Raw genomic sequence first — 72,089 nt, forward strand, 5'->3', positions numbered from 1 at the left:
TATATCGATACCTTTCATCATAATATTTAACCTCATTTTAGCGAATTTCCCATATAGGGAATAAGCTATTACCGTAGTACTCATGATAAGACCTGGACCCAAGACCGATTGACTTTTTTGTGTGTCCGTTAGCCTACCTACGTTTATTCGAACGAGTTCGGGAACCAGCATGATCGGACAACGGGAACAAGGATTTAAGGGGTAAACATAGGTTTTTCTTATTTTTGACCCTAAAACACAAAATTTCACAATTTCTTTCCAAACCAATTTGTAGAAATAAAACCTTATGGAGAATAAAGTCAACTGTTGTAGTTTGGTTTTTCATGAACATATTTTGATCGAATTTTTGAAACTATATTATGCTTCTTACTAACTTAAAAACATAAAAAAAACCACTTTTTACCCTCCCTGTTGCAACATACCTAATTTTATTAAATCCTAATTCTGTTAAACTAATTCTATTTAAATAGGGAATAAATATGACATTTTTAAGGAGGTATTTTAGTGTAAATCCAATCAGGCAAATAGAAATTCGCTTAGTCTGCAGGTTTGCTTCGGCGGTGTATTATGTAAATATCAATGTTAAGAGAAGTCAGTGTAGTTTTTGGAACATTATTTTACAGTACTCTGTGGTATTATGATAATTAATATACCATTATGTATAGAAAATGATTAAAGAACCAAATATGTCCCTTGGATATTCCATACACTCACTAGTTCAAACAGATTATAGACTCCTTTGTATTTTATTGATTTAATCTGTTGGTAAATTGAATAATGCCTTTACTCCACTGAGAAGTAAATTACAGTACTCCGTATACAAATATTCAAATTTCTGTATATTGCCAATTAGCCTACTACAGTTATATTGTAGAGCCTTCAAAAATGTGTTGAAGCAGCAATTTCAACTAATTTACATCCTTGTACATTTACTTTTTTAATGTATTGAAATTAAAATATGGGAAGAAAGCGAGCAGGGAATAAATTCAACTTTGCATTTAATTACGCGACGCCGTCAAATAAGGCAATGCAATAAATTTGCAATTCTGAATGCGTAGTATTAGCTTTACTGTAATGAAGGCGCTACGATTAATCCATAAGACATTTTTAATTGTCTAAGATAAATAGTATTTTTACTTTCTCCCCCTATACCATACTATATGGAGAAAGTATTGTTTTCGTCCAAATTTTCGAGTTTGAGTTTTGAGTGGATATATCCGTTTTCGAACAAAAAAATGATTTTCGAAGTGCTGTCTGTGTGTGTGTGTGTGTGTGTAGTACAGCGCTAGGGACTACACCTGTGGTCCGATTTCAATGAAATTTTGTGTGTACTTTTTTATCCATAGCACCAATCTCCAAGTACTTTTTTATTTTTTTTGAAATTTTGATTTTTAATGTTGATTTTCCTATAAACACCCATAAAATAACGGAAAAATCTGATTTTCTCAAAATTGGCCCAAAACGATTTTGAGAAACATTTAGTATGTTGTAGCCCTTTAAGTTCTGAACAAAATGGTACAAATCCCATTTCTGTTAAGATTTCGGTTCAAAAGTTATTGTAAATTATGTTATTTCCCCATAAAAAAACAAAAAATAGGATTTTAGAAAAAAAACCTGTTTTGATTTCACTTAGTATGTTACGGTCATTAACATTTTAAAAGTTCTTAAATTTTTTTACATTTTGAATTATAATGGAAAACTCCATAAAATAACGGAAAAATATGGTTTTCTCGAAAATGGCCCGAACGATTTTCTTAAAAATCTAGTATGTAATTGTCCTTTAAATTCTGAACAAAATGGTACAAATCCCATTTCCGTAAAAAAATATGGTTGTTGTAACTTATGTTATTTCCCCGTAAAAAACACAACAAACAAATCTGATTTTTGGAGAAAAGCTGGTTTTGATCCAAATTAATATATTATGGTTCTTATAATCCTTAAAAAATAGTACAACACCCCATTGTAACAATTCTGGTTCGACAGTTATTGCAACTTTTGTGATTTTAACTATAAAATACAGTATCATATTTACTCTCACTGCTTACCCATGATAAAGATTGTGACAAACTTATGGGAGAAAGTATGTGTCAGAATGCTGATACCGTTTATTTTAATAAAACTAAAATGTATAGAGATAAAAAACGTTCATATTACTTCTCTGTGAATTCACTGAGATTGGGACGTCACCTAGGTGAGCATTTAAACCCAGTGGTCCTAACAAGACTGGTAAGAAACAAATTAGATAGAAAGCTATTATACAAAATCATTGGAGTATAACAAGGATTCATCGTTTGATAAAAAAAATAATGTAATCGTAATATATCCGATACGCGATAAATATTAAAATCGATTCAACATCCACCCTTATAAGTACCAAAGAAAGCAAAATAAATCACTCAGAAGATGGATGTTTGTATTACATTTGAGTTGTTGTTCTATAACGCCCGCCTATGTTTTGACGCAGTCCGCTGTACATAGGATCAATACAAGTAGTTCCCGTCTTTGCCGCAGCGGGGCACCGGCAGCACTGTCGACTGCAGGGCTACCAACGGTACCATTGCGACATGAGCAGAATTATCGTGCGTCCAACAATGACATAGCCGAATAAACATATACAATTTAGTGTTTGTTTTTACAAAAGATTTTTGTGCCAAAAATGTAAAGAAATGGTTTAGTTTTGCGTTATAAATACAAAATGGGGTTCTTAGTGTGTTATATCATAGAAACACCACATCATCTATGGTTATTTGTTAGAGATTAACAGAGTAATATTTGTTACTCTTTAATATAATCAATAATATAATTTTGTTAGATTTTCCATATGAGTTATGGTCGAATCTGAAAAGTGTTTGAAAAATTCCTCCTTTTCCAGTCCTCCTCCCGTTCCCGTTTGTAAATATATGCCACCGGTGTGAACAACAATAAATAACTTAAGTTACCTTTGGCTAGGAATAAAACCTACATCGTTTGTGTTCATCTAATCAAATAAAGATAAGGAGTCAATGTACATTGTACAAGATACCGTCTCAGGGTATGGGTCTTTTTCAGAAGAGGGTCGCCACTCGCTACTGTTGGATTTTTACCTTTCTATAAATTCAAGTATATTAGTAGTGCCGTAGAAATAAATACAATACAGTAATCTGTATGACGCAATCTGAAGAGACTTAAGTTTGTATTGGCCCCATAAAAATTAATAAAAACGCTTAGATTTTTGTGATTATTTCTGTTCAGTAAATAAAAATAACGTGTGAGTAAAGCTATAAACTAACCTAAGCTGTGGTTTTCCACAGTTTAAATAGTGGTGACTATCTTCGGGAAAAAACCCCCAGGATATACATATATGTTCAAAAATACTGCATATAATACTGTCCCTGAGTCCTGAGATTAAAGACAGCGACAAACATTCAAAACAAATTGATATTAACATTAAACAATTTACACAACTTATGTCCATATTTGTCATATTTTCCATTTAAATGATATTTTTTATCACCACACAAACATACCCTTCACGATCAGCTGATACGATAATTTCCCCGCACGACAGTTTCGCTCCGCCACGTTGGCAACGCCGCTCGATCGCCAGTCAGTGCAGCGCGGTCGACGATGCGGGACGTTACCAAGATGGCCGAGCTGAAGTTTGAAGCTCCCTTGGCGCAGTTCGAGGAGACGGACGAGTGGGGAGTGACCGAGTTCCACCACAGCAAGCCGACTGTGGAGGACAACGTGCTCGAGGAGGATGCAAACTCCAACCCCATCTCTCCGGAGATGACGTCCGAACTGGAGTTGGACAACGCTCCCTGCGTCACGCTGGACACGGCGTCCGTGTCGTCCGTCGCGGACAACTTCACCGAGACGTTCTCTGGGAGTCTGGAGGATCTGGTGAACACGTTCGACGACAAGATCACCAAGTGTTTCTGCAACTATGATGAGAGTGTGGAGAAATTGGCTCCGGTGCAGGTCCGCTCGCAGGAGGAGATCATGAACGAGTGCCAGTAAGTAGAAATGTTACTTAGCAGATGTGTGAATGGATGTTGAGATTGCAGCTTGCCAACGATCAGCTGTTTGGTCAAGCATATTGATCTAGGATAGGGGAATTTATTTCGATCATGAAATATATGTCTTTGACGCCGATCACACCATGGTATCAGTATGATGATTGAAGGATGAATGTTTTATGAAGGAGATGGATGGCATGTTTGTACTGACTAAGATCAGCTCTCAGCTGTTTATTCAGGACCATTAGTATTGGATCTTTGGCCATTAAAAGCTCAAGATTCAAGGAAGGCTGGGCCCAGTTTCCAATTTTGATCCATCAAAAAGCTAGTATATTTCTTGAACTGGCAACATATTGATTTGGCAAGCCCCATATCTGTTACCCATCTATACACTAGAGGAGTTCGATGTATAAGGCATTTTCTTAATCTTTCACTTTATCTAGGGTAAACTACCATAGTTTCCAGTTTCTGCATCGTACCTTGAATAAAACGTGGAAAAGGAGAAGCTACTATACAACAATGGATAAAGTAATTTATGTTAATCTATTTGTTGACTCGGTCAATAGGGAAAGGCAAATAAACTACAATATCAATTGTTAAGTACTACCGATTATAAACAATCCAATGGATAGGGCAAATCATCAGCACTACCTTCACTTTCTTCAAAATTTACATTACAAGTTCTACATTCTACATTCTATAATTCAACAATCTTTAAAATCCTTTCTATTTCATATGTGCCAAAAAGTGTTAAGCATTAAGTTAATCAATTCAGCAAAGTAGGTATGTTTCTTTATAATCTTATCAAGAAGAATTAAATACATGACATTGGCATACAGGTCTAGACAGGTATATAGAAAGTATCCTTGCACGTTGGTTTTAATTCCCACAATTTGGCCATGAGAATGGAAATAAGATGGTTTTATGTAATGTACTTCGCAGCTTGGCCATAGGTAAAAATAAATAGTCAATGATGTAACATAACAACAACATAACGAATTGTTGGCCTACTGTTCACAACAATTGAAAATTACTAATGGATGCTCGGTCCTACAGCATTGTTATTGTTTTGAAACAGCTGATCAATCCATCAAAAGTAAACAATAACAAAACAACGATTCCTAACCCACTACTTATTCTTCGTTCAACAATTGACGCCAACAATGCCACGATTCCCCAGGAGGCCTGATAAGATAGATAACAAGGACGCAAGTGATTATTGACCTCAATTGTGAGTGACGCGGTTAACAACCACTAATTGTGGTTACTAATTGTTTCGTTTGGTTCTTTTGTTCTTCGTTTGGAAGTCTTGATTCACTTTCTATACCTGCATATTCTGAAGAAAGTCTTTTGAAAGTAGGATCTCACATGGATAAAACACTTTCATGGATGAAAGTGGTTGTTTGACAACAAATGTCGGGAAAAGAATGTTTGAATTTAATGTTTTAAGTTGGTAATTAATTGAGTCGATGTTCAGTAGGGTATACATACACAATAGTAGAATCGAGATACTGCAAACTTCTTGAGGACTCATGAGTTAAAGTCACTAAAGCATATGTTACCTAATTAAAGGTCATTTCCATTTTACTGTCGATTCACTTATTCAAAAAGATATTAGGCCTATTTTAAACTTCCTATGAAAATTGCAGTGAAGAAGCTTATCAAGTACCTAATTGATATGATCAATAAAATCGTAGTCTGTTGATAAGATTGTTATACACTCCTAAAAATCACACAGCATTTAATTTCCTGTTTCTTTAAAACCTTTGGAAATGCTACTCGAACCAATATTTCGTATAATGTGATGAAATACAGGATAATTAATTTAAATGTTTATATTTATTTACCTACACCAAGCATCGGAATCAATAGAAATGTCAACAGTGTGGAGTTAAAAGCGATGTCACATTTATTGAAGTTTCTTGTTTCAGTGAATTTATCTTTGTTTACTTTCCATTTAGAGCCCAGTCTAGATAGGCTGTGTTTACAAAACGTCATTTAATCTACAGTAAACAATAGTATCAGTATCAGAGATAATTTTATATGGAAAGGTTCAAAATATTATTCTTCTTTTAGTGTATATTTATAGCCAATGATTAATTTTATTAATGTATTTAACACAGTTTAAGTTAGTGTCATAAAATGTGAATAGGATTACAATAAAACATTATTGGGGACATCATTAAAATATTTAAATGTTCTTTGCACTGTTTAAATCTTTAATACGATTTAAATTGATAACGCAAAGATAAATATAATTCTGTGAAGGTGGATTGTTATCTTTATATTTTGTAAACAATCAAAATATTTTATAATAATAATAAAAATACAGTTTAGTTTGAAGATTTTACTTAGCGAAACACAACGGCGAAATCCCGACGCTAATAGCATTTTTCTTTTTGAAGTTACGCTTTTTAGTTTAAAAGAAAATCAATTACATTCCAGTGAGAGATAAATTTAAATACCCAAGGACGATGTCACGATTGAATGGAGTTCTGCGATAAGAAGACCTTTAAATCGAGAAGATAACGGAGCACACTTCATTCATAATGTTAAAAAAACTACCTCAATTATTGTTTTTAAATTAATCAATATTCACAACGCTGCCATTTTTGACTCCGTTGTCCGTTTGAGCTCGGATTTGTGGCAATGTGTTATATGGACCTATGGTTACGGTCAAGATTTTCTTCTGACTCCTAGCGGGCCATCCCTCTGAAAAGTAGAGTGTCACTGAATAATTTAAAAAAAAATATGACCAGTAACTTTGTTAGTTTGTATGTTTTGTGTTAGTAAGTTTGTAGACCTTTCTTAATATTTTTCGAAATATTTAGCTGTCTCGGGACATGGAATGGAAAAATTTCCTGTTTTATCCTTTGTTAACTCTGTAACCGTGTCCTACGGCTTTTTTTGCTACACCATCAGTATAAACTAAACTATAGGGCTAATAATACTTTAATTTGAATGAGTACTCAAAGAAAGATAATCTTTATGATTTATAAGATTCTTTATGTAGAAAAAAAAAACAGTTCTTATCGACTGAAAAATTTGCAAATTTCTCGTTTGTATATATTTGAACCCCGCAGCGAGTTGCGACTTTCATAAAGCTCAAATTGATTGGTAATTGTTAGGGATTTGAACACTGCCCTCTCTTTTCTCTAAAAGCGATGGTTTCGTCATATAACCACTTTTTCAAATTATGCACTTTTATTATTAAGATTTTAAACGGTTAAAGTTTATAACAAAGTTTCTATGGCTGATGCTACAATCATGCTTAGGTAAGGACATAAAACGAAATACCCCCGCCACAGCATACCTGCAGACTAAGCGAATTTCCATTTGCCTGATTGGATTTACATTAAAATGTCTCCTTAAAAATATCACATTTTATTCCCAATTTAAAAATAATTAGTTTAACAAATACTTAGGTTTGCTGCAACAGGGGGGGGGGGGGTAAAAAGTGTTTTTTGTTGTAAAATCTTAATAGTTTAGTAAGAAAAGAATGTATTTTCCAAAGTCGAACAAAATTTGTTCATAAACAAGCAAACTACAACTGTTGACTTATTCTCCATAAGAATAACATGGGAATTTTAAATTAATAATTTTTTGGAACTTTCTTCGCAACCATTAGGCGCATAATAATGCTTCAATATACTAAATTATTTGTTTTTTAAGCTCTACAAAATGGTTTGGAAAGAAATTGTGAAATTTTGTGTTTTTATGGTCAAAAATGGGAAAAACCTATTTTTACCCCATAAAACCCCCCATAAACCCCTGTTCCCATAGTCCGATCATGCTGATTCACGAACTCGTTCGAATAAATGTAGGTTTACACGTTTGTACCAAATTTCATCAAAATCGGATCAATTTTGCTTGAGTTATCGTGCTGACGGACACACACACATATATAAGTAAATCGGTCCTGGGTCCAGGTCTTACCATGAGTACTACGGTAATAGCTTATTCCCTATATGGGAAATTCGCTAAAACGAGACAGAATATTATAACCTGTTAATAAATTATATTGTACATACAAAATTATATACATGGAGTGTGTCTCGCTGGCTTCAATGAAACTGTCGACCGGAGACAGGGGCACTCATTGATAAGCTATCGTTTGGTGATAAGATTCTGCATGTCATACCCGGCCTTGCTTCTGACATGTAAAAATAAGTGCATTGATAAGATGGATAAGACGAAGTGAATTCGTTATCAAACTAATTTAGCCCTTCACAACTTTTTCCAAACAGACCGGCAAGGAAATTAAACAGCAAATTGAACGAGTCGTAGAGACGTGTCAAGTTTTATTTCCGGGTTCATATGTGCCTATTTATTTATGGATTTCGAAATGTAGGCCTATACAGTATATTATTGACATAGACAGACCTCAGACAAGCTCGTATTAGAAAAAGTATTTATTTGCAATGCAAGACATGGCCATCAAATATGCTTTAAATGGCATTTTGATACAGTTATTTATATATTTCGTGTTAATTAGTATGCTTGTCAACCAGCTTTCAACACATAGATTTTTGTCCGATGAATTTTCAATTTGCTTATTCCAACAGTACTTAACTCGTTGACTAAAGCTGAGACCAGGTTTTCTCAGACTTTAAAATAAGAAATCTTCTCATCACTTTTCTCAAGGAAGAAGTTACGAGAGTCAACGATTTGACGCGGTTTGCTCTGTTTTGACTAACGAAGTCATAAACATTACAACGGTCCCACGATGTTATAAGTTCCCATAGTAGTAATCTCACGGGAATACAGATTACAGTATAGAGTTGTTAACGTATTATACAGTTAGTGCAAGTGATTGCCAATGATGAAGTAACACAAAATTTCTATAATTGTGGAGGTTACTGAGTAGCGTGGAAATCGGCTAGCCAAATAACTGAAGAGTAGGGTACCACAGTACCACGTACTACTATGCGGTACCATATACTTGTGTAGGTCGCTGGGTCGGCCTATGACTCAGACAATTTAACAGGTTGTTTGGTCTCCCACGACATCCTCTACGGCCTACGTCAAACTTCTGACACACACACACACACATACACATACACAATACACCCACTTTGTCATAGGTTCGACCATAGTCAACCTCGGTACCGTTACCGATGATTTCTTGGATCAGTCAATCAATTGTTAAGCATGGCGTTACGCTTAAACGATTGTTTAAGTACATAATCGACATACGAGGGATGTTCAGAAGGCAAGGAACGTTTTAGAAAAAAAGTTTACACAAGAAAAATGTTATACACATTATTAAGAGCAATTAAGGCACTAATTACTTTTCTATATAGCTACCAAATAAATTGAGGAATATCAAATTATTGGGGGACGAGCTTTGAAATTGTCGTATTTGAAATCGTTGTACTCTTGAAATTAGGAACGTCTAATGCCCTACTTTTTAAGCCAATGGTTATTACGTAAATGGTAAAACTAGACATGTGATCACTGGTCTCAAATCATTCCCTAGGGAAAAGTTGGTCCTTACCTCCCACCTTCTGCTGATCCAGTCCTGTTATACCGATGTGCTGAAAAAATGTCCTTTTAAAGAGACGCCCCTTCTGCCGAGTGCAGTCCGGTTAAACGGGTGTCTGGATAAGAGAGGGTTAATGATCTTTAACTTTTGTCAATTCTCACGTATAGGTATTTCTCTATGTATTCCCTTAATGTAGAGAGTCTTTCTATGGCCAAATTAGAGGAGGGAGTGTTGAGCAAGTCCAGAGATGGAGGAGATAAAACAAATATTTAGACAGGTCTTGAAGAGGAAGAGAACCAACCATAAAACAAAGCTGGTAAACAGTCACCTCGCCCAACACACAAGGTGGGTATTTGGCTTATCTTGGCCTGATTGGGACTGAGCCATGTATCGGCCTAACACTTTCACTGACTATTGTTGTATGTAGAACCTGTTTAAAACTTTAGATTAAACTACGCGTTGAGTAGGTCGCCTCTGTGTAGTGCAATGGACGTTACTACTATAGTGCGGAGATGTTATTTTAACAGGGACACGACTGACTGGTGATTATAGTGTGTATGATGGGACCTGTCTCTTGACCCTCCGACTACCTCAAGACTGGCTAGTGGTTTAAGACCTGGGCCAGTTCCAGGTAGACGAAGGGTAAGGAGACAGGTTCCATTATACATACCATAGCAAAGAAGGGATACAACCTGGTGGTCAGGCAATGTTTTTAAACTAAGGAAGTTTCTGAGGTTCAGTAGTATTTTTACCAAAGAACTTTGCTGGTGCAGATTCAACTTTTTTGTCAACAAAGGACTTTTTGGTTCTGTGGCGAAGGTTTTTTCAGAAAGGACGTAGATTGGGTCAGGGGGTTAGGGGGTTTTTTCAAGGACTTTTCCGGTGCTGATAAGAGGTTTATTTAAAACAAATCGCGTTTTTGGTGCTGAGCTGAAGTGAAATTTTAGAAGTTGAAGAAGATGCTAAGGAGGGCTTTTTTTACTAATAAATTACTTTGCCACTATTGAAAGTAGGTTTTCTTCAGCCAAGAACGTTTCCGATGCTGTAACGAAGTGTTTTTTGCAAACAAGTTCTTGAAATAATTTTGTACAATAATTTTTGTATCACTTCTTCAAATACGTCACTACTACTTGTTACATTTAATCTCGAATTCAACGTTTCTTTGCTCCACTCCCGTGGTCGATCCACTCTCCCACTGTTATCCATATAAAGCCAGTACAAATGGGCAAGTTTCCATGTAGCACACCTACAGATATTGTGCCATCGCGATATAACTGGATCTGAATATCGTACGTGGGTCTACATTTACAGGTTCTACATTTCGTTTTCAAATCAGAGGCTGCAATAATACACCCTATGTAAAGTTAACAATCGCAAAATATACCGAACATTTAATTGGATCAGTATTTTGTTACATACAAAACAGTAAGTAAATTTACTCCTTCTACAACTAAATATCAATAACCTTATCAAATCCATGCCTGAGTTTTTTGGACTTAATGGAACACTTTACCTGCCAGACAACTCAAAAATACATTTGTTGATTTGTTCAGTTATAGTTGTTTCGGGTTTAAACCATATCATCAGCTTGTTGTTGCTACAATATCATCCGAAGACGTAATTCTGACAACGAAACAAGTAATTTTAAGTTTGTTTGTCTGACGAAAACTCTGTAAGTTATTAATTATAACTAAGTAAACTTGGAGTTTAAATTCCTGTATCGACACTTGTCGAGTTTATCAAATGGTTATTGCGAAATGATGACATTCGCAAAGACAATGCCCTCCCCATTTCCTAAGGGGGGGGGGGGCACACGACAATACAAGGACATCTCACTTCCGGCGAAGATATTCACTTCCTTTTTCTCCACGACTTGCCTGAATGTTATATCACTGAGTGTGATTTTTCCTAAACAAAAGTTAGTACAGAGTATTCTCTATTTTTTTTGACAGTACGTAGATTAACTAATGTACTGAGATTTGCCTGTTCTACCCATCGATAAAGTTATATATCGATGGTTCTACGTTGGAATGATAGAAGGACCCTTAGAATGATTTCGGAGTAGGAGTATACAATTATCTGGGTTTGAAGTACCAATGGATGAATTATAGAGTAAGGGGAAATATTAGTTGAAGAAAGTAAAGTTATAAAGGAATAGAATAAGAAAATGATAATGATGATAAATAGGACCAGGTGATGATGGTTCGAAGGACCAGAGAGGGGTGAAATGTTTAGAAATTGAGAATATGAGAGAGAGAAAAATGAAGAGAAAACACACTGATTTATTTACATTTACACGCTGATTTTTTCCGAGGCCGGATGAATATTGCATTTCTTTACCGCAGATTTGTGCAATGCCTCAACATTGAGTGGACTTCAGAATCCTTTTCGGTCCTCGATTGTTGGCAACGAAGGACGGCAGACAAAGATGAGCGAAACTAATCGACCATAAAGCTAGCCTGAGGCGAGCACAGCGAACAATACTCTGGCAAGGCCGTCTCTGTCTTGGGTTATTTTGGAGTTTCAACAGTCGTCAGCTGTTTTACTGCCTGTATTGTGAAACGGGCTGATTTTTCAATTTTTGGTGATAGCGAGTTATCTCCCACCACGATTGGTGTAACATGAAGTTTTCAAAACGTTTTGGGACCTCAGTCGGTTGAGAAAGACCATAGACTCAGGAAACAATAGTTATTTGTGCAACTAGTGAGAAAAGTGAGCAATTGACTCACTCGAGAGAAATCCTTACTCACGAGCCGTAGGCGAGTGAGGAATCGTTTCTAGAGTGAGGCAATTGTACTTTGAACTCGAGTTGCACATTATACTTTTCCTACAGTTACCATAAAACAAATAAATTTGTGAAGAAACATAACCTATTTTTACACAGAAGTGAACTTTTAATATAATAGTTAATGTGAAGTGACAAGTACAACAGTACAACAGCTGACCAGCTGATTTACAGCCAGTGCTGCCAACATATTTCGCGCGCATACGACGTTGCCTGCATGTTACGTGCTCACTATTTCGTGCCTTCACGTTGCAAATCTGGAGTGAGACAAAGTAATTAGAGTGAGACAATGTTAACATTGTCTCACTGATGAGCGAATTGGCCACTTTGCTTTCTCAAATCAGTGAGAGAACATGTACATTGTTAGGTAACTGTAGGAAAAGTTTTTTCCCTTAGTCTATAGAAAGACCTAAATCGTAACAAGAATGGTACACAGCTTTTCCAGCATTTTCTCATATTTTGTACCAATCAAGTAATGATTTAAGTCATTTTTCACCCGAGGAAGCTATTAGACTCCAGATCTCGAAACGTCGTGAAAACTCATCTTGTTTGAACAAGTACGAATAAATCATAAATCCTTTGAATAAAGTACATTATTCAATTCGATGCTTTTTACGAGCTTTCCTAGGTTGGTTAGCACACATGATGATTTAAAGCAACTCTTATTCGGGACAGAGGTACACATTAGTTTCCAAAATATTTGTTTAGTCCTTTAGACCTTTAAATTATAAATTCAAAGAGTCTTAACTCTCCTAAGCTATAATCATTACAAACAAACACATCCTCAAGGATATATTCCTCTATTTTATAATCTTATGTCTGATGTTAATACTAGTCAAAACTTCAAAACAAAACCGGCCTAAATAAACGCCCCTTGCATAACACCAAGCCAATGATCACACAGTCGCTCTAGGTCACACACATCTTCGCCCAAGTACAAAGCCTCAGATATTATTCCACGTCCTCACTTACCGTGACTTATGTTGTTCACAGGCTGTCTCTTCTTTGTGTGGTAATTTAGCGCCTACGTTGCATTGTGTTAACAGCTGGTCTCACTAGTAATTTCTCTTATTAGAACAACGAGGTGTTATTTTGCTGGTTGATACATGTTAAGTTTTCCCTTTGCTTTCTTAGACCAATGATTATCCTTTCGATTTCAACAGTTTTGAGTACAGGACCAATGTATATATTTGTGCATCGGGTCTACAATTACTTTAAAATAGTTTGTGTTTATGTTAGTGTTTGTGATTCATCAAAGTCACTGAAAAAAGACAAATTAATAATACAATTTTACTTCACAATTTACAAGGATGTGTGTTAGCAAATATTATAATTTCATACTATTGGTCATTTTTTATACTGGAACCTTTCCTAGGGTTTAACCTATTTTTGAAATTATTTCGGTAGTTTCCTTAGTGTTTAGGTGATATTCTTTCGTGTAGAGTGTGAAAAGAGATGGTTATAACAGATGGCGCACTTTTCCTTAACAGTTTTTCATATTCCAAAAATGAATTGACATTGAAATGGAAAATTCATTTAAAATGTTGACAGTATTAATGGTTTATATGCTCCGCATATGCATATACGAAATCAACATGAAGAACTACAAAAAATAAATTACATGATTTATTTGAAAAACTCAATTTCCTCCATAGCCTTCTAAAGGCCGTGGCGAGACAAAAGTGGCAACGTCGCAATTCCGGCCTACTGAAACTGCTGTTGTATTAACTCATTAGGCACGGCAATAGACCGGCCGGTGCGACGTTGCCACACACCAACACCGCGGCCTTGTATTAGTGGAGGCTGTGTTTTCTTCCTTATATTTTACCAGATTTTGTCAGTGGTGTGGTGAAAAAACGGAAATGAATGTCTAGTTTTGAACATAGTTAAAGGTAATATTCATGGAAATAACGTAAAAAAACAATAACGATGGCACATGTCATTAAGGGGAATAACATTTTTAGGGGCTACAAATCTAAATATATTGAATACCAAAAACCTTCTCTTCAGACCTGGGTCAACATTTTTTAGCGACAAAAGCTGTAAGTTCCTCACATTGAGCTCAACTGAGGCTGTAAGAAGCCGTGTAAAGCTGGAAGTGGGCCAAGCTGCAATGCTGGTGGCCCAGTTAATGATAGCCAACACCGTAAGCAAAGCTTTCTGTGGGTTATCTTCGGTCAATGATACTACTTTTTAACTTAACATTGATAGTTCAAAGTAAGTAAATAGCAATGCCAACTGAATCTTGAATTTGAATTCGTATTTCGTCTCAATATCTTGTTTTGTAACAACAAATTTGTGCAATGTCTGAAACTTTGTCTGCACTACGTTGTCAAATACTTTAAGTGAAAACTGTACATTCACATATATACCGTGTCTCGAAACGGTTTGTATCCACCAATTGTTGATGAAACTTGCTTCATCAATAATAAACGTAAAGACATGTTTTTTAGGGTGTCATATCCTTCTCCCAATGATGGTTGGTCATTGAGGGAGGGGTCATAAACGATTATGAATAGGCTACATAGAACATACTTGGTGCTAAAACATAGGTCTTTAGTGAAAAAAACAATGTTTTTTTTAGCAAACCAGATCTCAAATCAAATCTATCCAAAATGGTGATTAAGTTTCTCTTTAGTTGTGCAGTTACAAACGTAGTACTTGTACTTACAACTGTTGTAAACGCAGCCAAAGAGTCGCTTGGCAATCTCCCAGGCTAATAGAAGGCAGAAACAGCACTCAACAACTAGAAATGTTAATGTGAATACGTAAATATATTTTACACGCATTTTCTACACTTGTAGTAAACAGTTGGTTGTACGATTTGTTCGTACAAAAGGCAAACAGTTGACGAAGAAGAAAGCGCAAGTTATTTAACAAGGACATAAAAATAAATGAAGCGAGTACATCTAGATGCAACTACTGTAACATTGCCATCATTGCTACCAGTCGTGGAGTTGTAGGACAGGATGAGTCTGTCAATGTGTAGACTATAGCATGAAAAGATTAAAAGAGCAAGCAGAAACTATGTTTTCAATTAACGTCAAGGCAATATAGTAACCGTTGTGCTTAAAAGTTATTGTTATTAGAAGGTTCCAACTGCTAAGCGTATAACATGAAAATTCTACTAATTAATTCTTATTGTTTTCTTTTTATTCACAAACTTACCTAATCACGTACTATTAAACACTTTTTGTTTTCAAATAATGATTATTGAACTTCAACTGCGGTTCACGAATTTTAATAGTACATTGATTTCAGTGGTTTATTAATGTTTTACAAAATATTCTCTTTGACTTTGTTTTCATAGTGTAAAAAAAATAAATATTAAACTTGGTTGCTTTTTCTAAGAAAACTAACCAATATAATAAACCCCAAAACATAACATGGTAACATGGTAATGGTAAAAGTCCCAGTGGAAGATAGGAAATCAGAAACTTTTCTAGGCATATACAGAAGAATTTTCTTACGTTTTACGTTCTTCGGATTGTATTTTTGACAATGCACGAATAACATAAAAAACACTTATCTTGTTTATACAGGGTGTTGAAAATGTCTGGAACCAGCATTATATCTGGTGAGTGGTTAAAGAAATACAACTGATATTTTGTGTACGGATATACTACGGTTTTACCTATCTTTTGGTGCCTTATGACATTTTTTACCACTTATAGGGAACGTCCTGTGGAGGATACAGTAAAAAGTTTTTATGGAAGCCTATGGTAAATGATACATCATTTTAAAGGCAATTTTTTTCTGAGTAAGGAGCCACAAGTTCCATCTCAAAAGGACCACCCTAGCGAAAATGGTGACTGTTGGAAGTTTTTGAAAATAATTGAATTTTAAATTTCAAACAGTCGCCATTTTTGCTAGGGTGGTCCTTTTGAGATGAAACTTGTGGCTCCTTACTCAGAAAAAAATGGCCTTTAAAATGATGTATCATTTACCATAGGCTTCCATTAAAACTTTTTACTGCATCCTCCACAGGACGTTCCCTATAAGTGGGTTTTTAAATTTAAAACAGTCGCCATTTTTGCTAGGGTGGTCCTTTTGAGATGAAACTTGTGGTTCCTTACTCAGAAAAAAATGGCCTTTAAAATGATGTATCATTTACCATAGGCTTCCATTAAAACTTTTTACTGCATCCTCTACGTGACGTTCCCTATAAGTGGTAAAAAATTTCATAAGGCACCAAAAGATAGGTAAAACCATAGTATATCCGTATACAAAATATCAGTTGTTTTTCTTTAACCACTCACCAGATATAATGTTGGTTCCAGACATTTTCAACACCCTGTATATAAAAACATAATTAAATTTCATCATTAAAAACATACCATACGTGAAGTAAATAAGTTATTTCCAACTCAGTCGCTTTTGTAAGCTATGTGACCTTTGCAGGGAGGGTGATACAGGGGAAGAGGGATAAATTTACCTTGGAGACCGGGATAATTATGGCCCCAGGGGTCCCATCTCAGGAACTGAACTTGGGACAGGAAAACAAGACTGTAGTTGGTTGTTTAATGTAATGAGATAACTTTGTTTTGGGTGAGACACATCACTATTTGCTTTTACCCAACGAGTTGGTATTGTAATTGGTTTACTTGTAGTAATGTTAAAGTTAGTTACATTTTAAAATTTTAAACCGGTTTGGGAAGTTTGGTATCATAAAATGTACTTGAGTTTAATTATCACTACCTGTTTGGCTTGATTAAGTTTTTGTATAAACATGTAAAACCTCTTGAATATTTAATTTGAAGTATATTCATACTAGAGGTTAACTAACTTAACTAAATTAGAGGTGAAACCTACATTTAGACATCCAAACTTTGTCAAGGTCATCTTGAAAAATAAGTAGAAACGATTCATTTAAATTAATTTACAATTAGTTGAAACACAAACGCATGAACTTGAAAAAAGTAAGTGTATTGTATTGACAGTGTAGGTTCCTGAACACATTTGAGATAAAATTTTGTATGTTAGCCAGTTTTGACACGTTTGAATTTACAATTCCATCTCCTGCAACAAAAATACCTTTTCATTGTAGCAAACTGCATTCTTTGTATCTTATTTTGTCTCCCTCCCTCTCAAACACAAGGAGAGTTGACAATGGGATCAGGGACAGCTGACATTTTAAATTTGCTGTGGGGGAGAAAGATCGAAAATCTCCAAATCTTTGACACAAAACTGTATGAAGGAATTCTCAATAAAGTAAACGAATACACGTATTGATAGCTATTATTGTGAATGTTTAAAAACAATAGATTGCGAAATCGTCCTTTATACAAGCACTTCCAGGTATGCCTAATCTTGTTAAATTATTGGTTGTATTTATCTAACGATTTTTACGTAACTGTTATCAAAATAACGTTACACTTCAACGGCACAGTCAAGAATAACAAGTACTGTAGTTGAGAAGTATTGTTTACTTGTTTGAGAAGCGCAGTTTACAAAGTAGCCAACAATGTAGTCTAGAAATGTAGGCCAGTGACATCATCATTGCAGATTCCACAAACATGTGTTGGTAATTACCGATCAAACAGCTGTTTGACAAGAAATGTAACATGAGCCAACCACGCTCAACTTCAATTACAGTCTTCTTGAAACATTACTTCGTAAACACCTCTTAATTTTTCAACACCTCGTATGATTTTTTTTTCATTCAGTCTAGCTTGGTTAAAGTTTGGCGGATTTGATACAAGTCGGTAACTTACTAAAACGTACTCTAGTGATGGTTTGATTAAACTATGCTCAATTTTAATTAAAAAAAAATTCAACAGTGGAGAATGGAACTTGGGGATGGAATATGTCCACGTTACTCAGTAACCAAGCGTAAAGTACTCTAAAAAAATAACAGTTGCAACTGTGATTTTATATGCAACTAGTTGTTTTAACGGCTCTCTGGACATTGCGTGTCGTGACTCTAATTGTAGTGGTTCAGTGGCGCCACATTGTCGACAATATAATCGTTAGTATTGTCGTCAACCACCCCAACTGGCGATTCACTCTACATTACTTTGCTCTTCTAATTCCCGCTCTGTTTAATGTCACCAGTCACCATTAATTTAAAACAATAATTTCACACAATTGACAAAGAGTTTTCGTGTTTTGTACGCCAATGGCATTTTTCCTGGAATTGTATCGTTAGTTTGATAGCTATAGCATTAACTGATTGCTCGATGGTTAAATCTAAGTGATATTTTTTCTCTCTGGAAAAAAAAACTACATATTGTGTAGAAAACTAGAAATGGTATTCAGGAGAAAAGCTATAAACTAGTACAGTTCTTAAATTGGAGAATTTTTGCTAATTCTTAACACGAATTTAAAAACTACTAAACTAAAATATAAAATTTCATCTACTTTCAAATAGAACTATGTTTTGTAAATACTTTTTAATCAGATGCAGCATTATTTTTTAATTTTAATTGTAGTAGCGCCAACTTTTGAAGAAATCAATGCAATATCTTAAAAATAATTAAATTGAAGCTCTTAAAAAAGTAAATTTACTTTTTGTCATTAACTGATTCAAAACTAAATAAATCCGTCAAAAGTGAGTTTTCCCCCAAGATTTTAAGTGTCCTTATAATGAGTATTATTTAATGTAATTACTTAAAAATAATTGGGTTTAATGAATATAGCCTACTCTATGCAGTTAAATTGACCTGTCTTTATCAAATTTAAGACAAAACCTAGTTAGCATTGATATAATTGTTTAACCATTTCTCATAGCTATTTACCAATACAACTAACCAAAGCAAGCAATCCCAGTTCTGTTTGTGTGGGGCGAGGGGAGGGTATATTTTGACTGGAAGGGCAGCCCCGGCACGCGCAAGGGCAACACTTGATCAATACAGAATCTAGTCGCTGAATTAAAGGGACTTTTTGCCCCCCCCCCCCCCACGGTGACTACTGATGTATATAATGTCATTATACAGTGAGGGGGTCAGTGATTGTTAGGCCTACCCCAGTGTGAGGCCTAATAATGATTAATCAAAATTTGGATCTTAGTTCTTTTTTGCTCTTTGTCGGAATCACGAAAAAATATAAGAAAATACGTTTAATCAATGCACAATGCGTATGCTAAATATAATTTAGTAATTTTCTGCTTTCGTTAACTTGACTAGGCTTATTACTTTAGGCTACAGTACTTGGCAATTTTATAGGTTCGTTTAGGACATTTTAATCGTAATCTTTTCTCTTCGAACTGTATTATTTTTAAATCAATAACACGGTTTTAAAACAATCGATAAACGTTAATAACGTAACTTTTAGAAACATAATATTTATGAAATTGGTATTAAACCGTAGAATATGACTAAACACATTCAAATTTTCCCTTTACGATTGATATCTAGGAATGTTACGTTAATTGAAATACACTTAACATGGGCTCTTCCATCATTATTACCTTAGCTAACTTTCATGACGTTCTCCGAGGTAAATAGTACTAGTAGGCTAATTAAACTATCTATGAGAATGCAAATGTTTAGTGTTTGATTTCCGTAATCATGTGTACCTGCCTACATATTTAAGACTTCAACAGAATACCAAATTACAGTATTACAAATTTGAACACTCTCATAAGTTAAACAGTATTGTTTAAACCACAGCTTATATGTTTCCTTAGCTAGCTGTTTTTACACAAATACCTACACCACATTGGCGAACACATGTAGCTATAGGAAGTTCAACCATATGGAAACAACAACACTTCCTACATTTACACAGAAACTCCTTTCTCCTTCGAGCATCGGTGACTTTGCCAGTGTTTAAACCAAGTACGTAACCAGGAAATTTCCTCCTCGGCTAATTTGAATAACAAAATTATGCAATATTATAATTAATGTTGGTTTTGTTGAACCCTGTTATTCAAAGTATCATTATTTTACTAATGTAGAAGACCTGTTTTTTAGCATATGTTATATTTGGGTTTCTATATCAGCAATTTGATTTTTTATTGGTAATGTTAATGGTATAGGTCAATTAATTTTAAGAAAACAACAAAAAATCTACGCACAAAATAAACGACAAAACAAAAAATCTACAGAAACGTTGATCTTATCTTCTTACACAGCTATTTATCTTTAAACACTGCTTTATAATATTGTATTGTATACTTTATAAGTTTATACACCCAAACTTACCTCCACCTAACTTTCTCAAACTTCCTCCTTATTTGAGGTTCTTTTGGTAAAGCTGTGAAAGGAATAGTTAACTATATATGACCCATTGTCTGAGATTGAACCTAATAGTTACAGCCATATTAGTTATCACCTGCGTTTCCAGAGGTTTCATATTGTAGGAGTGATCACGAAATAAGTAGCTAACTCCTAAACATATTTATTTCCAAAATACAGAAGGCCTATATGCCTTTTTTATGATTTTCAATATGAACACATAATCTTTTAAAAAACGACCATGACAATAAATCCAACAAAGAAAACAACAAAAAATGTTTAATACAAATAAAAACTGTACCTGTGAAGAACTATGTCCACAACAAAATTAAGCTCATCGTTCTTTATGAGATTTTTTAATTGAGATAATCAGTAAATACAGCACAAATCCTTATAATTATTTGATAAAAACTTCTACGTTTAAAATACGTCATCGGATGTTTTAAACATCTCTCATTAAATTTCTGTGGAACAGTTAACGTAACTGAACTGAGTAAATTATGTAATAACGCATTGCAGTCTTTTCCGCGTCTTTCTAGTCGTCTTCAAGATAGGAATAAACCTTGGGGAAGTATGAATTGATTTTTCAAGGCTGTCTTATCAGCATAAAAAATTCGTTGCTGGTATGAGGAAGGTGTGTACCTTTCCAATTACGCAAGCTAAGGTAGTATATTCTGCAGTTACTTATGACACTCTAGAGTCATGTTATTCTTGTCAAACCTTTTAATTTGCCCCTGCAGTTGGTTGAATAAAATCTTTGTCTATTGAGAGATTCTGAAGTTTTTGTATCCAAGTGATTATTGATATATTGTATTGTCAGTACTAATATGAATATTTTTTTTCAGGTAAGTACCAACAAAGAAAACAACGTTAGTGAGTAAAACATTTTAAAATTGCAATTGTATTTTCATTGGTTATGTTTAATAAAGGTCTGGCAAGTAATGATCATTCGAATGTTGTCAAGTTTGACTTCTTATCGAGGCTTGCAATAACATCTAATTAGGGATAAAATAAATAGGGGTATTTAAAAATGACACCTGTTATCAAGGGTGACTTGTTATCCAGGTTTATACAATAAGGGGTAAAATAAATTCTAGAGGATTTGAAAGTGACACATTTTGTTATCAAGGGTGGCTTGTTATCGAGGTTTGCAACAAGGGGTAAAATGCATTCTAGGGGATTTGAAAGCTACACTTGTTATCGAAGGGGCTTGTTATCGAGGTTTGCAATAAGGTTCTACCGCTTGAATTCTAGGGGATTTGAAAATAGCACTTGTTATTCGAGGTTTCCCTGTGTACTAAATAAAGTCAATGCCTGTACCGCTATACCTCAGTGAGCTGCTACTATGCCAGCTGTGTTTGATAAATCATCAGACCGAAAGTGCGTTTGACCGAGTAACACCACAACATTCTCACAACCGGTCCTGGAGGCCGCCTTCTCTAACTTCCACCACCTCACCATCGTCCGGCAGCACTGACATAGTTCTGGGAGAAATGTTGACACCACAGACAATATAATACTCTAATGTTTACTCCATTGTCTGTGGTTGACACCGTAAACCGCATAGGCTTGAAATTGCACTATACACATGTTACTTCATTGCTCGAAATCAAGAATTGTACAATTTTGATTCTATTTTTTCTATCTACTCTTAATTGTGTTTTGGAAATTCTTTGTGATCTTCGAGGGGAAAATACCACTGTCATTGGTGTCGATTTTTTTGTATATATTATGAATTTTTAAAGATTTTAATCCTTTTGAGGTGGTAAAAACTAAGATTAGACTGTGCCTATGGGTCCAAAGTTTTTAAAATCTTCGCGTAAGCCCCACAGGTTAAATTTCATCCAACGACCTAAAACAAAAACGTTGAAAAACTTAAGGTTTGAGGAAAGGCAATTGTACATTTATTTAATGTTAAAGAAACGAACATTTTTTATTTTTACTTGAAATTTTTCACGTTTTAAAAATTAAATATGTTTGTGATGGCAGATGGATACACATTTTTTGAAGAAACGGTATTCGTAAAGTACGAGTATTTTTCGAAGAAATTAAGCTATTAGATTAAGGACTACAAGTGAAATGTTCAAATACAAATTAAAATCCAAGAATATTTTCCATTTCTTCCACGAATTTAAATCTCAAAGACAAAAGAACAAAGGGAGCTACAAAAGCAGATGACTGAGTGTGCAGCGTGTTATCAACAGCCCTGACCTTGACCTTATCACGACACGCCTCGGTTCTTTAATTGATTTAAAGTCTGGTAGAACTTAGCATTATTGATCTGCAGTGTTAAATACCACTTTATCTAGCGAATCTTGTAATCATTCTGTGGATAAATAGGTTTGGAAATAGTTTTGACGTTTTGTAGTGGGGTAGAGATTTTACGCTTTAGTAAAACGTGTTCCAGACGGGAATGAGTAGTCCAGTAGTCGATGTGGACCTTTTGTACAGCCATTGAGTATAAACCTAACCCGTACAGCTCTGCTTAACATGACAAAGCAAGTTCCAGTAGAGAGCTAGCGGGACTGCCTCCATATAAGCTCTTCCCCCCAGGAGTCGACCTCCCATAGCTTCCGTCTCCGGAGTACGACTGAAGTAGCTTTCTAATTAAAAAAGTTATGTAAAACATGGTATCAACATTGTCCTAAACCTCTCTTGATATGTTACAGGAACATTGTGAAAATCGTCAACTCGTTAAATACTTCTGTAGGATTCTTGTAAATATACAGACATTTAAACTCAAACCATTTCAACCCTCCCTATTTAAATACCACACACTACTGAATCACTCAGAATACTCTGAATTACTCCGATTTTAATCCAAAAACAATAAATCCCTCATAACTTATTTAATAAAACCCAAGATATGAATTTAAATTTGCTTCTCGAATAAACAATTCTTGTATGCAATGATTTATTTAGAAACGTTTATTTAAGCGCAATTGTAAAGAAACAATTTTACAAAATGCACATTGATTCCCCACGTTCAATACGTTAATCATTATTTCGTCATATCTTTTCCACATCCTGTGAAAGGGATATCGGAAAATCCTTGGAACCGGAGTAGAATACGAAATGTACCAGAATCCTTCGGGAGCTAAGGATACACGAATTGCCTCCCAGACTAGGCTGCGTCTAAAGATTGCCTAGTAATTTAAAATCAAATTACAATTTCTATATCTATCTGGACTGTAAAAGAAATAAAATTTATTTCCTAATGCATAGCTACGGTATACCATCATATTATGTTATTTTGATTTATGTTGAATATTTTAGGTAAAATAAACCAATATATAGCTTTGGAAAGGAAAATTGTATTATCTAATTCTACAAAAAGTAAAGTAAAGTATTAAATGTGATTTTCTGCGTGATAATGAGATAAAAGACGAGCTGTATATTATGTTTAAATCTTTAGAACTTTATCCCCCTTTTGTAGATGTTTTCAAACATACATTTTTCTATCCTACATAAACAAATATGAAACATAAGAAGTAAAATAAAATAATTTATCTCATACATTGTGCGATAAAAATGACTGGATTTAATAATGCTAATGCATTACATATTGTTTTTAAGTAAAATTTCAACAGTATTCGTATATTTGCTTCATCACTTAGGATCTGTTCTGTTAGGGACAATTTTATCAACAGCATTCCTAATTAATTGAACATACTGTACGTTTGGAATTATAAAATTTACTTGTATTGCAGTAATGCATTCATCAAGTTATTCAAAGTTCTCGGCGTCTGGCGCTGAAAGGGGTATTAATCTTGGAAGAGTGTTTTATGAAAGCCCGCGAGTTTTGGAGCGCAATGAGAGCGAAGGTCTTGTAATTTATGAAAGTAACTACCCATCTACCCCTCTAATGCTTTTTAGAGTTCAAGTCGGGGCATAGTCGGGGTACATTTTACGTCATTGGTTCTGTTTAAGTTCTTTTTTGGTTCTCGTTCTTTTGTTTGTAGTTCATTATCAACTTTTAGTTAATGCATTTTCTCACTATTTAAGATGTCATTGTCGAAAATGCAACGTAAATACTGTAACGCCCTTTAAAAATTTATTAATTATTTAAACATTAAAAACTATGTAGAATTTTTACATTTGTTGGAATCTATTTTACATTAACACCCACTTCTTACAAAGTTATTTTCAATTTATTATAGAGGGATCAAACTTTTTAGGTACAGTACTGCATTTTCCGCAAGTACATTTTAGCTAAAAACCATAGATCTTTTTAATTGCAAGGTTGATAAAATTAATTAGTTTTAATATTACTGGTGAAATTTAATAATTTATCCATATTATTCAATAATTTCGCTTTATTGTTTATTGAAACCAAAAAATCTAAAGTAATCTTTATTTAGTCCTGCCTAGAATGGGATTTATTCCACTATAGGATTTTATAAAACAATGAAAAAGATAAATTTGTCACTAAAAATGAGTCTGCTCTATGGTGAAGGAAAATAAACGGAACAATCAATCTGACCTATACTTTCTCCCATTAGCTTGTCTACAACCCTTCTCATGTAGTAACTATGATATTTTAAGGGTAAAATTACAATAAATTGCAATAACTTTTGAGCAATTATTTTTACAGAATTAGGGATTGTACTATTTTTGGGGGTTAAATGGACCGTAATATAATCGTTTTCAAAATCTTTTTGGGTGGTTTTTTGTTAAATTAGATTTTTCTGCTATTTATGGAGTTTATGGGAAATGGCAATTGAGAATCGAAATTTCAAAATCATAAAACTAGGGATACCATTGATTATGGTATTAACTACCTACCAAATGTAGTCGAAATTGGACCCCCAATAATAATTCAAACAATACTTTCACCATATACCATGTTTAGTTAAGAAAGTGAAACCAAAATAAAACATCATTCAAAACAGTTAGATTTTTATTGCTCCTGAAGTGATTATTGGTAATTTTTACACGTAAACAATCCTATTTATTTGACTGGACAATTTTCTCCTGTAACAGTTAGACCCACTTAAATTGCCACACTCATTCTCGTCTCTAAACCGATGCAATTCAAACTCTAGTTAACAATCAAACAGCTAAACCAAATTGGATTGGTCTGTTATTTGCACTGAGGTAACCGATATCACCAATCAGATATAACAATCAGTTAACTTTGTTTACGTTTGTCGATCCCATCGCATGAGTCCAGTAGGGTAGAATGGTTGGAGGTTGTCATGGCAACCATATTGATTACCAACGCGGCGGGTTGTTGCTGGTACCCTTTAATGCTACTAACTGTACTTGTTAACCCTTTTTGAGCATACAGTTTGAAAATTAGGGGAAAATTAATGAAACTTTGGTGCCGGATCCAAGCGGTTCTGAATTATTATGTTGTGTTGTATAATCATTGTTGTTTTTCCCCGAAAATCTTACGACCCAAATAATTTTAATTTGTAGTATGATTGGTAACACATTGTGAATTTTTATTAAATTGCAAGTTAAATATTTATTTCCGTAACTAGGTTTAAAAAATATATTTTTACTTTTATAACAGACTACTAAATAGTATTGAGTGTGCAAAATATTAATACTTCCTATAAGCTCCGCGCTTAGTGTTTTTCCAAAATAATTTATTAAAAAAATAAATGTGATTTCCATCAAAATTTGCTATAATTTTCCCACTTTTGATTTTAATTAACTAAACCAGGAAGTTTCACGATATAATGTATCCAACCTATCTAAATTTTAACAGAAAAGTAGTTTTGACGTCACCAAAGTAATTCCTGTTTAAAAGTAAACATACTTTAGCGCTAGAGCTATTATTTTTGTACCTCTAAACAACTGCTTAACTCTTCGCACTCAGTACACATTGAATATAATACAATAATGTTAAAATATTTTACAACACAAAAAACCTTTGTAACGTTATTGACATAATGTGTAAAGAAATGGTATTCTGGTGGATACAATTATGATTTAAAGTTATTCTGATCAATACTAAACAGTGATTCATTCTTATTCATTAATATAGCTGATGATTCATTGATACATCTCATAACTAACTGTTCCATGCTTCACAGTTGGTTGTTTATTATTCAACAGCTGATCGCTCACACTTAGCATACTAAAGAGGCGTTTGGCCTAATTGCACAATGGCACCATCTGTTAGAGCCAAAGTGCCATAATGGGAAAATTAAAGTGCCATTGAATACATTTACGGTATGTGCGTGTACTCATAGGCTTTATAGTGGTTTATAATTGCTTTAAGTTGGTGGTTCGTATAGAATTTCTTTTATAGGTTCGTTACGACATTAAATAATGCACTCGATTTTACCAAGATAAATTTATCATGTGTTATAAAGGAACAGATTTATTTTATTGTACAAGAACAACATTTATTGCACAAAGACATAAATATTTTTATCTCCTTTGGTATTGCTCGGTACACTATAAAAGCTGCCGTGACATCCAAAGAGAACCTAAAACCTCAAGTTTATTGGCATGTCGTCTGCTTACTAGTAAAACTTACCACTCTTTGCTAAAGTATATACTATTTTTGGCTACGGAGTGTTATACTTTTTTGTTTATTTTTTTTATCTTAGTCAAACCTTTTCTCATTTTTCTGTTTTTAAACATTATGATTAACTATCATTGTCTCATGGAAGAGAAAAAGTGAAGGGAATAAGGTTAAACATATGCTTCTCTAGGTTGATGCACAGTTTATGCGCACTGTTTTAACGGAATACTGAAATAGCGTATGAGGCAGGCTCTGAATCAGTTGCATCTGCCATGAAGCTGTCAAATCCCCATGAGTCAAAGCCGGGAATACAAGACGCTAGATAAACTAATTATTTCCGCCATTTCTGAGGAAGTGCGAGTTTAGACAGGCCGCTCCCAGTGGGCGCCTCCCTATTGAATCACTGAAAACATGTTACAAAATACTCAAAACATACATGTCTTCCTGAAATCAATATAAGAGTGATAACATTTATTTATTTTCGTAATAAAAATTTTTTTGAGAAAGAACATAGTGGTTAATGAAATAATAATTAATTTGCATTACACATTGTGTGAATAGTAAGTGTTATACTTTTCTGTACTTATACAATAGCTTTTATATGGCTTAAAACTTTAAATTTGATCGAAATATATATAAATAATTATTCATTAAAGAAGAATTTTACATTTATAGAAACCATAAAAAAGATCCTGAAAGCATACTCAATACAAGCAAATCCAAAAAGAAAACCTAATATATGAAAAAATCTTATATAATAAATTAAAAGAAAACAACACCCGAGCCAACCTATGTACAAGAAAAAATTTCAAAATCATATGATATTTTACTTATTTATTATTTACATTTCTATTTATTTACTATTTGTTCATAACTGTGATCATAGCCTAAGAGTCGAAACATGTTAGGTATTAAATAAATGAATAACTTAAAGGGTACTAAAGGTTTAATTGTTTGTTTTAATTACTAATAAGTAATTATATACCTATTTCATACATATATTAACAAGTTACTTATCAAAGAAGTATAAAATAAGAAGAACAAAACAAACTGAAATACATGTGGCACTGGAGAGAAGAAGAAACATCATGATTCAGTCAGTTTTATTTAGTCAGTGGCAGTAATAGATAGACAGTTCTGTCCCTCTGTACAGTTTTAATAAATTTGTCAATTTTATTCCATTCAAACCTTTTTATCAACATGACAAGTTTAAATTATTTTGATATGTGGACGTTTTTTTAAGAATCTATTCACATACTGCAATGTACACTGATGGGGTTGTATATAAAATTACCTGATGAAGTTATAAGGAACGAAACTAGTCGTCCTACCAACAACCGTGTTTGGATAAGGTAATCATTTTATTTGATCGAAAAAGAAAATTTTATTCGATACGTTTTTAGTTGCAAAAACTATAAGATAAGTGTACAGTCTTTTGGGGTGTGTATAAAATTATTTTAATACGTAATGGAGATTCCCGTTAAGGATGTAAAACGAAATAAATAAATAAAATAAAATTGCCTTTGACTATGAAAGCCGTACATCACCTTGCAATATTATCAGTGGCAAACTAAAGGAAAATTTCATAGTTTTATTATACCCAATCTGGTTAACGCAGGGCATGATGGGTATTGCAGGCATTGGCATGTTTCCTTATTAACGCCCGACCTTGAGAGCTAAAATGGCAGAATTGGTGACAGTATGCGTTGTTGGCTTAAAACAATGTTGCTTAAAACTGTGGGGTAATAACAAGTAGGTGCATTTATAATAGTCAAGATTTTTTTACAATATGTGTTTTACAATGTTAACATATACACAATCAATATCAGATAAGCTTAATGGTTCAAACATAATTTCCCTTTTTCCTTGACAAGAACAGTCAAATAGCAGTCACATACATATAATGTAACTTAAAATATCAACCGTTCCCAAGCAAAAAAAAAAATAATAAAAAATAATAATTAAAACAGTCCTTATTCTTTTAAGTACATTTTAATCCATACACAATCCTAACGAAAATAGGGAGGTAGGAGGTAGAATTCTTGTTAGTAACACAGCTTAGTCTTGTAATACTAGGATTTTGATTTAACAATTCTGGTTCTATCACACAATATTGGAATCAAGAGTATGGGTAAAAGAAATAGAACAAAATATCACTGTCCACTTTAAAATTGATAATTTGGTTGAAGATTACTTGAGGTCCGTTGACCGTTACGATTTATGATAGTAAATATTTTTTTATCATAACATTTTCTGGTTATACATTTATACCAACGTTTTACTTAGCGTATTTTAGACGTGAAAATCTGCATTAGGTGACCAATGACAATTCAAGACTGTTCTATTGTTCATAAAACCAAGCAAAACTGTTTAACAAAAAATGAAAATAACCTTTACATAAATCTGTGTTCTCTAGTAAACTGAAGATGTTTAAACTCATGTTCAAGACAGTTCCGAAGGTCGTAACATTATGTAGAGGCGCTCTAATACTTGGTCGTAAAACTTTACGAGATTTGAAGAATTTTACGATGATGAAGACTAAATTGCACTTTCCGAACAAATTAGGCGTCTTCCTCATAAATTGGGGTTTGTGGTGCCTTCGCAGTTTTATGCGTACTGGGGTAATTTTAGTCCTTGCTTCAGGGTAATTCCTTGTTTTTTCACACACGTGGCCTTGTATTAAAGGAAAATTTAACTATATACACAACATTTTACACGTACAGTAAAAGATTTTAACAATGACTCAATAGTCAATACATTTTTACCTGATCCTACATCAACAATAATATGGGGACTAATGAAAGTATTACAAAAAAAAAAATACACAAAATGAGCGAGGTTTGTGTAAGATACCTAGTAGCTTTATTTTACTATAAACATTGATGTATGTTGGACAGTTATATCTGGTTTGGGTCCCATAAACTTAATCCTTGTCCCAAGACAGTGTCAGGCCTATGGGCCAACGTTGGCCCATCTCGGCCTACAACGGAGTGGTAATGTTGGTAATGTGTGTCTCAACATCCCCAGTGCTAAAACGTGCTCTGCTTGCTTAAATTGAGCTCCGTAAAGCGGAATTGTTTCAGTTTATGGTGACAATACAGTATATGATATGAAATTGCATCATAATAGAATATATGATCATGATATTATGACTGTTTATGTATTCAATGGGAACAACGTTACAAAATATGTCTGGCAACATTATTAGGACGTGTATAAAACAGTTTAGCTTGAAAAAATGTGTTAAACCTTTTATCATTGTATAATATTTTTTAATGTTTTCTGTTACGAAGGTACTTAAAACGAAGAAATGTTTCCTAATTGGTGTGTTAAATAATTTGTCATGTTTGTCAATGTGGAATTAGTAAAATTAAAATAGATAAAGAATAATAATTTTACTAAGTTTAAGAATATGATGCGATTCCTGTTATAGGGGTGCACATATTTTCATTGTACGTCAATAACTTGAGACTTGAATGCTGTCTTCCATACAAATCTTGAAGTTGGTTCAACGTAAACTACTACGTTTTCGAACGGGTTTGAAGCTATTATATTTAATAACCCATCTTATTTGCATGTAGCGCGTACACGGGTGCAACATTCCAGCATAATCGGTTTAGTGATTATGCAAAAACCACAAACAACCGTTAAACCGTTAGCACGCATGCCATTAGTTCGTGCAAGTTAGATTTTACAAGTCTATGAAGTATTGTTGATTTATGTATAAACGTCTCACTTAAATTGTTGAGCAAATCTACAACACACAATCTAGACAACTATCGTAAGACACTTTTAAACCTGCTAAAATTCTATCTTCGTGAAATGCAAATTTTGCTACAGGAAACACATTGTAAACAAAACTGTTTTTGTTTTATATGTATAATTCATTTTCCTACTAACATGTTGATTTTTTCCAGGTAAGTTTATTGAAGATTTCGTGTTTCATGATTGTTGTAAGTAAACTAAAATCAAAAATAACCTATAAATCGGTATTTTCGCAATTTTGATCTAAAACTGATTCAACTAATTACAACCTATTACAATCATAATCTTAAGGATCACTTAACTAATGCTTAACTACTGTGTTAGGATCATGAAAATCACCGCATAACTATAGTAATTGGTATAATTCAACAGACAATGCCGTGCATTAACATCTGTAGGAGGGGGAAAGTAGTTTGCCTACAACAATGCCCTGAACTATAACACGCGACGAGTAAACTGTCGGAAAATTCGTTACTTCCGGGGCGTCGGTGCGGTAGTTTTGTACAATTTTATTATAAAGCGACAACCACCGCCTCAGCGAACACAGAATAAAAACCAGGTTTTCTATGAAAAACCGAGCTGTTAAATATTGTTATATAAAAAGTAATAGGACAAACAGTTAGTCACGATCATAATTTAAAATTGATTTTCATAGTGACTGTAGGGATGTGTTCGTACAGTGTTAGCACAGAATGAATAGAAAACTACTATTTAATAAAATAGCATTTTTAATAAAAATATATGATAAAAACGAAATACAACGTTTGTGGTTTAATTTTTCAAACGTTTTGTGGGGGTTGAAAAAATAAAACTAAGTTTTAGGATATAATAAATTAGGTATCGACTAATTAAAATGTATTATACTTGATAGTACCGGGCTTATTTTGGATGTCGTACCGATGTGTAGCTAATTTTCCATTCAGCAAAATATTAAGTAGGATAGCCCAAATTATTTTTAAAAGTATTTTAAAGAGCGTTACCATATACAATGAGTTAAAGGAATGTTACAAGTTGGAAGCTAAAAGCACATGTGAAGCCTTAGTATCAAGGCCACTCAACTATTGTGTAAGTCAATGTCTAAATTTCTTACTGAACAGCCTACAAATGTATATCACAAAATACCCCCAACGCAGTGAACCTGCAGACTTTATCACTCTTCATTTATTATGAAAATTTATTATTTATAAATTTATTAAAATTTATTTAATTATGAAAAATTAATCACATGCCGGTAGATCCACTGTAGTTAACCCCAAAATTATCATTTTAATTAGACATTGAACATGATTATTTGTCTACGAACTTAGAAACTCAATTAAATTACATCCGAATTGACGAATAAATTGCTTGGTTTTATTCCCGCAGTTTATGGATGTAAGGTAGTTTTCTCTAGCGATTTTAAGACTCCATTCCCACTTAAGCACGTAAGAATTAAACATGGTGACCTCACCCTCCCAAGGAACATTTTGTTTAGCACTTACCAACACAAAAGACAAGTGGCTCTTGTGCTTTACATTTTCCACGTTCATACCTACTTTACTTTTAACGAGACTTACTGAAACATGTTCTACATCTTGTTTTAAATTTGAAGTAAATTATTTTTGATAACGTAATTTTCCGAGATAAGTACAACTCTTTTAAAACTGAAGATTCTGATTTCAGTTCATCTGTTTGGCACTAAAATCTCTTAAACTATATTATTAGTGCCAAAAGTGCTATTCATATTTAAATAATGTAATTTGTACAATAGAACACTAACGGACGTGTAGACCCCAATTAAATTGAAGTATTTTCGTAACTCGAAATCGATCAGAGTGTGTATAAAGCCTTGTAGTGTCCGGGCCGGCACGATCGAGCCGAAGAATTCTATAATGACCCGGTCTCACTGTTGGTGAGTGTTGCTATAATGAGGGATGATTACTTAGAGAAATGATGGAGGCAAACACGTGTTGAAAATGCCAACTATGTAGCCCCGACGATTGTAACTCCCTTCACCTTAGAAAAACCGCGAAAGTTTCCGTTTTGTAGCGTTTTACCTAAACCGATTCGCAACGAAAAATAAAACCGTGGATTCAATAAGGCACCGAAGTTTCAAGTACAGAGTCACAAAATCCTAACAATATCAGAACATAAAACTTGTGGTAACCTTTAGAGTTCCAAGTTATGTTTTCGTGGGGGGGGGGGGGTAACTTGATATTTCCGTGACAACATGTGCACTTTTGTACCTCTCTCCCCCCTCGCCACCTGCTGCGTTGAGATCCGTATCTGACCGAGTTGTGAAGTATAGTCTGTGTGATGGAACCTGTCTCCCTGACCCTCCGTAGACCTGTGTACTGGTCAATACGAGATTAACTATAGTCTTTGTCAGGGAACCTGTCTCCTGTCCCTCTGTCTGGGTACTGACCAATACGAGGTGAACTATAGTTTGTATGATGGAACTTGTCTCCCTGACCCTCCGTAGACCTGTGTACTGGTCAATACGAGATTAACTATAGTCTATGTCAGGGAACCTGTCTCCTGTCCCTCTGTCTGGGTACTGACCAATACGATGTGAATTATAGTCTGTATGATGGAACTTGTCTCCCTGACCCTCCGTAGACCTGTGTACTGGTCAATACGAGATTAACTATAGTCTATGTCAGGGAACCTGTCTCCTGTCCCTCTGTCTGGGTACTGACCAATACGATGTGAATTATAGTCTGTATGATGGAACTTGTCTCCCTGACCCTCCGTAGACCTGTGTACTGGTCAATACGAGATTAACTATAGTCTATGTCAGGGAACCTGTCTCATGTCCCTCTGTCTGGGTACTGACCAATACGAGGTGAATATAATCTGTATTAGGGAACCTGTCTCATAACCCTCCCTATAATATTCACATAATATAACAATACGCAAGATGTTGTTTTGTATATATAATATAACAATTATATTGTGATCGTCGTAGGAATTTTTTAGACCTGGGTACTAGCTAAGACGATGGGAAAACTATCAGGTTTCTTATGCAAATAATAATGAAATAAAAAAAGAGTAAGAAGAGACACTATCTTTTCAACAAGAATTTTCCTTTTATGGTCAACTAAGTTTATTAATTTAATGACGAGTTACGAAACGCCGCAAACCACTGGATTTGGCTCTAGGCAAACAACTTTCTAATGTTAGCAATGCAATTCTGGGGTCATAAACCCGTTATAATCTCTTTCGGTACAGAGCTAATATGGTTGTATACATTTATTTTATCGTACGAGTAATATAATTTGCAAAATAGTTGCCACGAAATAAAAATAAACTATTACAAACTTTTTTGTCGAAAGAGGGTCGTTAGTTTTTTATATAAATCGACCAATTAACTATCTCGGTTAAAATAGGATTACTACTAAAGAATATTGTTGTCATTTAGATAAAAAACCACTCATGATAACAATAAAACCACCTAAAAGGTTTCTATCAGCACCCAAGGTCTGAGAACGAAATTCGTTTAGTAAATACCCTCACTGCAGCAAACCTGCAGCCTAAGCTAATTTCCCCTTGTCTTATTAAAAAGTTGATAGTTAAGTATGCAAAATATAGCATGTCGAAATTTGATCAAAATATGTACATAAACAAGCAATCTACAACGTATTTTTCTCGAATAGAATAACATTATACATATTTAATATATAGCTTTTTGATTTTTTTTTTCGTAAAATTGAATTCTTTAACCGATATATTATATAACATCAATGAAAATATCGTGTCTTCCAGGTGTTCGTATTAATTAAATCCTCCAAATGTCACAGAAGGTCATTTGAAGGTCTCTCGAAAGCGTATTTCCACTTTTCCCTGGTTTCTTGTTTTATCAAGTCAATGAAACCGTCGTAACAACATATTTTTAATTAGAAATAATATCAAACTTGCCATATTTTATTCTACTTGGTTCAACGCAGTAGTTTTCCTGGTTTGAAGCTTGATTCGTATTTTTAGGATTTTTAATGTAGTGTGTGTTTTTTTAAAGTAATCTGTGAACCAAAAGGTGGCAGTAAAATTCCTAACCAACACTCAAATGGAATTTTAACCGTTTTGAACAAACCATTAAATCATATTGGGATTAAATGCACAATCCTCACTTAGAATGGTGTTATTGAGTAAAATAAGTGGAAGTGTATATATACCTAAAGGGATAAAAGTCTAGGTCATTTTCAATTGAATAACTTTTTAAATTACCTATCCATTTCACTCTTACACATTTTTGGCAATTTTTCCCCACGCCTTTTTATAATCCGAATTATACTAAAAAATTTAGTCACATATCCGTTATGTGTGTATTATACATAGTTATCTACTGAAATTAACTGTATTTCATGTTTAAATAGGAAATGTTAACTAAATTGGGTAGCTGAGTGGTTATAGTGCTCACCTGGTAATCAAAGGTCGGTTCGATCCAGAGAAAAGTCAGTAGTTTTGTGATTGTCAAAACTGTGTTCAGCTGTTCTTGATTATTGAGCTTTCAATAAATGGTTCTAGCTAATAAGACAGCTGATTTTCTCAACAAAGCTACACAGATCATCTCACTCTATTCTACAAACATATTTGGTTTAAAATACTCTCCTAGATGGTGTTCCTATAGTTTCCCTCATTTATTTGTTGATAATCAATCTAACAGTTACTTCGCAGTTGATGTCCCCCGGTTCTCTGTCATGTTTTGCAGAAGTGCCCAGTAAAGGTCATATGATCGCAATGCATCTGGTGTTAGCTTTCTCGCAAGATGAAACAGGTTCCACCGTGTGGTCGGATAGAAGTTTTGCAATGTTGCCAACCGCTCTGTGATCGCTTCGAATGATCGACATTTGGTGTGAGACGTCAAAATAGATCCAGAACCGCGTGTTTATAAATCGAGAATAGACTCGAACGACAGCTATCTAGGAATTACGTGATCGAAATGTTTTTATAGTGATGGGTGTTTGGCCAAAGATGCTTGTTTTAACAGTTTTTTGGTACACTATTGGTATTTTAGATGTTTAATCTACAGTATGATATCGTTAAACACGTGTTTAGTAGTGTGTTCTCCTTTTAGTAGCCGAAAAGAATCTATAAATAATAAAATGACTTAAGTTTTTATTCGTATTTGTTATATTGGTCTTTATTACGCGTTCAAAAACTAAAACATATCGAACTAATGCTAAGATTAATATTGCTAATTAATATTGAGGTAAACCCATTATGTCTACCTTTTAACTGATAATTCAAAGCTATATAGTTCCTAATAGATTCGATAGATCTTTCTATAGTTTACAATGCATAACTGCATGCTCTTCTTCAATATGAAAGGTTGATTGGAATTGCCAATGTGACACATAGGAAATATATCACTTATGGCTACCTTCAAAGGGGTTAGTACTTAATTCAAAAACTAATAATTTCATGTCTTACAATAACACATTGTCATGACGTCAGTTAGAATTAATTGTTCTTGAAAAATCTCTCTCTCTAAGAAACATCAAACTTCTGCGATTCATAGTATTCAATCATAAAGATATAAGTTTGCAAACATACGCATCCCAGACGGGAACTTAATGCCTTCTCCTCGGTTGGACTCTAATGGCATGCCAATGAAATGACACTCTTGTTTTTTACAAACATCACATTCACACATGTGTCCCAAGAGAGCATGTTTCGACATGAAGACAGTTGCATATGGCAGGGGAACAAATTCACTTACATAGGAGGGTAAAAGTATAAATGTACATAATTTTTAAACACATTCTACTCCTTGTGGATGGAGCTTAGGTAGAGCGGAGGTGTTTGGTCCCCGAGGTCCCAGGTTCAAATCGCGACAATCACCATGTGATAATGTTAACAACACGCTTAGGCATAGCCTGAAATGTTTGAAATGGTTTCAGGATAAAAGATGGACGAATGTGTATTTTAAGGTTAGGTTGAGTTAGGTTAGGTTATGTTAGTTAAGGTTTTGTTATATTAGGTTAGGTTAGGTTAGGTCGCGTTTGGTTAGGTAAGGTAAGGTTTGGTTACATAAGGTTAGGTTAGATGTGAATGTAGGACATAAAAAAAATAATCCTGCCAAATCACAAGTACTTTATTCCTATCATCTAATAAACGAATTATATTGTAGTTTGAATCATCTGGAGAAGTTAGTTGTGTGATCTTCAAATGTTGGCCAGCGCCAGGATAATATTTCAGTTTGGCAGTGCGCCGCCGAGTTGATATTTACATGGACATTCTCAACGTGCCCCACTTCATTCTCTATGTTTCTTTTCTTTTGATCTCTTTCTGTAGAAATTCTTCTTGTTACTCTAATTTTTTTATTCCTATTTTTTTTATGGTAGCTTAATTATATCTGTGCATTTGTATTTCTCTGTCATACCTTGTGAAGTATACATTTTCGAATTCTGTGAGATCTCTGTTTTTTTTTTAAACCTCGCAAGAAACCTTGGTACCTCGCAATTTAATTTTTTTTTAAATTTGGCACCTAAATAATTTCTCTGCACCTGTATATGTATCTGTCATACCTTTGGAAGTATATATTTTCAAATTGGCATGTGACTTTTTGCTGTTTTAGGGGGGTTGGATTTCCATTTTATACTTTACTTTCGTAGAAAATAATGGGGGAGACCATTGATATTACAAGTGGAGACAGAAATTGTGATATTCAAAGATTTCATTGATCAATCCTTGTTTTTTGTTGTTGATGTTAAGGTATCATACTACAGCGTTATTGTTATTAGTTTACCATAAAAACGTCATTTAAGGGAAGCAACCAAAATATAAATTTCTTTAATATTTAAATGTTAACAATAAGCAGGGTTATGTAACCCTGACTTTGCCTGTATAATCTAATCATTTGTGTTTCAATTTCAAAAAGGTATTTTAAATAGACTATTTTTTAACGCCTGATTAGGGTATGAAAATCATCGAATAATCATCATATGTATTGTAAATTAAACCCTAAAAGGATAAATGTGTATTGCACTTGATTCATTTTGCCAAGGAAACTAGTTTTGGACCTAAACTGCGAAATTTACGCACGGGTCCCCTCGTCTTCCTGTTTCAAGGTTTGATTTGGACACTTAAAACTTATCTACCCCATGTATAGAGGGGTGGTGGCGCCAGCAGCCAGGATGACTCATCCAACTACCCCTATATCGATTCACCCCTCTCCCCCTCTCTCCCCCCTCTCTCCCCCCACTCTACCCTTACTTCTCTTTTCAACCTACTTCTCGTTGTTTATTGTGAAGTTGAACTTTCCGTTATTAAATTGTTACTTCGTTCTGTTTTTGTTTCACCGTTTACCTGTTTCGTTGTTGAATTCCAATTTACGATTTTTCAAAGAAATGGTTAAGGATATACAATGGACCATCGATAATTAGTCATGGTTGATAACAAGTATAATTATCATAACCCCTTGAATTTATTCCCTAATCACATGTAGTAAACCTCAATAAGATGTCATTCTGATAACAAGTCTTAAATAATCCCAAATGAGGAACTTATTATAGATGTTATACTGTGTATCAACCACCGATTTTCAAATGTTTATGTATCCAGAGTTTTTGAACCTGCGTATCTATATCACTTATGATCTAATTGTAAATGATCATGTAGAAATTATCCTAATATCACAGCTATGTTAAAGTGATTTGTAAAGTGATGTGTTTATGCAGTAATATGCCGTTTATGCACTATGCAGTAATATGACGTTTATGCACTATGCAGTAATATGACGTTTATGCACTATGCAGTAGTATGGAGTTTATGCACTATGCAGTAATATGACGTTTATGCAGTAATATGACGTTTATGCAGTAATATGACGTTTATGCAGTAATAGGACGTTTATGCAGTAATATGACGTTTATGCAGTAATATGAAGTTTATGCAGTAATATGACGTTTATGCAGTAATATGACGTTTATGCACTATGCAGTAATATGACGTTTATGCAGTAATATGACTATCGAACGTGTTTTTTTTTAGTGAATATCCGAGACTTTCTACGACTAACTTAATAAAAAATAAACAACGCGACGTACCATTAGGTCCAAGTCAATTGAAAGCAGAGTTTATTAACCGTGAAATAACCTAACCTGCTTTATTGACCTTGTCTAATTGTGCATTGCTTACAGTAGTGAAATTGCTTGTAGTACAAAACAAAGTTTGATATAGCGATGAAAATATAGTGGTGTTCCAGTAATTATGCGAATAACCTACTTAAATAACGTTATATTTAAAATTGTATTTAGCTTGACACAAGTGTTAGAATATATAAAACATTAGGAAAAACACAGAATTTCGTTTATATTTTTCAGAATTTTTTAGGAATATACTAATACTAATATTATTATAATTATATTATAAAGATGTGAAACATTTACTGATTAAAATTGTTAACAACGTAAAGATATTTTTATTGTATACTAAAACTTACCAATCTACTTTACTCTATGGTTAAAAATAAAAATAAATATTTTAGTTCTAGTTCGACCAGTTAGTGGTGTTTGTTGATTACTGAAACTCAAATTTTCCTAATTTAATAAAAAAATTTAACTTATGATCCCATCGATCGTTTTTGTTTCAACAAACAATAAATTTCAACAACGATCTAGCAGATTACATGAAAAAGTCTATGTAAAATTGATTAAGAAGAACTAGATGATTTCCCCCTTCCATGCATTGATTATTTTTTATGAACCATTGATTCCTACTTATTCCCTCGTTTATGCTGACACTGATTATACCGTAAAATCTTCGGCTATATACCATAAGGGACTTATGGTATATAGCCAAAGGTAAAAGAACCTAGGCTCTGCATAAAAGCCCACAGCTCTCCATGAAAGCCTACTGGGACCAGTGTGCCCGCATTCTTTCTTTCCTTCTCTTTTTGTCTTTCTCTACAAAACCGAGGTCTACTTTTTGTTCTCCTCCGCCCCCTGTATTTGTCGGCGGACTCCACAAAGGTCTAATGCCTTCCAAGCAAAATTAGGCCATCCAAGTCTCACCAAGAAAGGTTCTCGCAAGAAACAGGTATTTTCAAAGTGTTCAGGTCAATTGTATTTTCTTAATTTCAATCTGATTCACTTAAAGTTACTTTTTTTAAATTCCACACTACTGTATTAAGATGAATGTAAATTTCATCAGACTCATTTCTTACCAATAAAATGAATATTTTACTAATAGCACAGAAAACGTACGTTTTCTGTGCTAATAGGGATCACAGGTAGTTAAGGAGTAATAGAATAAATTGAAAGTAATTTTAATGCATAATTATTGCCGTAGAAAGTTTTTTTTTCTTAAAGAAGTGCATTTCTGCACATGCTCTAAGACATTTTCATGTAAATTTGGCCTTGAAATTAATTCACTAAAGCGACAATACGACATACTGTATTATGATCCAGATTTTAATAGATTTAGGTTTCCTCCTAAATTCTTTGTATAGTCTATAATGTTCACTCTATATTTATAATCGATTCAGTTAGCAATATAAAATTAGATTAAATAAATTATCTGTTCCAATAATTAATTATTATGAACAATATTTCAGCACAATTAAAAATCAAATCATAAAATTTACCATTTAAATGGTGAAATCGGACTGATTCTTATTACGCTAAAAATCCTCTTGGACACTAAAAATCCTCTGCCAATCTTACAACTATACCTACACATTATCACAAAAATATAGAGAACTCACTATTAGGTGTACATAAATATCATTATGTCTTGACATCTTCTCTATCTACAAAATATATAAACTATAGATAAAAACTAACTTTGTATAACTAAACTGTAAGCATGAACTAAACAGATCGTATAAAAATCATCAAAAATACAATCGGCAACAATGAGCACAACAATGAACAGCTGATTCGGCGGCCAGTTATCAGCTGATCGACTGTGGCCGGATGCGCGTGCGGGTGAGCGCGTGTTCTGGGCCCTCGCCCTCTAATTATAGGCTCACCTGTTTACCTGCTTCGTCGGTTACAACAATGGATTTGACCGCTTTGTTGGTCTTTGGTCTGATGCCTAACCTTTTGTCATAGAAAGAAACCGTCTGTGGATGAAGATACAAATCTTACTGCGTATTTGGTTAGAAATTGAAAAAAATATTTTACGTAAAAATCATTTGAAAGTACAAACAGTACATCCAAAATCGCATCACTAAATACAAATAAAGCTATTAAATTCTGCAAATTTGTGCCAGTTCTGTTTGTTAACTGAGCATTGCTGTACTCAATTTCAGAAAACTCTAAAATGACAAAGGCAATTAATTGAATACAAGAACAAAATTGGCTGAACATAATACACTTAAATACGATTATTATTGAAACCAACTACGGTACCACCAATTTTCTTCACTTTTATTCCGAGAATTTACCTCCAGATTATGTATAAGATTGTTACATTGAGTTATTAGAAATTAGGTAAAAAACAAGCTACAACGTGTATTGGAAGAATAGTTTGAAGAAACACACTATCCAAAGAAATTTTGAGAAAAAATTAGAAAAAGTACTAGTTTTGGGTTTATTTTAGACCTATATTGGGAATGTATAAATTAAATCTACTGTAAGTAACATGTTTGTACTAACATTTAAAACGGTGGTGAATACATAAAAAGACACAAAGATGTGGTGTGAATCAACAGACAAAACAATCTGTTACAACTTCACAATGAACTAACGCGTTGCTAAGACAAACCGAACAAAATATTTTGCAATAAAGTTTAAAATCACACTTGTAACGAAGGGGCAGATTTTGAAAGGTATAATCAAAATCTGGTGAAAGGGATGTCGCCCTAGCAACTAACCGCCCCCCTTCCACCCCTCTATATCCCTGCAGGTGATCGATTTTACAACCCTACGAGTGGTGCAGAAAACGTGCAAGGTGAAAAGGAACAGGTGCAATTGTGTTTGCAACGGTTTGTACCGTTGAGCTGCAGTAAGAAAGGTTTTAACTTCGTAAAATTCGTCCATAAATCGTGAATAAGTTTTTGAAGATTTTCAATCATATCACTTAGCGGCAAATGGCTGAAATGTAGTAACATTATTTTAGGGGTAAACACTTTTCTATGTTAATCACTACAATAACTCAAGAAAGACGAATCAAGATTTATTTCTCCATCTAAACCCACACATTTCCATTACTAAAAGTAACAATTGATTCACTTTTAGTGAATTTCCCATATAGGGCATTACCTATTACCATAGGTCTCATGGTAAGACCTAGACCCGGGACTGATTTACTTTTTCGTTTTGATGTCCTTAAACAGCATCCGTTCATAATTAGGTACACGTCGAGTAAAAATCTTCAGATTTTGATGCAATTTGGGATAAAATTAAACCTATGTTTATTCGAACTAGTTCGCGCGAACCAGCACGATATGTCTGAGGGAACTACGTTTTATTGGTACAAATCCTTACTACTACAATTCCAATAATTAAAAAATCAAGTGCTAAAATTAAAAATAAAATAGACGAAACAAATAGATAAACACTGTATAACTTCGTTTTCTTTCCCAAACTCTTTATGGTGATCAGTAACACCGTCCCATTTTATCATCTCAAATGTATGCAATCAAAACTCAAAAATATACGTCTCATCAAAAATAGACGCAACCAAACCCCGATCCTGACATACGGGCGATGTCTAGGTCTAGACAGCTTCCATCAGTGTATGTGGTGAGACGAGGCGGGAGTATGTAAAAATACCGCTGTAGCGAGAATAGAACCCGTCAACCCGAGACTCTCTGTCAAGGCCACGAGCCTCGTAGGCTTTGATCACGTGTTCTATAGTGACTGAGTGCGCTAAAGGTCAAACCTCTTCAAAAGGTCTAGATTGGGGAGAATTTACCACTTGGTGTTTCGTGTAGCTTTATGGTAATAATTGAATCTTTGACAAGCCTTGTGAGATTTTTACCTTCTCCCCCATAAACAGTTTATGGAGAAAGTATTGATTTCGTCAAAATTTTAGAGTTTAAGTTTTGGTTGGAAAGAGCCGTTTTTGGGCCCCCCCTGAACAAAAAAGTGGTTTTCGAAGTGTGTCTGAGTAAAAAACTGTGGCTTCTAAATTGTGTTAAATAACACAATTGTCTTTTTCCTTCCTTCTGTTATCATTATCAATTGAGATAGGGACGTCACCAAGGTGTGTATTTTAACCCAATATGAGTGGTTTTAGTTACATGATATGACTATTTATTTTTCTAAGATCTTTCACTGGGGAGATACTTGGTCAAGTCACTTACTTATATTATGTCTTTTACTAATTGTTCAGAGTTGTACTGAACAGATTGTAAAATAAAATAAAGTAAAAAAAAGAATGATGTGAGATGATTCCTGTAGCTGTGTACTGACAAGATAAGCTGTAATGATTGATTTAAATAATTAAATCTTCAACACCACAGTGTACGGTCGACACGAATTATTTGAGAGCAACTCATGAAACTTGAGAACAGATTAGAACCCCTCCCAGTTCCCACCACAAATCACCCGCCAAATTTGACCGCCTGGTAATTTGATCATGCCCCATCACACCTTCTACGCCCGACCATAAAATTTGTTGATTAAAAGTTTTGACTCTCCAATAATCATAGCTTCCGTCTACAAAATAAGGAAACAGAACTAAAGGTGTGTTTAGAGCTGGTTCAGATTCCATTTAAAGATACTTAGTTTTTATTTGCAAATTGTCATAGCACCATCCGATTAAACCATGAAAACTCGTTTAAGGAACTACATAAACAGTATTTACGCGTTCTTGGATATGCATAACCTATATTTCTTATCATATTATGACTGACAGCTGAGTCAATGCCAGTACTAGTGACATGTTTGAGGACAAGTCATTCGCACTGATACAAGTAGTTTTGCGTAAGCTGATAACATTAACGGTCTGTATGTATGAGTCAATGTGGTCGTTGGCACTGGTATGGTAACCCCATGTCATCACCATATGACCGCTGAATAACCCCATAACATCATCATATGACCGTGGTATAACCCCATAACATCACCAAATGATCACTGCAAAATGTCATTTCAACTTTAGACCGACTTATACTACATATTATGGTGATAAATGTTGGACATGTTTCTAAATATATATAGTCTGTACGATGGAACCTGTGTTCTGATCGGGTCCAGCCAATGGTTTTAAGGCCTGGGCCAGTCCCCAGGTAGACAGAGGGGCAGGAGACAGGTTCCATCATACAGACTATAGACAATATAGTTTTAAGCGTTCATGTGATATGATTGAGACCCCCCTGAATATGCTAGACAAGCTGGTGAAATGTACCTAGGGTAATATAAACTACTGCTCAAGAGCAGAGTCAACAAAAAATAAGGAAGTATTTTAATATAATTCAAGTTCCTAGAACTTTTCAAGATCTTAGACCTAGAATCTCAAGAGAGTAAAAACATATTGTAGCACTGAAAACACTATAATTTAAATGACCAATATCATCAGCAAATAGCTCATAAAACCCCATAATATAACCAAACAACCTCTGAAAAACCTCACAATATCTCTATTTGACTCTTGAAAACCCCATAATATCATGAAATGACCTGTAGAACCCCATAACATCACATATTCGACCGCTACACATAAGTGTTTTCACCCAAGAGTTATTTGTCCAGTATAAATGTTTGGCTGATTTGATTTGAGTTTCAAATTTCGCACAAGTAAACAATACATTAGGTCTGCTCAGTGTATAATTTTAGCATTGTTGGTGTGTTTCATAACGAGCGTGGTTTAGCAATGATAGTTGTAGTAAGATATCGGCCATAACTTTGAATATTAAATTGAGTATATAGTCAATGTTTATCGTTTTCTGACGTTTTCGTAAATTAGCGGTCGCAGTCGACGTTATCCTTTGTGTCGTAGACTATTGGTTCTAATATTGTAGTAGTCGTCGTGCATTTTTTGGTTGTAGTATCGTATATCATTGGCAGATATCTATGTAGACTGTAGATTGTTGTTGTCGTAGATTATTGGTTTCAGCTATCTCGTAGACTAGAAGTTGACGTTATTATTGGTTGTCGTCTACGACGTTGTTGACGTTTTTTAGGTCCGTAGTTATCGTAGACTTTCGTTATGAATTCTCGTTGTTATCGTAGATGGTTTTCGTTGACTATTGTATGTACTTGGTTTCGTTTAGGGTCGTAGTTATCGTAGACTCTCGTTTCTAACTGTCGTAGTTGTCGTAGATTCTCGTTCTCAATTGTCGTTGTTGTCGTAGAGGTTTCTAAGTGTGGTTGACTACTGTATAGCTTGTAGTTTTCGTTGACTATCGTATCTAGTTAACGTCGTTTGGGGTCGTAGTTATCGTAGACTATCGTAGTTATCGTAGACTATCGTAGTTGTCGTAGTTGTCGAACGGTTCTAATTGTCGTTGACTATAGCATGTAGTTATCGTAGACTATTGATTGTGTTTGTCAGGTTCTCGTAGGCAACCGTGGTCGTAGCTGTTGTATACTAGACTTATCGTTATCTCATAGACTTGCGGAGACCGCTATAGCGGTTGTAGTTGTCGTAGTATCGTCGTAGGCTCCCAGGGCCAGCCAGCTGGTTCATTAGCATATCTCATCCCCTCTACATCTCTCGAGTTGCGACATCTATTCACGGACTTTGGATTTAATCCTTTTAAAGCAAGACCTGTCGTCACTCCGCAAACAGAATTTGCATAGCTTTCAAAACTAACCAAACATAACACGATGAAGTTTGCTTTTGCGCAAGCATATCTGTGTCAATTGTTTATTTTGTGTTTCTATACAGTAACTAATTTGATGCAGACAGCGATCCATGGTGGCAAGTTTTAGCAAATCAACAAGAAATATTACAAATCAACTGGATAATGGTTTGACGTTCCTTGTATAATAAACCAACCAAAGTAATCTGAATCTTGATTTGTATCTCGCAAGGAAGAACTGAGTTCACTGGAGCAGTGAGGCAAGCGTCAGACAAGTAACTGTAGAAGCTGGTAAGATGAGAGAGCATTGTTCCATTGTACATTGTGCATTTTAGCTTTCATTACTGACATGCAAAGTTGACTTGGATTGAAAATTTCAATTTCGTAGTGTACAAAACATCTTAAAGCAACATAAGAAAATATACTTATTTTGAAAAATGGATAAAAAATAGTACTGTAAACCAAACCCCATACAAAAAAAAATCATTAGAAAAAACCATTTTAGTGTATAAATACGGCGGACAATGTAATTTCGTTAATCGTTTAAACCATTTGGTTAATAAATGTTAGTCAATACTTTTTTTGTTCAATGTCAATGCAGGTTTTATTTTATTTGATAGAATATGCTCTACGGAATTTTTCATAAAAGGAAAATCATTTTGGAAAAGAAAATGTCTACAGTTATTTGAAGTTGAATTGCTGATTTCTATGAGATAGATGGCAAAATTTAACAAAACAAATAACCCTGGTACAGGTACAGAATATGATTTTGATATTAGTTTGTAATTGTTTAATTTCTTCCAACCAAATACATTAAACATCACCGTGGAAAAGTTTGAAGACGACCCGATGATAAGAATCAGAAAGTATAATGTAGTGTGTGAATGTAGCGAATGTGAGAGAGATACGCACAGATATCGCTATTGTTCTGTGGTTTTCATTGTTCAGATATTCGACATGCTCATTCCAGCATTTTAAACAAAGTTAATTGCTAATTACAAACCACTCGGAGGTTTATCAAACAGATGTTTGGGATTAGGTTTCTAGCAAACAGTTTATTCATAACTCCGCAAAGTCGTACCGTACGTGGTTATATTTTTTTAAGCCATCTTGAGTTTATAATGTACAAAAGTTAAAAATATAACTCACCGTATCGAAAGGATATTTTGTTTTGTATATAAAATATGTACCCTAACACACATACAAGTTTTTTTCAAAAACTAATTTTTGTATTGATTGCAAGTTAATGTTTGGTTAAAGGATGAATTTTAAAATAAAGCATCTTAAAGTTTCATGTATGTTAGTTTAAGTTATCCCATATTCATGTTTTTCTACATTTCTAGAGGCGAGGTAAATTATTTTTGTTGTGGTGGCTAAATTTGGAAGAAAGCAATTTATTACTCGTATGGTTATTAGGTCAACCGACATACACAAACCTATTTTGTACTTACAAACGTATGTTCAGTTTTATTCTTTAATTCCCGTTTAAAAGCATCTATGTCCAAGATTAGTGTATAATACAATTCGACAAACTCATTTAATTAAACTTATTTTATTTTTATCGCCATTGATTATTATTAAAAATAATTAATAATAAATAAAAGTATTTTAAAACTACTCATAAGTTAGTGGATGGTACCACAGAAGTCTTTACTGTATTTCTGTACTTAGCTAAAGGGAATTTTCATCGAGTCAGAAGTTCCTACACGTCTTGCAAAACTCATTGCAGTACAGTGCTGTTAAGCGGTGTGCGAGTTTTACTTGAATGCGTTTACTTTTCACTATTCTAGTAGATTCTGGAAAGTGATTGAACTAATTTTGTGTTGTATCTGTCCTGTAAAAAACTTTATGGATCCACTAAACGTAATTTTATCTTTGGATTGTGTAATTATGTAATTTAAGTATGTAATTATTTTCTTATAATTAGCCTATATCTTATTATATTCTTATTTTATGTGATTATGTTATTTTTATTTACTTTTCTTGATTACTTTGTGATGATTGTCTTATTTATTTTATTAATATTAATTTCAAATATTTAATATTGTATTTTTGTTTTCAGAATGTGGTGGACAATTACTGGGAACTTCGGCAACATTCTTCCAATAGATTGGTCAAAGTCCTATGCCAGGAAAATGCACATGCCAACGCTAAATTTAAACGAACACAAGGTATTTGTAATAATTAATAACTATTAGATAGTAAGTAGTTTGACTAGTATCATTATCGAAATATTTAATTGAAAGGGCAACTTATCATAGACTTTGTCCCCATCAAAGTATGGAAAAGATATGGAAAAAAGAAAACTTCAATAATTGTTTAGGCATAGCACACTCAATAAGAATCTCTTAAAAATATATAATTTTTAAATAAAAAGGTCTACAGCTGGTCCATATACAGGGTGTCCAGCAAGTAAACACCCAAACTCCGAGAAATGGTTGTATGTGCTAAAATAAAGAGAAAACCAAGAATAATTTTCCCAAAAGTCAATTTGTTAAACAGATATCTGTTATTTTGTTTTTTACATAAGCATTTTTTTTATCCTTTAATACATTACTGCATTTTTTATCTTATTGGCAACTTTATGGCACAATTTATTTATTTTGTTAATGGTAATACTATGATTTTGATATTTGTAAACAATTGTTTTTACTTCGTAGTGACTACAATGTTAAAGAATAATACTAAATTTTCATTCATCAATTAAAATTATTTTCCCAAGCAACCCGTCATTTTGATTTGTATTTTGTAAAAGATTTAAATACTCAACAATGAATGACAAAATATATATATATATATTCATACATCTAACCACTCTGTAGGATTTAAAGATAGAAAATCATATCGACATGAGTATTGATTAGCTCCGACAAGTCTAATCATATCAGATCAACCCTGTGATCAAACATAAAACATCTGATTTTTAAATTACACAGTTGTAAGATGTCATCCAATCAACTACTGATAGACAGAATGAAAATATTGATGCAGTGTGGTTGGATTAGAAACAGCTGTTCTCTTGAATCCGTTGTTTATTTTTAATTTAGATTTTGTTTGACCACCTAAATGTGTTGTGTACTGTCACTCATCACTAATTGGATTAAATCTAGGCTGGTCCTGTTGTCGATTTCTAAAGATTTTTTACATATTCTGTTTAGAGATATTTCTTCTCTTTAAAAAACACAAAATTATTGAATAATTAATTTGCAAAACTAGAACCCAATCATGTTCAAAAGACCCACAGTTCACATAGAGTTAAATAGATAACTAACTAAATTAATGAAATTAAATTGTTATGTTTTATTGTTCGATATTATTTGTTAAATGAAACTTAATCCAATACAAAATCTATAACTAACTAACCGCTATAAACAAACCTTATTTTTATAACTCAGTTTTGTTAAAAATTCCTATTTTTAATCAATCATCTCAAGCTTTATAAGTCACTTTCATGTTATAATCTTTCTCCTGAAAGATAATTTTAAAATTTGTTCAGGAAGTAAAAAATGAGTAACCATCTAGGAAATATTGGCTTCATTAACCTGATAAGACCTTATTTTTGTATTATAAAACTTAACAATACAATGAGAATTGACATTTCAACAGCATATCTGTCCTATTGTTATAAGGGTATTCAGGCAGAGAAATGTTTGTCACATGACTTTTCTTACGACACAGAGAAGTACACTGAGGAAACATACATATGGGATGACTGTGCCCTTTCAGCTCTAATATTTTGTGCGGGAAAAGTACTTGAGACAAGCAAGGAAGACCCAGACTAGAGAGCACTGTGAGGAAACTCCTATCACACGGGGAAAAGGGTCTTCCTCCAATGTGAGGGTTGTATCACATGAGGGCAAGGAGGTGGTGTTGAACTCTGTCTTAGACACCAGTGACTAAAGCTAGACACCACTGAAGTGCATTGAATGTTTCTCTGTACCTTCTCTGTGCTTAGGATTGATCCAGTGACCTGATTATTAGGGGAACATTGAATCCCTCATTTACCTATTAAAGTGGTCTGTTAAGAAAACACTGTTCTCTTGTTTCCCTGAATCACTAAGCCACTGTTTTTCCATGTTAGCTTGAGCTGTTTATTGACCAAACATTCCGTTGCGCAGGACAAGACCCTACTAGACGAGGGAGAGCTGAGTTCAGAGGACGAGGCCGTAGCTAGTGACCTGGACATGCATTCTCTCATCCTGAGTGGACTCAACCCAGACGCCGAGCCTGTCAAGACAGCCGAGGAAGTCATCAAGGAGATTGACGATATCATGGAGGTCTGTAACAATAAGGAGAGAAAATACTATAGACAAGTATCACATACGTAACGTATATAGTCAAGACATATCCTGTTAAATTACTTATCATAACTTTTTCCCATAATTTCCCAGCTGTTAGAGATTGTTTCAATTAAGCTGAGTTTTCCTAGGCTCGGAAGCAAAGCATGGAACGTGTAGAGCGGAGTGCAGAGAAGCAATTTCGCTCTTGTCCAGTGGCGGTCTGCTACGCTTCTGGGAAAGCAGTGCAATTAAATGACTTAAAACAAGAGGAGAGCCAACCTCTTTCTCCGTTTTGCTCACTCCCTGCGCTCCGCTTTTTCACCTACGAAAACCAGCTTAGAGTGTCGAGTAGGATGCGAATCTGCACAAGAACCCTTACCCCATTTTCACTTCATACAGTTATCCAAACAATTATTTGCCACTATTAATTTCATACCACTATACTCTGTATCTTGTCTCATGACCGGAGGTTTACCTGGAGACTGGCCAATGGCTCAATACCTAGCCCCATGTAGTTGTAGGGTCAGGTGACAGGTTCCATCATATTGAGTATAGTGGTGTGACTCTCAGTGTTGTTGGGAGCCTTTCTGTCATTCCTCCCATACACTGTCCTGATTGCCACGATCAATACAAACAATGAATAGTACAGAGGAGTAATTTCAAACTAATATAAGTTTATGAGACTACTTTAACAGTTACTTTTTTAAATTAGTCGATGACCTTGTTTTATTTTACTCAGTTACTTGATTTGCTTTACCGATCAAACTTAAGCTGTGAGTCAAGTCATACTATATACTATAATATGAACATGTGTTCATTGTAGACTCCATTCAGCCATGGGACGATTGATTAAGAAGATGAGTTGACTCATAGCCTTCTCACGAGCGTTGAGTCATCCTCTCAATGAGCCTCGGCCCACGAAGCTTGATCTTTCTTGGACCCTCATAATGAATGTGGCTCAAACTTGTTACAAGCGTTGAAGAGTATTTAGGACACAAAATAGAAAATTGAACAAGCTTACTCCATTGCAACATTTTGAAGCTTTGAATTCTTGTATTTATGAAGACCTAAAAAGTGTCCTACAAGATTTGCCTCCAATTGGTATCGCTTGTGAGAAGAATAAAGACCCACAAGTAGACCTAAAGAAAATCATTAAGTAGAATTCTAGTACACCGATATAAGTTTTAGCTTGTTGGGATGGTACTCTAAAAATAAAGCTTTGTAATCCCTTCACTCCTCCAAAACAATATTATGCCTTACCTTATTATAGCACTATACTTTCTAAACCACTCTAAAACATGGAAGTAATTACGCCCAGGGATGTCTATTTACAGGTTTTCCATCAATAAACTCTATTATCTTTGCAGGAGACGACTTCTGCTGAATGTACCCCAGACTCAGAAGTAGCCGATGATCTACAAAGGAAGGCAAAGGAAGTTCTTCACTCTCCTTTATATGAAGACAGTTAGTATAAATATGTTATCTTCTACTTTGCCAGCCTAGCTTATTTTGTACAGAACTATTGGATTTGTATAAGAAATATTTTGAACTTTAAATGAAAGATGTTCAAACTCATATACTTTAGTCACTAAACCTTCAATAGTTGAATATGAGAACCATTTATGATTGGGCGAACATCAAGTGACAATTGAGTTCCTTCTTAATAAAAGTAGTTCAGATAGTAGCGGAGGCACAAACTTACGATTCTTCTGAACTTCCAAAGGTAGATATTTCAATGATATTAGGTCAGATAATCGTGGTCGGTACGTTACTAAAGATCTGTCAATAAGGCGGTAACTTTAAATACAATTTATTGAAATAATCACACACCATCTTACACCGGTGATGTTTAATTACTCAGGAAACTAAACTGTTTGAGTTACTATTTCATTGGATGTATTATTTCTTAGGGTAGAATTAAGAGCCATTAAAATTTAGAAGAGAAAAGTTATGGAAGTTAGAAATCTCCAGGGATCGCCGAGGGGCCCAGAAGCCTAAATGTCTTCTGTAATTTGGTATAGGCCTATTTTTCCTATTAAAAAAAGACAATGTCACATTTGTGGATTTTTTTTGCGATCATGACAAATGATGATGTTGTTTTCAAAATTTCTGGGGATGTTCAACATTCTGTCACAATGCTACAATATTATATCTTTTTTTTTGGATTCTATCAATTTCTACATGGTTGCAGGAGATGATGACAATACGTTATGGATCGCAAGGAATGTTCAAAATTTCATTGTAACAGTAGGATTCAATGATAATGTCTTCAACATAGCAGGTGATGTATATGATTTTGCTGCGAACACAGGAGACAGTGATGATTTCTTCGTGATCATGGGAGATTCTCGAAATTTTTACCTTAGCAATCTCGGAGGAAACAAACCAAACCATGGCTTGTCAGCCTTGCTAGAATAAAAAATTAAAGTCAATGGGGAAGTTCACTGTCAACTAACACTGGTAAAACAATAACTAAAAGATGTGGGTTGATAAAGAAAAGTTAAAGCAAGAAGATGGTGCAATTGTTGAAATATAAGATGAAAACATACGGATAGTAGGTATTGTGAGTGAAGGGTCTTAACAAAAGCACACACTTTCAATGAGTGTTGTCTTCCTGCTTTGTAGAATTGAGGTGTCTGTACAAAGCGGTAAAAAATAACTCTTACTCTAAATGATTCATGATTTGTAAAAATAATGAAACTAATTAAACATTCTTTTTCTTATCAGAATTGAAAACTCTAAGTGTCTGTCAACTGAATGACTTGTACTTGGAACTCGAGCTCCTGATTCGAGACTATTCAGAGACACTGATCGCAGAACTCGCTCTAAGAGATGAACTCGAGTTTGAGAAGGAACTCAAGAACTCGTTCATCTCCCTGCTCCTGGCAGTCCAGAACCGCAGGAGACAGCATCATGTGGAGAAGAAGCGAGGAAGGATCGGAAACAACAAACCAGTCGGAACAGAGTCAAAGGTGAGTGACAAAAATATGTGTAAGTTTTTACATAAATTATTGGAGGTCTACATCTGAAAATGGGCTGCGAGATAGGATTGGTTTAGAGTTTCAAGTTTAAACCTCCATATTCACTAATGGCTGTTGGTTGTCGATAATGTCTTGAGATACATGGGGTACATCAAGAGGATGTTATTGGGTAAAGATGTCTTTTGTATTGTGTGAATTGTCACCAAAATTCACCGAGGAAAAAGAAGTGTGCTGACATAAAAGTGCTTTTCCACCTATCTAATGAGATCATCAATGACCAAAGTTGGGGTTCTTAGAACTGGTAACGTGGTTCACTCCTCTTTACACTTTACAACACTTTATGTATAGGTTTGTACTCGCAGGCGGGCTGGCTCAATTTATAACCAAAACTGAAGGTATGCTCCTACGATTTAGATCCTTGTACCTCAATGTATGTTTTTTTGCCATTATACATTCTTCTTACTCATATAAAAGCCATGCTAGGGATATAACTAAATCTACTGTCAGAGAACCAACATTAAAACGACAGTTTATTGTGCTGTTCTATGCAGTTGGTTGCACTGCGTTCTTCGCTCTTGTCTGTCACTGACCCCAGCTGAGCCGTGAGAGCAGATATGAGTTGTTCGTCGTGTGTAGATTTGTCTAACAACTTAGACAGTCGACCTCTCAGCTCAGACAGTGAGGTTTCTAACACTCGGGTCCGAGCCTTCATAGCTTCAATCTTCTTCTGTCTGCCCCAGTTGTTCCTTTAGTGCAGACACTTCTTTCTCCTAACGTTTTTAGACCAAAATGACCTAAACCTTTTTGGAGATAACCTCCAGCCCTCTTCTATGGAATACCCTTCACAAAAAGGAACAATAAGATCAGCACTGAGTGGCAAGAGATTTTGCTACACCAATTGACAGTGGTGAATGGTAGACACCATTCGTGATGGATTAAGTAAAATTTGATACCCTCTGTAGCAAAGGTACAACAAAAAAAAAAGGGTCACTACTTCAATTCTCCAGGACTCATAAGGGCATTTGAATGGACAGACACAACCACTACAGTTGATAGTCACTAAATAAGTGTATCACTGAAAGCAGGGCCGTATTTTCAGAATAGCGAAGAGGTTGCCAGAGGCCTTGCCTGTAAGGAAGTCTCACTTGGCGACCCAAGAACATTTTTTTCTCTTGAAAATTGAATTTCACGGCCCAATTTTCCTATTTTGTGTGTATGCTAATTTGTCAGTAAGAGAGTTTTTGGGTCAAGCTTTTATTTAGTCAAAAATGTCTCCAAAGATTGTATGATTGAAAATCATGATTTTGCAGTGACTGTGGGAGACAACGGTGAAGTCTTGAGGACTATGAAATACGTTCACCATTTCACTGTGACCACAAGATTAAGTGGGATTATCTTTTAGCTAGTCTTGTAGCCTCCTACATCTATTTGACTATCAGATGGTCCAAAACAAAGGGTCTAGTTCATCGAGATGAAGCAACTCCAGTGTTCTAAAGCTGCAGTCACAGAAGAATAAGAATGATCCCCTCATAAAGATGTAAAAAGCATCCTCCGACTGATCCTTACTGTGTTATTATGACTGACTGCGATCTATAAACAGTCACCAATGTTTGCTATCTGTTGTCAGTGTCGTGAAAAAGATCGTTGCCTGTAGAAAATATGAATTTTTAGGTGGATTTTTCAGGACTGCTATAGTAATCATTTATTTTCTAATCTTGTATGTATTTTTACAGTACCTGACCACAGTGATACCATACCACTTGGATAGCGGTCCTCTTGACAACCAAGCACTTCAAGTTCTCATCAAAAGTGAGTTTTTCTCAACTAATAACTGTTTGATTTTGGGACCTTGTTAATTCAGTCTTAGTGTTATAACACTCAACTGAATAATCAAAGCAGTTGATGTGAACCATTGAAGCTAGATAGATATTATATCTAGAGGTAGCATCGGTGGGGGCGATAAAGCCCGCGGGCCCCCCGCAAGTTTGTTCGCCGGGCCACCATTTCCCAATAATCTTTAAAAACATTATCACATGTATTTCTGCCTAAACTTGCACTTAAGCTTAGCACGGCATCTCTTGAGGCACCGAGGCGTCATCATTGTCTTCCATGATCTCGGAAAAATCGTGAATACTTCCCATAGTCATGGAAGAAACATTATCATGGTCTACAATGATTGTAATATTACCGCGGACCCACTATTGACGCCACTAGGTAGCACTGGTTTTGAGTTTGACTACTGGTGCCGTTGGTTTGTGAGGTTGATAAGTTAGTGTGTCGGTAGTTACTATGTCTAGTAGACATATACCATCCAGCAAAAAAAAAAAACAAAAAAAATAAGAATCCCGCTAGCTGGACCTAGGAATTCTTATTTATCTTGCCCAAATGTCACCAATAATAACGTGTTGTATCCTGCATCCCGTTTTAATTCTATCTATGGTCTAGAAAACCCCTTTTTCGGGGCGAAATCCTTCATAAAGAAACACTCAAACCTTTCTCTGAATCCTTCAAATGGCCGTCAACTGCACAATTCCCTCGAGAAGTGCTACTCGGTGATGAACGCTTACAGTCCTTATTAAAATATATGATTTTGGAAGAAGCAGAGTGGGACACCACCCAAAAGGTTCCCGCCCCATTACACTATTGATACTCCTACCCACCACCCTAGTTATCCTCAAGTTATAGCTCATATGGACAGATCGGTTAATAGTTTTGGAGAAGTGTAAACTGAATGAAATCTTGAAATGATAATAATATTACTGTCCAAAAACACCTGATTAATGATGTCACAGCCCAAGAACAGCTGTATGGTAACCTCCATTATTTAAACCTTTTAAAAATTGCTTTGAACAGTTTTTATCAACAAATCTTAATTTATTTACATAAATGATAAGTATTTTAACTAAGTTTTTGTTATTTTCAGTCCTGAAAGCCATCAACGAAGACAGCCCCACTGTACCGACTCTGCTTACTGACTACATCCTGAAAGGTAGGTAAACAGGTAAAATACCTGTGGTAAACCAAATTGTCGTTAACTACCTCAGTTATGACAAATACCAGTTCTTTTTATCAATTTCTCAACATCTACTGTTCTTTCAGGAAAAGGAAAACTTAGTAGGCCTCGGCAAGGAAAAGGGAGCCACAGTGTATTGTACATAAACAATTTGTTTAAACAAATATTGAATTTTTATTTTTTAAACTAGTAGTTTGCGTTTTCTACATGTGATGATGTTATCCAAGATCGCTGGAGATATTCACGATTTTACTGCGATCCCGGGTGACAATGATGAATACCCCTTGATCACTGGAGATGTTCACAATTTCTCCAGGGTCTCAAGAGATCCCCCCAAAATCCTTCAAAATCTATGAAGATGTTCGCAATTTCTCAAGGATCTCGGGAGATTTGCACTATTTCCCTGCGATAGCGGAAAAGTTAGATCCCAGGGAAGGGGACCGCTTGGATTAATTTGACCTAGTATTGCTAGTACCCTAAATCTGGCACTGCTTTCAGGACTCCAAGTATTCATTCCCAAGCAGATAATTTATGTATATATTTATATAATATAATATGTTTGTACTTTAAATGAAGCTCAATCTATCTATATATTAATAGGCAAGCATGTTTCTTTAAAACCTTTTTTCTCAGCTCGTGTGCATCGTAGGGAAAATCTACGCATACCGTTAGAAAGCTATTTTCCTGTAGGTGTGCAGAATCCCTTTATAAATTTAAATAGGCTCAAAGATAAGCACAAAAAATGAGTTTACAAATTTGAAAAAATTACATGGATCTTATGCGTTGCCATGCTGGTGACGAAATAACAACGAAATATAAACAGAAAATCAAAACAAATGGAAGAAACTCCAATCACATGTTTTATTTACAGTGTGGGGTGAAACATTAACATAAGTGAGTACATTACATATTTTTGGTCGAGTTTCGACCACTGGACATTACTCGTTTAGTTAAATATACAAACACAGAATGGAAAAAATCTCCTTAGCAAAGTTGCAAAATGTAATACCAGTTAAAAGTCTGTCTTGCTTGTGATTTGACCAACAATTGAGAAGGTGGAGAGCGCAATGCTCTCTAAGTCATGGTTCCTCTTTTACTGATTTTGTCTTGTATAAAGATAAAAATGTTGCATGTTGGTTTTAATTTTCATCAATTGCTTATTGTTCCAGTGTTATGTCCTACGTAGACTTAGCGGGCAGCTTCGTAGGATCGCTTGAACCTGGCAGCTAAGCTGCCTATAGACTCTACACGCTTGCAACTTGGAAGAAGACATCTTTTCATTGTTTTTAAATAAAGTACTGTATATTTTGTTGGAATATTGTAGATTTAAAATACAATTTTTATGACAAATAGATTTTTTAGGGGCCAAAAGTAAATAGTGCATTGACTGCTGGAAATTACTTATTAAATTGTTTTGTGCCATGTTTTTATAATTTAGTTTTTAGTAAAATTTAAGTTACCTGCATACACGAATTACTAGAACTACTAAGCCACGAAGAACTTAATTTAGTTAATTGAGTGTGAAAGGGTTAAAATTCTGTTTTGGCTGTACAGTATTCACTATTCTGTGTGACTTAATGTCCTATACTTGTGAATTACTTTTCAAAACATAATTGTGATGTTTAGAATTTTTAGCGAAAAAGATTACCATTTCATATAATTACTAAAATATAACCGATTAATGTAGCTAGGTAATTCATCATCATTAATGTAACATTTCATGGACATCATAACTAAAATTAATCTTTAACTTAATTAATTGAGGATTTTATTTTGTAGGTTTATTGGTCGTTAATTATGTGATAACATTTCGCAAAACATTCCATTTTCTCAGTTCATGAATTTTGTCTTCTTCTGATTTTGTGCAATTTACAAGAAAATATAGAAACATCTGAACTATTACATCTACTTATTCTTTTATTTATTTAAATTATTAGATCTCTGTATATTTTGGTACAAATGTTAGCACCATTGTAAATATTCTGTATTTAATTTTATCATTTTAATTTATTAGGGAAGGCACTGTATATATAACCCTGGCCTTTAAGCTTTTGTTAAACCACTAATAAATCTTACTTTGAAATATTTTTTGGCAAAACGTAAATTTTCAGTTTTATAGAAAAGTATTTTTGACAAAAAAATTGTGATCGTTGTGACTGTCTGTCTCCTTATGGAATCGGAAATGCTTTTATTGTCTCGCCTTTCATTGTACATTACGGTTTAGTAAAGCTTTTGCGTAAGTTATTTGTAATCATGTATATAAATAGCAATAGATGTGATAACTAAGACACTTTTATTCTTCTTACTTACAATCATTACTTGTGCAGTTATCAGCAATAATTTCTTCCAAGGCACCTGAATAATCTTCCAACTTTATCCCATAGTTTTAGATATTTTACAGCTGGGATATTCTTTGGGAACAGCAATAGAAATCATTAGAGCTGAAAGATTGAAAAATGTGTTTATCCAGGTTTTTAAATTTATACTTTTTCCTTTTAAGTGCTATTCATTATATAACAGATTAATTTAAAGAACTTTTCAAAGCAAGTTTGTTAAAGGGTAGAACAATCCTTGAAATCTTTAGCTCTGTTGTATGTATACATCCACCATTATAAATGTGTTTCTTGTAAAATGTGATATGATTTAATTTTGTAAATCTCCGTTGTTTTGTATATATTTTTGTAGTTAGTCGTTTTTAATATTTTACCAGGATTTTGTATTTTAATGGTTGTTTTATTATTAATGTTACAAACGAATGATGTTTAGGATCTAAAATTCTCATCTTAAAATATAATTTTGAAAACAACTTATTATGGTTTGCAAACTTAGCACAAACCGGAATGCATTATTTTATCTTTCTACTGTGTTATTTTTGATTGTGGTATAAGATTTTGGAATAATTCTGGAATAAGAATAAACGTTTTAAATATTTTTTCAAGGAAGATACATTTAAATTCGGCTGTCACAAAACACACATTCACAATTAATTCGATACAAGCACCATTGCATTTGAAAATTATTAAAATCTTTGGACCGAGTGCTTCATAAAACATGTCTGTAAGTTTATTGAATATTTCAAGAAAATTTACTCTAAATTTAATAAAATAATTTTTTTTTGTTTCCCTTGATTATTCTAAGAGTATTATTAAAATACCACTGATAAAGTTTACTTTAAAAGGCAATTTTTGTAGCTATTTTTTTACCTAAATTATAACATCTTGCCCAAATATACCTCTTGTTGTATACCTTATAAATGTTCCTTCTGCTTGTGTTTAAAAGTTTGTTTACTCAAGAAAATCTAGTCTATTGTGTTTTGTAAATAGCATTTTAGGTCATAAATAAAACTGTTATATCACCAATGTCTTTTGTTTGTTTATCACCAAACGTTCACAAAACTATTACCTATGAACTAATAACTAATCACTTAACTATGAACTATGTTGTTTTTCTTAAGGGATTGCAGAGTATGCAAATTTAATTATTGTATTATTTATATTTTTTATATTAAGCGTTGGAAAACCTGTGCCTTTTTGCCAATGCTGGTTTTGGATATTTTGGTGCGTTTTGCAAGATGGATTGGCAAATTCTTGTTCTTTTACATAATTGGTTTTTAAATTTTATTTTGTGTACTCAGTTTTTACCCTAATGAAGGGATAATTTTGTTCCTCTTGAAACTGTTGCACTCGGGTCCTCTCACTATGAATGTCTCACTATGTCAGAGCTGAGTTTTGACAGTTTGGAAAAATAAATCATCCAAATATCTGGAACTTAAAATCTCCAAATACATAGTCAATGATGACTATTAGTCCACAAAGATTTTGTTTAGGCTATATATTAAATTTTACTATGGAGGAAAGTGGCTAATTGGCTAAAAAATATCCTTTTCCCAAAGCAGCAAACCTAAATGCGCGTTGAACATAATTAGGAAAATATAAAATAGAGAATAAATCTGACGTGTTTAAGGACATATTTTAATACAAATCCAATTATGAGTGATCGAGTGATGGAAAGTCTTTTTAAGCAAATTCTTACAAATATCCCAAAGAAAACATTATTACGGTCCTTTGAACCAAATTAAACACAAGATAAAATAACCAGTAAAATTCTTCTTTTATTACCTGTGTCCAATACACTTGCCATCCCATTGGATTGTTTCTGGGAATATTTTAAAATGCAAACCATGTCTTCCCACATTGGCAGTGATCAGTGACAGTAAATCTGTCTGTCAGACCAGCTGATTGTCAGCTGATAAATCTGATTATGCAAACAGCTGTAAAACAATCAGCTGTGGCTGTCCTCCCCACCTGTTTATGGCAATGTCACCACACACAATCAGACAAACCTGATTTCCAATGTAAATTCTTTCTTTGTATGACCCCTTGGCCGTTTGATCAGTTAGAGGGTAAATGTTTCTGAATTCTTGCTTTTCCTCAAGTCCAGAGATTCGGCTAAGTTGTCGTTTATTGTCAAATTTGAAAAATTTGGTGTTTTCAGGGGTTTAACGCTTTAAATATTGGATGAGGAGGTTTAAGAGATTGATAGTTGATTCATAGTTGGACATAGTTGATGAGTCAGTAGCGCCACAAACTTTGGACACAAGGCAGCGATGTTGTGTGGGTTCAGGGCCTGGTACCTACCGCAACTTTATATCAGTAAACTTCACCCTTGGATTGTTCAGTAACATCCCTTGCTTTGCTGGATAGTTCCAGCACAGTCCTCTTTGATGTGGATGAAAAAATGCAAGGTAAGAGGCCATCAACCTCTTTTAATAAAAACTACTTTTTCTTTATGTGCTTACTGCTTACTTACTTAGTTCAACTTTTCATGTTGTTTTGTTCATGGCATTTTGGAGTAAGAGGTCATACTGAATTTATTAAAACTCTGTTTAAAGAGATAAGTAAATAAAAAGACCTTCATTTACAAGCGAGTTTCACTATAAATTTTATTCAAACTGTTTTTCAACCTAATGTCTAAATAAGTTATGACTTTCCTACATCTTCTACATTAACAATATATTAACAAAACCCAACCTAAATTAACCTAACTCTAAACAGTAGTTGTAACAATTATCCTACACTATTTGTAAAAACCACCAGTTTGCCCTTTTTTCCATTGATTCATCAGCAGATTTTCTCATAATGCATTTAGTGTGAAAGTAACTGCACCACTACTTATTAAGCTGTCAATTCAAAATGCATTTACTTGAGCTGTCGAGTTCATTTGGAAAATGGGACATAAGTTAAATGCCAACAGAAAGACCAGAAGCAACAAGCTGACAGGAGATTATGGGGAGTTATTGAGGTTATGTTCTCCTGCGGCGCCGTTTCCCGCCACGCCACGAAGGTCAGCTGATCTATGTGCGAGTGCGTCTGTAGGCAGACTACGGGATAATTGATTACATCGTCCCACGCTTGACCGCGTCGCCCAGTTCACCTCTCATAAAGTCGTCAGTTCTCAATGGATTAGTAATTGCTCGTTGCACAACACAAGAGTGAATTACCTATGTAGTTGCGTTTGTATAATACAACACAGACCTTCACTTGCAGTATGATTAAATGAGGAAATATTGTCCGGACAGGGTTGCTGATAAGGTGCCACCACGACAACCCACCACCTCAAAAATACAGAGTTTACGGATTGACGTCTACTTATCCGTGAATTGTGTTTGTACCGTCTAAATTGAAATAAATAGCATGACAAGTCATCGATTAAAAAAAAACTTGAAAAAACTAACGAACTTAAGGGTGTTAAAAAATACAGGGATTTAACAAAATAGAGACCCTTACAATACGATTGAACTGATGATATTCAGTCCGGAGTAAAACAAATGAGCGTTATACGTCTAGGTACCACTGTGTAACAAACCAAGTAAAAGTTTTAGGCTGTGCTTCGATCCTAACAAATTAACAAAATCCAGCCTAAATTAACCTAACGCCGAACAGTAGTTGTAACAATTACAACATTTCAACCCAAAAAGAAACACAGTGGTAGTGAACTAACGGGGGCGATGTCTACTTGTACCGGCGTCTAGTTGTACCTGCTGCATTTTGGTGACAGGCGTCTAGTTGTACCCCGTCCAAAGCTGTAGGGACAACTTGACGATGGTGCGGACATCTAGTTGTACCTACGTCTAGTTGTCTCTACGTCTAGTTGTACCTCTTAAAAATCTACAGGTACAACTAGTCGGGAACGCCACCGTCTACTTGTACCTCATACGTCTGCGTCTACTTGTACCTACGACTACTTGTACCTACGACTACTTGTACCTACGACTACTTGTACCTACGACTACTTGTACCTACGACTACTTGTACCTACGACTACTTGTACCTACGACTACTTGTACCTACGTCTAGTTGTATCTGCGGCTAGTTGTATCTCCCCTTCAACTTGTCACCAGTTTAAGGGATTTATTTTATTTCTTTAAAAATCATACAATCTTACAACAATTTATTATAAACAACTTGCTACAAAAGCCAGGAAAATTTTGCTTGTCTGCAGCTCATTGAGAAACCCCTGTTCTTGATAACAACGTACTTTTGTCCCTTGGTTAGTCCTTATCCAACGAATAATATACATATTACACTTTGGTTTTCCTTATTTCTTGTCAAGATCTGCTATCATTGTTTTTTCCACTTAAACTCTACCTTTCTATAGAAAACTAACATTAACTAGCTTAAACAACAACTTTAAACAATTATCTTAAATAAATAAATTCAGAGTTTAAAAAAACAAGTAATTGAGTATAATAAAGTGTTTTTGTACGGTATTAGCCACGGAGAATATTACAACAAGTTCAAATTAAAAATGTATATGTTATTCTTATGGATATTACGTAAACTGGCGTAGTTTGGTAGTTGATGCATATACTTTGACAAATTAGTTTATTTCACACTTAACTACTAACTTTTCTCAAAAACACATCTTAATTACCTTCTACGCAAACGTAATTAAAGCTCAGTATTGAAATACCATTGAAAAAATAACCCAGATATGAGGGGCCATTTTTTCCTTTTTTTTTAGCAAACATTATAGCTTAACTGGTCCCCACGCACAGGCTTCGCATATGTGGGCCCTGTAGATTTTCAGAAATTACGTTCATTCTGTATCTATTATTCTTTTGTTATGAATTGCTTTTGATTTTATTTATTTGATTTAATTTTACTATGGTATTTTGCCGGACAAACTCCATTAAACATATAGCACGGGTCGAGGTTAATTTAACAACTTAAAACTAATTCATTCAACAATAGTTTGCCTGAAAACTATTTTACTAAAATTTGTTTAAAGTTTTACAGAATACACTTACACATGATGCTATTGTATGTTTTTATTTATACATGATATAGGTACTTACAACAAAACTTGTGAATTTTTGTGTTTATTTATACATTTATTGTAGGACAACAACGTAAACTTAAAGATAGGAGCGAGTGTATGCAATTCCAAGATAGAGCTTAGTATTCACCGATCCTATGATAGTTTAAGAGTACATTTCGTAGCTAGGGCCGAAAATGACTTTTTTCAGCTCGGGATCATTTTTAAGTTCGAGACGAAGATGAAATCGGTCCGTGGTACGATTGCTGTTTTTCACCAAACTATACAAAACTGAGAAAATATATCAATAATGTAGGCAAGCATGTTTCTTTACAACATTTTATCAGATCGTGAACATCACAGAGAAAATATCCGCATATCGGTGGAAATGTATTTTCCTGTCGATCTGCAGAATGCCTTTATAAATTAAAATAGGCTAAAAAGACATAAAAAAAGAATTACAAATGTTTAAAACTAACATGGGTTTAACGGGTTGCTATGCTGGTGACGAAATAACAACTAATTATGAAAATAAAATCAAAACAAATGGAACATATTCCAATCACATTTATTATTTACAGTGTATGTTAAATGGAGAAGTATGTGTAGTACATTGCATAGTTTTTGTCGAGTTTTCAACCGCTGGACCTCAACTTCATTGTACACTTCATTGTTCATTGATCACTGGGAAATCCATTGTAAGCTATAAGAAATGCACACTAATCAATGCAAATACTTTAAGGTTATGTGAAAAAATATTTAAAGGAATCAGCAAAAATAGTAATACATAATTGCTGGGCAGCGGTCTATTGCAATTCATTCCGTATACTGCTTGTATATTTAATGATATATAAATGTTTTAATTAAATAAGCGATTTTCGGTACTAGGGCTGGAAAATTTTAATCACAACTATAGCTGCCATTTCGACCCTGGACAGCAATGCGTAGCTTTCAGCCTCCAATAAACGTCTGTAAAACTACTAAAACATCGTATTGCGGTGAAAAATATTTGCCAATCATACTCAATCTACTCGGAACACTGCAGTTCCTGATTTAATTAAGGGTATTATTAAAAAGTACTCGTGCAGTAATAAATTAAACAGGGTAACGAATTGAAGGATAGATACAACTAGACTATAAGAACCCAAAGTACGCGTAGGTACAACTAGACGTAGGGACTACTAGACGGAGGGACCACTAGTCGTAGGGACTACTAGTCGTAGGGACTACTAGTCGTAGGGACAACTGGTCGCATCCGTACAAGCTAGGTGATACTACTTGTCGGTGGGATACACGTCTAGTTGTACCTACGTCTACTTGTACCTACGTCTAGTTGTACCTCCTAAAAATCTGCAGGTACAACTAGTCGGGTGAGCCACCGTCTACTTGTACCTACGTCTAGTTGTACCTACGACTAGTTGTCCCTAGGCCTCGAGGTACAAGTAGACGTAGGTAAGTACAACTAGACGGAGGGACAACGAGACGCGGTCCCAACTAACGAAACATGACCAGAAACTCTAGTGAAATACTAACTTTGACAATTCTCCAATTAAGTATTCTGGGGTATATTAAGCCATTGATTATACATCTCTCCGATGTATAATCAATGATTAACCGTTCAAAATTATCAAGTGCCAAGAAACACCCATATTTTCATATCCCTTAGCTTTATCAAACAAAGAGTTTTCTCTAATTCAACATTCTTACTCATAATATACTCGCTTGATAACGAGAGGGACGCCAAGTGCCCCCACGCGACAGGTGCAAAGAGTGGGCGACCAGTGTCATCCATATCTCACAGATAGCAGCACCACGTAGTACCATCAATATCAGCTCAGATAGCGCTAGTGATTGCCTGATTATGCTATCACACCCATCTGTCAGTCTGGCGAGACTTATGAAATGAGAATATTGTCTGTTGTTGATAACGCCACGCTATTAATTCTCTACCGTGATATAGTACACGGGTCGAGTAATGTATGTGTAAAGTGGTTGGTTACACGCCTTATCGGGAGGTATTACAAAATTGTAGGGTCTTCGCAGCAACCTGCAGACTTATAGAATTTGCATTTACCTAATTGTATTTTTGCTGAAATATTTTTTTAGCTTTTCAGATTTGTCCCCTATAACTCCAAACTCCTCCAATTTAGCTAATAACTTGCAGTGTGACACTCTGTCAAAAACCCCACTAAGATCTAGAAATACTCCAATAAAATTTTCGCCTTTGTAAATTGCATATGATGAATTCAATTAATTCAACAGCTGCAGTAATATTCCAAGAATTTTAGGAATAATAAAGCCATTCGACCTAACAAATTCGGACCAAGTGGAAACTTTGCACAGTTGTTTAGTAAGCCTAAATAAATAAAATTTCAAAAGTCCCCATAAATCCCTGCTGTGCTTCAGCCGCCATCTTGGAAAATGGCGGCCAATTTTCACTTTTGAATAAGAATAACATGGGAATTTTTTATTTAATACTAACTATTATTATTTATCTCAATAACCATTAGAGATAGAGCAAACCTTGTAATATAAAAAAGATGTATTTTTAGACGTTCTTTAACTTTTGTATTTACAAAAATTCTCTAATACCAATAGTTTGTGAAATATTGTCAAAAAAGTGAAAATTGGCCGCCATTTTCCAAGATGGCGGCTGAAGCACTGCAGGGATTTATGGGGACTTTTGAAATTTTATTTATTTAGGCTTACTAAACAACTGTGCAAAGTTTCCACTTAGTCCAAATTTGTTAGGTCGATTTTCCTAATATTCTTCCACTATAATTGTGGATTTTCCAGAACGAAACCCATGTTGTTCCTTATCTAGCAAATTGTTAATCTCAAGAAAATTAGAAAATTTATTATAATACGATACGTTCAAAGATTTTGGAAAAAAATGGTAATAAGGAAACAGGGCGATAACATGTTGGATCTGTACTATTGCCACTCTTAATGGTTGGACTGCCGTTTACAAAAAAATTTCTTGTAGACGTTTTGAAAACCCTACAGTACCAAAGTAGTACCAGTGCTGTGACCGAAACTATTCGCTTGTAATTCTAATCATTACCAAATCGGTAATACAGAGACTATACCAGCACGAAGATGTGGCAACGGACAAATTTTATCACCTAGCATTTCTACATTTACGCAACGACTAACAAATAAGCAAATTCACGGTTTTCAACTAATGGCCAAATCGCTACACACAGGGCTATTTATCATGCATTACCACCTCCATTTGCGAACCACACGACACGCTCACACCTTTGCACGAAGCTGCATGTTATCTGATGCGGTAACGCTTCTCATCTCTAATTGCACGTCTACCAATCGTGAAGTTTAGTGATGCTACTTCTTAAGGTGATTTATAGTTTGAAATTGCGAGATTTTACTACTTCATACAGTAATTGGATTTACGTTTTCTGGAAATGTATCCTGTATACGATGTAGTAAACTGAAACATACCTGTGAAATTGGAATGTAACGTTGATGTGAGAGATTGAGACGATTGAGAGCTTTTTGAACCGAAAGTCTTTTCGAAGTGACCACGTTGGAAAATTTTGTAATCAAATCACAAAAAATGTAATTGGTAACATTCACTTAACAAGGCATTGAAAATTGTTTAAAAGTCAATACTTCCAACAGATCTAAAGACTTTCATTAAATGCAACGGCTGACTTTAGAATGGGTTTAGTAGATGGAAAGAAACCCTATATAAAATAAACCCTAAACCATTATATGCAAATTAAAACTGTCTAGATGTAGGGAAATCCTACATTCCACAAAGAATAATTTAGTCCGGCAGAATTGACCCGAACCTGGTTTTGTCCTATTAAGTTTTTTTTATTGTTGATATGTGATATCTAGGGTGAGTAGACCCTAAAACCACCGGGTACTTTTTTGGTACCCTTGGGCAACAGCCGCCATCTTGGAAAATGGCGGGAAACGTAAATTACAGTGTAAGCTTTTACTTAAACCAATGTAATTAAAAAACTATTTAAGATGGAACAATGCATGTTATTTTAAAATGTTTGTGGTTAAATTTCCTACTCAGAAATACCATATATTAAATATATATAATTCGTTTTAAGGTCAGTATTACTTTTCAAAGTTTATAATTTATAAAAAAATTATGTCATATTTATTTTTATTTCAATTTTGCGCCTTAATTACTCAAAATATGACTATAATATAATTGTAAAGTTTGTAGAGCTTTAAATTTGGCATCGAATACATCTATTGGATGCTTTGTTGGATCAAGGGTAACGCCAGAGCAAAGCGTTAGAAAATAATGTTTTTATTGATTTTCATTGTAAAATAAGGATATTTTACATGTTCAATAAAATTGTAACATCTTTCCTGAGACCATTCGCCACTTCTCCCTGGCTGTTTTTGGTATTAAAATGTTTGTAAAATTACCAAATTTAATTTGAACTATTAACTGTTTATATTTAAGGACTTTAAGGCCGATCTATTCATCTTCACTCCAAAGAAACAATATTTTTTCAAAAAGAAAAGTTTAAATTTTGACCAACCCATTGAGTTATTATTATTAGATGTTGTATGTATTGAAAAAAAAAACTCAGTAAACAATTGTCATCCATTTGACATGTAGATCACTGAAAACGAACGAGTCGGAGGTGAATTACAAGACTTCAACCAACAAAGATTTAAATGGTTGTATAATTTTCTTTGAAAAAAAGATTGTTACTTCGAGTACTGATTATGCGATTTTATGTTTTTTTTTTATATTAAAATACTCAGCAAACTACCGGCTTTCATTTGAGACATTGCTCATTCAAATCTATCGGGTTTGAGGGGATTTATGAAACTTTAACCAAATAACATTTTAGATTTTCCAAGATTTGTCTTTAATTAAATATTTTATCTCAGGTTATAATTACGTTATATGAAATGTTATATACTATGAATACTCAGTGAGTTACTGGCTTTAATCCAAGCCATTGACTATTAAAATCGGCTGAGTTGAACATGAGTTGTGGACCCCAAAAAATAAAAAATTGACTTTTTTTTACATTTTATCTTTAGTTGATGATTGTGTCTCATGTTATTTTTACGTGATATTGTATGTTGTGGTATGGGAATACTCAGTGAGTTAATGCGGTTCTTTTCAGCTATTATTTATTGCAATCTGAAGTGTTTGGAGCGAGTTATAAGCTTAAACGTAGAATAAAAGTTGTTGTTTCTTAACTTTCTTCTGTATTTAAAGACGTATTTCTCAGCTGCTATGTGTACTATGTTATTCGTTCTGGTCTAAAAAAAACTAGGTCAACTTATTGAGACAATTTTCATTTAAATATGTAGAGCTTAAGGTGAGTTGTAGACCTCTAACTAACATTAGGTTTTCAATTTTTAAGGGCTGTCTTTTTTATTAAAGATCTATATCTCAAGATCTAAATGAGCTGTGTTATTCATTTTCGTGAAGAAAACCTCAGTAAGCTATGGGTAAACTCAGATATGAACCTAACCTGGTTTATTCCTATCAAGTTTTTTTTTTTTTTGCGTTTGATATACACCAGTGAACAGAATTGAAAAATATGTAGTTGCGTGAACTCAGGCTTACCTTGCACAGTATTTTGCCATTGTGGATATAATACCTGTTTAAATAGAAAAGTACAAACTCAAGACGTCAGTGAAGACTATGACAATGTAGAATAATGAGTTAATACCCCCGCTGCAGCAAACCTGACGAATGAGCAAATTTCCATTTGCCTGGATTGATTTTCAATTAATCTATTAAATTCACATTTTAGTTTAACGAGTACCTAGGTTTGTTGTTAAAGGGAAACTAATAAAGTGTATTTTTTGTTTAAATAATTCTTTATTTTTATTATTTTTTATTATTATTTTTATAGCTTAGTGTAGAATAAATAAATCTGCCAAGTTTGATTAAAATATATCCAAAAACAAGCCAAATAAAACATTTTACAATATTCTCCATAAGAATAACATAAGATTTTAAATGAACTATTTTTTTTTAATTTTCTATATATATATATAAATTTGAGCGAAAGAGTGTTTTTGGCCTCTGGGGACATCAAAAAGATGTAAATCATTCCCGGGCCTAGGTCTTACCATGAGACCTACAGTAATAGCTACTTCCCTATAGAGAAATTGCTAATAGTCACTAAGGTTACTGAAACGTTATTTACAAGTTATTTCTACATGTAGGCCTATTATGTAAGTTACAATTTTACATGAATAAAATATTTATGTTACAATACAAAATAATAAAACTCAACTATGTTGAAATCGATTTTATTAATTTTGTTAACTTATTGTCTTTTTTCAATGTAACGCTAATACTAACAAGCATAGCCACAAGTGCTAATTCAGTTAACTTCATACTCGAGTATTATTACATGCCATAATTATGATGTAAAGAATGTGTCTTGCTAGTAACCTCAGGTTTAAATTGGCAAAACTTATATTTTGTTCGCTTATAGGTAACACTAAAACAAGGTCGTATAACAAGTTTTTTTTATTGAGCAAAAAATTCAATTCTTAAAGATAAAAACCACGTTTTCCGCCGCCAGTTTGAAACAGCTTTGATATGGCTAATATCTGGTAAATTTATGAGTAACATTATAACGAGGTTTCATACTAAATTTCATGATATTTGAACTAAAAACGCATAGTTTATAGCTTAACTACCATGTTTTAAATTAATCAATTTATTTATTAATATGGACAATTATTATCTCAAATTCTAGAAATTGCCCAAAGGTACTTTGTAAGTACTCGCTATTTTATGCATCTATATACTACCAAAATAAAATATCATCGGTAAAAAAAAAACGTAATAGAACAAAACAGGGTTCAAGGGAAATTCCCTGTTTGGTTGCCGGACTATTCCCAATTTACAAATCAACAAATTACAAGACAAACTATTGATTTATTGATTGATGATATATACCTAAAAATTTTGAAACCCAATAATTAATATTTTCCATGCAAGTCAGTACGTTACCGACTGTGTTCATATAAATACATAAAACATAACATAATAATCACTAAAGATATAGGGCTTTGATGAGACTTTTTTATAGTTAAAAATACTCTTTTTGGGGGGGGGTCCATAACTAGCTACATCCTATGATTTGAATTTTAATTAGCGTAAATGTAAGCCGTTGGTTTATTGAGCATTTTGATACCAAAAACAGTGGAAAAGAACTACAGAATATTCTTAGGAAGAGTTATATAAATTATTTTTATTTATTAGATACCCCTCTTTGTCATAGAAAAAATAAATAAAAGTTATTTTTCACACATTGTTGTGACGTTATTATTGATCCAACAAAGATCCCTATAGGTGCATTGGATGCACAATTTTAAGATCTACAACTTTTGTAACATGTATCATGGACTTTTTTCAGAGATTTTAGCACACAGTTGAAAAAAGCAGGGATAGAACATATTTTTTATCTAAATTATTAACTTTAAAAAGAAATACTGGCCTTAAAACCCACAATATATAATTAAAATATGATATTTTCCTGCATAAAATTTCACTGTGAGTATTTTAAAAGTGTTTGCACTGCTGTAGGTAGCATGGTATTTTCACAACATAGTTTTAAGTAAAAGCTTACATTGTAAATTACATTTTCCGCCATTTTCCAAGATGGCGGCTATTGCCCAAGGGTACCAAAAAAGTACCCGGTGGTTTTATGGTCTACATACCCTATATAACTCAAAACAACAATAAAAAAAACTTAATAGAACAAAACCAGGTTAGGGACAAAATCCTCATTTGGCTGCCGGACTAATTGTAATATTTCCTCATTAGATAGTTTCAAATAATTATTATTGAAAACAATTAATTTATGTCTTAAAATTTTCTTTCAGGATGTTCAAGAAAAATCTGTCTACCCTGCCTTCTCACGTCAACGTGTACTCCATACAAACCCGGAACAAATTTAAATAAAACTTGTCTTCACCTTTTTCATAACCATACAAAAGCTATATGGGAGTATTTAGTACGTATGAAGAAAAACGCTAGGAAAAAGATATTGAGTTATAATGAATAAAAAAACTAAGTATCAATCAAGTATTTTCATAACCCACTCAATATTTCCAAATCTTAAAATTTTAGAAGACCAAAATTAATTACGTCTGCTTCGAAATCCTCTTCAAGGACGTCTCAAAACAAATTTGTTCATCCTAACTCCTTAAAGCCCCGACCCCCACATAAATCTCTGTGACGGCTCGGTGTGCCAAATTTCTCACAGGTTATCTTCTCAGATTATCTGCACTCGGAGCGCCAGAAGGACCCAGGACCTCCCACGTGATTCCCAGGACCAAATGAACACATCCTTGTAACCCGACACTTCTTACTCAGATTGTTTGACCAATCAGAACATCTGCCGAAAGTGTTGGACGATCCTATAGTTTCTAGTCGTGAACAATTTATGATTGTTATTTGTGATTTTTTGGTTGTATGTGAGATGTTAAAATAATTTATGTGTAAATCAATGGGCGGGAACAATGCAAAGATTCAAAATTCCAAATTGATTACACAATCAAAACACATTTATGATACATATTTTAACTTGACGTAAATTTATCATCAAAAACAAATACACCCTGAATATTTTACAGTTTTATTCAACGTGTAAACATTTTAGATTTACAAAGTTTTATCGTAATTATAAATTTGTTTTCCCCGAGAAATGCTGGAATCCAATCTCTTGCATAGCTAGCACATTAAAATTTAAAAAAATAATTAAAATAAAAAAATTTGAATTAGAAATGGTGTTCATTAAATTTTAAAATAACGAACTGGTGAATAATTGAATTTATTAAAGAAACACTACGATAACGTGTTCAGACCATTCCAATTATGCGGAAAATAAAAAAAAAATATCGATTGAAAAACAACTAGTGAGCCGTATTATATCTTCCCGCTTGTCTATTGATGATTTTGTGTACGTAATTTACACTAAAATGGTGACGGAACATAAGCAAAGGCAGAAGACTACTTTAAAGTCTACTATTCCATACAGTCTATCTTGTAAAAATATGTAAACAAAATCAACAGCACGCTATACACTTTGTACATCAGCAACAAAAACTACTCAACATATTTTTTACCAATGAATATTCATCGAAATGTATT

At 34.1% G+C, this 72,089-nt stretch overlaps 1 protein-coding gene across 1 annotated transcript; it reads left to right on the forward strand.

Moving 5' to 3' along the window:
- The first annotated feature begins 3,598 nt into the window (after positions 1–3,598).
- Positions 3,599–58,998, forward strand: LOC128987210 (fasciculation and elongation protein zeta-2). Its single transcript, XM_054407956.1, has 8 exons — positions 3,599–3,995; positions 47,428–47,536; positions 49,484–49,642; positions 51,013–51,109; positions 52,373–52,617; positions 54,360–54,435; positions 55,550–55,615; positions 56,809–58,998. Exons 1-8 carry the CDS (start codon positions 3,607–3,609, stop codon positions 56,823–56,825), a joined length of 1,158 nt encoding a protein of 385 aa, XP_054263931.1. The 5' UTR covers positions 3,599–3,606; the 3' UTR covers positions 56,826–58,998.
- The last annotated feature ends 13,091 nt before the right edge of the window (positions 58,999–72,089 follow it).

Source organism: Macrosteles quadrilineatus, unplaced genomic scaffold, assembly GCF_028750875.1.
Source record: "Macrosteles quadrilineatus isolate MER2022 unplaced genomic scaffold, UCM_ALF_1.0 Scaffold_2__2_contigs__length_208266976, whole genome shotgun sequence".
NCBI classification, from domain to species: Eukaryota; Metazoa; Arthropoda; class Insecta; order Hemiptera; family Cicadellidae; genus Macrosteles; species Macrosteles quadrilineatus.

Excerpts from the sequence above, each read along its gene's own strand:
- LOC128987210 (XM_054407956.1), top strand. The coding sequence starts at position 3,607 with ATGCGGGACGTTACCAAGATGGCCGAGCTGAAGTTTGAAGCTCCCTTG. Across the intron at positions 3,996-47,427 it reads GAGATCATGAACGAGTGCCA|AATGTGGTGGACAATTACTG; the intron begins GTAAGTAGAAAT and ends TTTTGTTTTCAG. Across the intron at positions 49,643-51,012 it reads AGATTGACGATATCATGGAG|GAGACGACTTCTGCTGAATG; the intron begins GTCTGTAACAAT and ends TTATCTTTGCAG.